We start from the raw sequence: 72,089 nt of genomic DNA, 5'->3' as shown, positions 1-72,089 counted from the left end.
AAACCAAAAGGGGCAGTTCACAGAGTCTTTAACACTTCTGGTGACCGGCGGCATCACAAGAAGAGTAACAGTTCATTTTACAACCGGCAGGATGATGGAAGAGCTAAACAGCGCTTCTCTACAGAGAAAAAGCTGAAGTGCTATCGATGTGGCAAGGACAATCATAAATCAACTGAATGCTACTATAGCACCGAAACCTGCCATGGCTGTGGAAAAGTCGGACATCTAAAAAGAGTCTGCAAGAAAATAAAGCATAGGGACAAAGCTAAAATGGTGAACGCAACTGGTGTAACTGATGACTCTGATGATTGTAAAGATGATGTACTGGACTTGTTTACGGTGTACACCGCTCAAGGAACAAAAGATGGAATTTTTGTTAAAGTTGAAGTAGCTGGGAACCCAGTGAAAATGCAAGTTGATACAGGCGCATCTGTGTCCTTGATTCCAGAGTCTCTCTATCATGACCAACTGAAGGACTGTTCTCTGCAGCCAGTAGCCATTCATCTGTCTTCATACACAGGAGAAACCATTCCTGTGCTTGGGAAAATTCTAGTGCCAGTGAAGTATGAGGGATATGAGTGGAAGCTGCCACTTGTGGTGGTGAAAGGCAGTAAGCCACCACTACTGGGAAGAAATTGGATGGAGAAGATAAAGCTGAACTGGGGTAAGATTTTCAGTCTTCAAGGCGGCGAGAAAAATGAACAGCTCACCCTGCAAACAATGCTTGAAAAGCACAAAGATCTCTTCAAAGATGGATATGGGAAGATTAAAGATTTCAGAGCGAAGATTAGAGTGCAAAGTGAGGCCAAGCCCATCTTCCACAAACCACGACCAGTACCTTATGCGTTGAGGGAATCAGTGGAAAAAGAGCTGGAACGCTTACAGAAGAATGGCATCATAACTCAAGTGGAAAGGAGTGAATGGGCGGCACCTGTGGTCGTGGTGCCAAAGAAAGACAAGGCAGTGCGATTGTGCGGTGATTACAAAGTGACCGTGAATCGATGCATACTCCCGGATGAATATCCACTTCCAAATGCTGAGGATTTGTTTGCTACTTTGGCAGGTGGGAGAGTTTTCAGTAAGCTAGACCTGTCTTTCGCTTATCAGCAACTGCAATTAGATCCAGAGTCAGAGCAGTATCTTACAGTGAACACTCACAAAGGCCTCTTCAGATTCCATCGCCTTGCCTATGGAGTTTCCACAGCTCCAGCAGTGTTTCAACACACAATGGATCAAATACTGAATGGAATGGAGAAGGTTGTGTGCTTTATGGATGACATTCTTGTGTCAGCACCTACAAAGGAAGAACACCTGAAAATTTTGGATCAAGTGATGGCAAGACTGGAAAAGTATGGTGTGAGAATCAAGCTTTCCAAATGTGCATTCCTGCAAGATTCAGTGGAGTACCTAGGGTACAGAATAGATGCACAGGGACTGCACCCAACCACAAGCAAGGTCGAGGCCATAGTAAACGCACCAGCTCCGCAAAATGTTACAGAGTTAAGATCATTTTTGGGGTTGCAGATTTATTTTTGGCAAATCTGTCCACATTGCTGCATCCACTTCACCAGCTGCTACAAGCTGAAGCACCATGGAAGTGGTCTCCACAATGTGAAGATGCATTTCAGGGCTGTAAACAACGTCTCTTAAATAGCAAATGTCTTGCACACTATGATCCAGAGAAGCCTCTCAGGCTTGCTTGTGACGCCAGTCCATATGGTGTCGGAGCAGTAATTTCTCATGTGTTTCCATCCGGTGAAGAGCAACCAATTGCTTTTGCATCAAGAACTCTCTCATCTAGTGAGAAGAATTATGCTCAAATTGAGAAGGAAGCATTGAGCATAATTTTTGGCGTCAAGAAGTTCCATAAGTACTTATACGGTAGAAAGTTTGAGTTGTTGACGGACCACAAACCACTTCTGACAATTCTAGGCCCCAAATGTGCAGTTCCAACTCTCGCTGCACTTCGCATGCAACGCTGGGCTTTAAAGGTCCCGTTCTACGTGATCCCATGTTTCAAACTTTAGTAAGTGTGTAATGTTGTTGTTAGAGTATAAATAATATCTGTAAAATTATAAAGCTCAAAGTTCAATGCCAAGCGAGATATTTTATTTAACAGAAGTTGACTACATAAAACGGCTCGATTGGACTACACCCCTCTACTTCCTTCATTAGTGACATCACCAGAACCGTGTTTAGACTAACCTCCGCCCACAGGAATGCTCCCTCAACTCTACTGGCTACTTGCGCACTTCTTATAACTTAGGCTACTGTGTTTACTCAGCTCTTACCGTGATTTTCTGAAGTAAAACTGACGCTTCATCTTTTGTGTGATGTACAATAAACTTTATTAAACTCATCAGTACATGTTTGATCATCATTCGGACCTGGTCCGAAACAGCAGACTTGTAGGCTGTTAATAAATAATGGATACATTCAAGCAGATGACAATACGTTATAATTACCGTAATTAAACTACTAAACCATACCTGTTTCATCTCTATACAGCACTCTGACTCTGTAGGCATTATTGTCCGACTCGAAATGAACGCCGTTACTGAGAGTTTCTGATATTATCATCATTCCATGAGATGAATTTGTCCTGACAGACTGAGCGCGAGCTCATGAAGCTCCGCCCCCTGGGTCGTCCAGCAGCAGCTCATTTGCATTTAAAGGGCACACACTGAAACAGCTCGGTTTTCTGAGCCCCAAAAAATGTCAATTTAAACATGCTGTAAAAAATGATCTGTTGGGTATTTTGAGCTCAAACTTCACATACACACTCTGGGGACATCAGAGACTTATTTTACATCTTGTGAAAAGGGGCATACAACGGGACCTTTAATATTGTTGGCGTACGATTATGACATTCAGTACAGACGATCCAGTGACCACGCCAATGCGGATGCATTGACACGCCTTCCTTGTGATCATGGCACGGATGACGCTACAGATGAAGGCGGAGTACTCTGTGTCTCACACATTGATGAGCTGCCTGTGTCAGCAAAAGACATTGCAGAAGAGACAAGACATGACCCGGTCCTTTCCAAAGTTCTTGATCTGACATTGTCAGGTTGGCCGAAGTTTGTGCCAAATCCAGATCTTAAACCATTCTATCTGAGAAAGGATCAGTTGTCTACAGAGCAGGGATGTATTCTCTGGGGGTCAAGGGTGGTTATACCACCAAAGTTCAGACGGAGACTATTGTCTGATGTACATGATGGACATCCTGGAATAACACGAATGAAGGCATTAGCCCGAAGTTTCCTGTGGTGGCCAGGACTAGATCAGGAAGTAGAGAACTTTGTAGGTCAGTGTGCTGCATGTGAGATGACACTGAACAGGCCAGCAGTAGCACCCCTCCATCCTTGGTCATGGGCTACATCACCGTGGGAAAGAATACATGTTGATTTCGCTGAGATCAATAAGCAGCACTACTTGCTGGTAGTGGATGTCTATTCAAAGTGGCTAGAAGTTCTGCCTACACAGCAGACAACAGCTGAGAAGACTGCACATCTTCTCAGAAACCTATTTTCATCCTATGGCCTGCCAAAGGTGTTGGTGTCAGATAATGGCCCTCCATTTACATCAGTAGAGTTTGAGCAGTTCCTCAAGAATAATGGAGTCCGCCATGTTCTATCACCACCCTACCATCCTGCATCCAATGGAGCAGTGGAACGAGCTGTGCAGACATTCAAGAAAGCCTGGACTCGACTGGAATCTCAGTCGGTGTCACCCCAGCAACGGCTTGCTCGGTTCCTGTTCACATACAGAAACACTCCTCACACAGTCACTGAGCGCACCCCGGCTGAAATGTTTCTAAATAGACTACCTCGCACTCGCCTGTCATTATTGAAGCCGGACATATCGGAAGTAGTGCTCAAGCATCAGCTACAGCAGAAAAAGGCTCATGACAAGCGAGCAAAGCCACTCCGGACGTTTAAACGGGGAGAGAGGGTGTTAGTTCGGGATTTCAGACATCCAAAGAAGCTGTGGGTTTCAGGAACGATTCTGCAACGAAGAGGATCTCTGACCTATGAGGTACAAGTTGAACATCGTCAAGTCAAGGTGCATGTGGATCACCTGCGTGCATCTAAAGCTTCATATTCACCAAGCAGAAGGGATGACGATGATTTCTTGGAGTACTCAGCAGGCTGTGGGGATCCAGTTGAAAGCACAGAGCCAGAAAATGTTGCTGCTGGTCCATCTTCGGAAGTGCAACAAGAGCGGCGCTATCCAGAAAGGCAGCGGACAGCACCAAATAGATTGAATCTCTAAGTGTTCATTTGAGAGGAGTTATTAATACAGTATTCATGTTCTGAGTACTTACTGTTAGGTTAATGAGGTTTGTATATGTGGTTTAATTTAAGCACTGCATATCATGTTACAAAATAGTGATAACAGTACAGTTATTTCTTGTTATGAGTTCAAATCTAGGGGGAAGGAGTGTAGTAGTTTATACTGTACGGTAATGATAGTATCAGTACTAGAGTAAATACGGTAAAGGGGATGGGGAGGCTCGCCGGAACTTGTTTGGATCAGTGAAAAGACTACGAAGTAAACAGCACTCACCTTGGCTCCGTCTCTGCGTGTGTTATTGTTCCTTCACAAATATTACAAAGTTTTTAATTCAAATTCTCAGGAGGTGCTGGATAAGGCTGAGCGCTCCATTACTATGAGAGAAGCTGTCCAGCGGGCTTGTCATAAACCAGCTCCAGTCTTCAGACCAAGGTTTCGAGAGGTCACAGCAACCTGCTTGGTCTAGACAAATGAGTGGCAATCCTGTTAGTGTTCAAGGGCAGAGCTTTCGTGCCCAAAGTAGGGCTGGTCCGAATACCATTTTTTGAGCTTCGAAGCTTCGACAGGAATTAACATCGAATATTCGAAGCTTCGGAGGGAGGGGGCTGAACATATTCTTCTCTCTAATAAAGGCAGGAATCTCTATGCGTCTGTCTGTTTGCATTTAGATTATTTATCTTGCATTTAGAACCGTTCATCCAATCGACTTCACGAGTGCAGTGTCACATTTGGTGCAATATAGACACGCGAGACGTGACACGTTCAGAATTAATAAACTTTTAAAACAGAACAGCGCGAGCGGGAAGCGCGCGCGCGCCTCACGCGCAACACTGCACTTGATACAAAACACAGCCTAATATTTTTCTGAGTAACAAATAACTCTCAAATCAGAAATCAGCAGCACAGTAATTACTGACACAGTAAAGGGTAGGCTAATATATTGTTTCTATTCTATTTCCACAATGTCAAAGCAACGCAGCTTATAGACTAACGTTACAAGCTCAGGCATGCACTTTTGCCCATACAAACTCCGCTGTTCTGCGCTCTAAAATAAGAGTATTGTATTTCGCCCAAAAATACTAAAACAATAACCGTGTGAGAGGGTGTTTTAGGCTATATCATGTTATAGCCAGATATGACGATGCTTACTTAGCCTACAGTACGCGTCACCGCAGATCAGCATCTATTCATAAAGCCAACGTGCAAACTATCGCAAATCAAAGTGAAAGTGGGTCGCAGATGCTTTAACACACAATCAACTTCATTAAAAGTAAAGAATCGAAATGATCTTACCAGGGCTGTTGCCGCTCTCATATTGCGGTCTTTGATTTAGAAATTTTAGCTGACGATCAGTAAAATGCAGCTTATCTGTTGCTAGTGACGTGCACTCCATCACATCTGCCTATAGCGCGGGATTTGAAGTTCGGATTCATATCCGTTTTGCAAAAACACATTTATGTGTTCATTGTTCATATTGATAAATCAGAGAGAACTATCCGATCTGAGAAAATGCATGACAGCCCCATTCAAGCGCGAATGGGAACAGTTTCTAGGGGGATGCCAGGTGTGAAAAAAAAAATAAAAATTTAAAACGAATATTCGAATGTCAAATTTGAAAATCGAATACCAACCCACCGAACGAATATTCGAATACTCGAATATTCTGGTACAGCCCTAGCCCAAAGACAAAATTCTGCCACTTATCCCCAGAGGAGATTTCAGTCCCGTGGGGGAGCCCAACAGAGAGGTTCACGAAGGGGTGCAGGACGTGATGGCGGCCCTGCATAGGGGTCAGGGGCTGATCGTCGACTGTTCCTCTCAACTTTCACGGGCCAGTTGGGAGAGTGGTCTCAGACCAGTGGGTTTTATCTACAATAACTCACGGGTATCGGCTACAGTTTCGACATCTACATATTATGAAGTGTATTACTGAATATAAAATAACAAACATTATGATATATTAGTAAATATATTGTCACATATTTTTCAATAAATGAAAAGCAGCAATTCCTTATGTATTATTCAACATATTGTAATTTATTAACACAATGTATTATTCTGTATATTTTCAAATATACTGTTAAATCATTTAATATATTGATCATTCATATAGGCTATGGGAAATATATTTTCGGTAAAGGATAAGCTAGTTGTTTTGGTTCAGGAGGAACTGTAAAAGAAGACTGCTGTTTGCGGCACTCTGTGACTGTCTGATGACGTGTGAGCAGGGTGCGCGGAGGTATGAAAATACATATGTTGATAAATCAATATATCATATGTATTTTCATACCTCCGCGCACCCAGTTGATACCGAATGCAATGATTGGATGAACATTTTTGGTCCTGACCTGATACATACAATCGGCATCTAACTTAGTCATAGTTGGGGGCCTGGTGAGGGTGGAGTCGGCGTGGGGGAAAACGTACTCCGTACTCGGAGGAAAGTTGTCTTTTCTCGAGATCTGAAGCCAAAAAATTATCCTTAATTTTGTATTTATTGTCAACGCAGTGTGGCAGCCAGCAGACCATAGCAGGCTGTATAAGCGTGCTCAATGGCTGTCCTGCAGCAACTGCAGCAGCCTATCGGTGAGCCCTGCGTGACGTCGCGCCCTCCACGCACCTCAGCCCGCCAGAATGGGTGTGGCTAGCGTGTATAAAAGAAGGGCTCACAGGCTGAAACTCTGGTTTTCACAGACTGAAGCGAATAAGCTTGCGGCGCGACACGGGAGGTTACGCAATACTCGTTCCCTCTTCTAGAGAGAACCGAGGTTACGTTAGGTAACCGAGTACGTTCTCTTACGAGAGGTTCTCTCGTATTGCGTGAGTTGCTTACGCTACGGGAACCCCTTGTCAACGCCATGCGCACCAAGCATCCACTGCATGAGTCCCAGGGGAGCCCGGGGAACACAACATGCGGCAACAGGCGGCCAGCAACGCGGGCCAGCACATGTCATAAGCACTTCTTAGGAATAGGCCTGTCACGATAACAAATTTTGCTGGACGATAAATTGTCCAAGAAATTATCGCGATAAACGATAATATTGTCATTCTGAGACCATTTTCATTTAATATAATTATAATGGCATAATAATGCAGGTACACCTTTTCAACGATCTATAAACTTTTATTTCTAAAGAATATTAAACATTGAAAACGGAAAACATTTTAAATATCCCCAAAAATTAACAAAACAACCAAAAACAATAAAAGCAATGGACTCTTAGTGTCTGTTAACAAAATAAATGTCTGTTAATAAATAAAATGGATGTAAACAAAATTGCACTTCAAAAAAATATTAAACATAGGCTTTAGACATTAGGCATAAATAGTGATACATTCCATAACAGGCAAAACTGACAGTTAGGACCTTTGTAAACAAATTAAAAAAAGCCTCAACAAGCCATATCGCGCAATTTTGCACTGTTACTCCTGTTACTTTGTCCTCCTGTTACTTTGTCAAGTGATTGTGTACTGTCGGGAAGACGGAGACGCGCTTTATTGCGTGTATATGCTACGCACTGAAAATACTTGGTTAGGATTAGGGGTAGTGGATTAGTGGAAAAATAATCGAGCTCATTTTTTTTTATCGTGCGATTAATTGACTTATCGACTATCGCGACAGGCCTACTTAGGAATACAGAGCGGCTCTGCCGGTCTATGTATAAACGTGGAGAATGCGGCCAGCAGCGCGGGCCAGCACAGTACATAAGCACATCATAGGGAGAAAATAGAGCGGCTCCGCCGGTCTATGTGTATAGAGTATAAACCCCTAGCGCAGCTGAGTGGAGAATAGGCGGCCAGCAACGCGGGCCAGCACCAGTGCACAAGCATATGACTGGGAAATACAGAGTGGCTCCGCCGGTCTATGTATAGAGAGTCTCATCCCTAGTGTAGCTCAACCGGAGCTAGTAGTACATGAAGTAGTCTGCGCATGAAAACTGGGCAGAACATACACATCACTTAGACTGATAAAAGTTTAGCCTGCAAGGCGGGAACTTCCAGGTTATAAAACCTCACGAATGTAGAGGGGGAGGCCCAGCCTGCCGCCATTCAAACATCGTGGATAGAAATCCCGCTGGACCAAGCCCACGATGAAGCCATGCCTCTCGTGGAATGGGCTCTGATTCCCATAGGGCACTGCAGGTGTTTTGACGCATAAGCTGCTGCGATAGCATCCACTATCCATCTGGATAGGCTATGTTTCGAGGCGGCGAGACCCTAGGCGCGCCCGCCAAAGAAACAAAGAGCTGCTCAGAACGCCTGAAGGCGGCGGAGTGCGTGATGTAAACTCTCCAACAGCTCTTGAAGGAATGAAAGCACCCACGAAACCCCACACGTGCGTGGATCCAGGCTCTTTGTAGCGCACCATTTGGAGAACACTGACCATTTAGACGCGTAGAGTCTTCTCGTAAAAGGAGCTCTAGACTGCGTGATCGTGTTCATGACCCCTTCTGGCAAAGCAACGGGTATCCGTTGATTATCCACGCATGCAGAGACCAGCGCTCTGGATGGGGATGCCAAATTGATCCACCGGCTTGGGAGAGAAGGTCTTTCCACACCGGGATCGGCCATGGGGCTACGTGCGACAGCCTCACCAGCTCTGGGAACCAGGTTTGGTTCTCCCATCGCGGGGCTACAAGGAGCACTGAGTGGCGCGTTTCCCTGATCTTCTTGATTACCTGTGGTAACAGTGAGATCGGAGGGAAAGCGTACAGCGGGCAGCTGGGCCAGGTTTGGGCCAGCGCGTCCTCGCTCTTCGAGAGGAATCTCGGGCAATGAGCGTTGTCTTTTGACGCAAAAAGGTCGACTTCCGCTTTGCCGAAAAGGCGCCACAGTGACTGGACTGTCTGAGGGGTGCAGAGACCATTCTCCCGGGGGAATGTTGTCTCTGGACAGTCTGTCTGGGCCGACATTCATGTGGCCCGATACGTGCGCGGCTCTCAGCGAGCGCAACGAGTGATGAGCCCACACGAGAAGGCGTTCTGTCAGTTTGCAGAGATTCCTGGATCTGACACCGCCCTGGTGGTTCACGTAGGACACCACGGACATGTTGTCCAAACGGACTAGAACATGGTGGCCCTGTATGTGTGGGAGGAAACGTTTGAGCGCGTTCTCGACCGCTATCATCTCCAAACAGTTTATATGGAAGCATTTCTCCTGGTCTGACCACAGGCCAAAGACCGGTCTGCCCTCGAAAAGAGTGCCCCAACCTAAGTTGGAGGCATCTGTCGAGATAACTTTTCGGTGCGAGATGGCTCCCATTGTCACTCCCCGCTGGTACCAGTCGGCCGCTAACCAGGGTCTCAGTGCTGAAACGCAGCTCTGAGTCACTCTGATCCGTATGCCGCCGGACGCCCAGGCTCGGTGAGGCACTCGAGCGTTCAACCAGCGTTGCAGCGGGCGCATACACAGTAGACCCAGCTGAAGCACTGCTGCAGCTGATGCCATACAACCCAGCATCCTCTGAAATGTTTTTAGAGGTGCGGCGATGCCCATCTGGAAAGACACGGCCAGGCGTTGAACATGGCGCACGCGCTGTGTCGACAGCCGGGCTGTCATTGCCACAGAGTCCAGTTCTAAACCCATAAAAGAGGCTGACTGACTGGGCAGTAATGAGCTCTTGGTCCAGTTGACCGTGAGACCCAGGCTTTCCAGGTGGCTGAGAAGCACTGTTCTGTGAGAAATAAGTTCTTCATCTGACTGCGCTGGAATCAGCCAATCGTCCAGATAGTTCAAAAACCGCATGCCCTGACATCTCAGGGGAGCGAGAGCCGTGTCCATGCACTTCGTGAATGTACGGGGTGCTAAAGACAGGCCGAACGGCAGGACGGTGTATTGATATACCTGACCGAAGGCGAATCTCAAGAATGGCCTGTGACGGGGTATTATCTGAATCTGAAAATAAGCGTCTTTCAGATCGAGGGTAATAAACCAGCGAATCTGCGCGAGGATCTGTCTGGTTGTGAGCATTATGAACGGTCTTTTCATAAGAGCTTTGTTCAAATATCTCAGACCTCCGTCCTTCTTGGGCACGAGGAAGTAACGGCTGTAAAAGCCTGACTCGCTCAGAGAAGGAGGTACCGGTTCTATGGCCCCTTTGCACAGAAGCTTCACTATTTCTGCCCGAAGTAGGTGTGCTACTTCCCCATTCACTCTCGTCTCGGTTCGTGCTTGAAAGCGCGGGGGAACGGCGAGCGAACTGCAACGAATAGCCCTGCTATACTGTGCTCAGCACCCATACTGACACACCTGGAATAGCTTCCCATGCTTCTGCATGTACAGTTAAGGGCAGAATGGCCTCCGGGTTTCGATCGCCACACTTCGTGGGGTCGAGAACCTGAATCAGAGGCATGGGCGCGGAGCGCGCGCTCTCTGTGCTTGAAAACAGCGGCTCACTGACAGCGATGGCTGGTCGTTTTACACACGATGTCCCGGTTGCTTTGGACGGGGAGCGTTTTGTGGGAAAAACCGGGACGCACGAGCAGCGCAGGGGGTAAAGTGTTTGTCAGTAAATGTGAGCGCTCGTGAGCGGGCACAGGACTTACATTCATAACGTGACCGGTAAGAGGTAACTTTGGCCGTGTACCAGAGCGGGCAGTGAATAGGTGTGGGCACAGGTTCGTGGGCACATTTCCTACATTTAACATTCGAGCGGCATTTGCCAGCTTTATGAGAGTGGGCTCTGTGAGAGACACGGGGGTTATCGTGCTTGTGTGTAGGGGTGAACACTGAGACGTGGGCACATTTTCTACACTTAAAACACCAACGGCGTGAGCCGGATACCCAGGCATTACACTCCTTTTGAGATTTCTCTGGGTCGTCGTGAAAACGGCGGTTGCGTGCAGGCGAGCGGGTAGTATTTCCGGCTCGTTGGCTGCCAAATACACTGACAAAGCGGATGTGTTGTGTTTATCAGTAAGCGTGGGAGCTCACGGGCGGACACAAGACTTACACATAGCCGAGTGTGTCGGCTTTATAGGTTTTGTCCCCTGGGATAAAAGTGTAGCAGAGCGGGCAGTGTGTAGGTGTGGGCACTGTTTTATGAGCACATTTCCGACATTCAACACTCGAGCGGCATATGCCAGCTCTAGAGTGGGCTCTGCATGAGTGAATGACATAGGGGGAATCGTGCTTGTGTGTAGGGGTGAACACAGGGAAGCGGGCACATTTTCTACACTCAAGACACCATCGGCGTGGGCCGGATAACCAGAATTGTACTCTAATGAGATTTCTCTGGGTTGCCGTAGAAACGGTGTTTGGGTGCAGGCGAGCGGGTTGTACAACGCGCTCGTAGGCTGCAAAATACACATCTGCAGTCGCCTTCTTAAGGGGACTGACAGAGCGAAATGCTTTGAAGGCTCATATGTTTAGATGCTCATAAATACTCGAGCACCATCCTTAGAGCGGGAGGGTGCGAGAGGCGGGTTCGCTTTCTGTATGTAAGAAGCTGGCCGCGAGCTCGGAGAAGCAAACAGCATAATTTTTATCTGCCGTCAGAGCCAGGATTCGAACACGGGTCTCTGGCGCGAAAGCCTATGATTTTGCCACTGAGCCACAGGGGGAAAACACATAAGCTTCCAGTTAGCGCGAGCATAAGAGAGCGTCATGTTCTGTGTCGGCGTTTGTTTGCAGGCATGCATGTATTATAACAGGCTCGTTTACTGCAATATTGATATTTCCAGTCGCCTGAACTTGAGAGGGGACTGAGAAATGTGTGAGAAATGGAGGTTGGTCTGGCCTCGGCGGGACTAACACTCTCTTTCCTCCTTCGCCGGTGAGTGACGCACGCGAACGGGGTCACCATGTTTGCGTCGGCGTTTGTATGCAGGCGTGCGTGTAATATAACAGGCTCGTTTACTGCAATATTGATATTTCCAGCAACGCGCGTGAACAGGGCGCGAGGGGGGGGGGGGGGGGGATATAGCTTTCTTGTAACGTAAAGAGAGCTAGCCCCGTGATCGTCCGCTTCTAACATCCCTTGCGAACGGCGCAGTTTGCGCGGCTCGAGCAGAGGTAGAGAGAGCGTCATCAAGTTTTGCGTCGGCGTTTGTTTGCAGCCGTGCATGTATTAAAACAGGCTTGTTTACTGCAATATTGATATTTCCAGTTGCCTGAACTTAAGAGGGGACTGAGAAATGTGTGAGAAATGGAGGTTGGTCCGGCCTCGGCGGGACTAAAACACTCTTTTCTCCTTTCGCCGGTGAGTGACGCGCGTGTCCTAAGCTTGCTGGTCGCTTGTTTCAACGGCAGAGGCTTCTCTCACCAGCGATGCGTAGAGCTTCGCTGAAGACATGAAAATCAGAGTTTCAGCCTGTGAGCCCTTCTTTTATACACGCTAGCCACACCCATTCTGGCGGGCTGAGGTGCGTGGAGGGCGCGACGTCACGCAGGGCTCACCGATAGGCTGCTGCAGTTGCCGCAGGACAGCCATTGAGCACGCTTATACAGCCTGCTATGGTCTGCTAGCTGCCGCACTGCGTTGACCATAAATAGAAAATTAAGGATAATTTTTTGGCTTCAGATCTCGAGAAAAGACAACTTTCCCGAAGCGTAAGCAACTTACGCAATACGAGAGAACCTCTCGTAAGAGAACACTGCGAACATCGTGTGTATTTGAATGACAAAAATGTCATATTGCGAGTCATTGACGTCTGCCGACCAGCAACGGTACATTGCAAAATTAACTGCAATAGGTTATGATTGCCCTTATTTAATTAAAAACTGGGTCAATGACCCAACCAAATGGCCGGAGGTGTCGTTTCCAGACATATTTTGTTATCTGGTTGAATCTCCAGGTAAGACATTGCGGTACCTGTAGCTGTAGCGGTAACATTAGCCTATAACTCAATCAACTTTCGTATATGTTGCATATTATAACTCCATAAAACCTTGTCACTTAACAATTGACCTATGGCTAAGCCACGCCCCCTCCACTCACTCGGACAAACAGTCAACATTCGGTAACAGGCGCTATCCCAGATAGCAATATAGTGTCGGCCCAGATCCGGCCCACATCTGGTACGTGTGGAATTCATGTGTACCAGATGTGGGCCGGATCTGGGCCGACATTATGTTCCTGTCTGGGATGGCAGCTGTCACAGTAGGAGACATTTCACAGGAGGCAATTGATGATTTTTGGAGACAGAAAGATTATATATCATCTCGAAGTTACCAAAAGGGCCTTAACTATGCATTGGAGGGTTATATTAATAATTTTATTGTTGAGAAGGTCGATGAAAAGCTTCAGCTCCAGACAAAGATTTACAGGTCACAGTGTAAACCTTATAGTTTGGTGCTATTTTGCTTTAAACGCTCGCTTTATACGCGCGTCCTATTCGCTTTGGACGCGCTAATGGATTCAAAATGTTCAAGCGTCGAACTAGACGCGATACGCGCGAATTTGACGCTCTATTCGCGTTTGGTGTGAACGCAGCATAATGAACAAGGCTGCATTCAGCCCCGACAAAACGTTGCACAACGTTTTTTAAACAGAAACGGTGATGCGTTGAACACACTGTTCTGATGACGCAAGAGTTGCAACTATGGAAGCTGAGAAGGCCATTCTTTGTGTTCTTTGTGAAGAATTTTCGGAGCCTGATGAAGTCGGTATAAATATGTGTTTTAATAGCCTACTACAAAATATGCCCGATGTTACAGTTACTGCACTTGCCGCCCAGAACAAAAGAGAACATCCCAATCAGTGAAGGGATTGCTGAAACTGAAATGGAAGCACACATCTTACCTAATTCAGACTAAAACACATCTATTTAGCCTCGCATACTGACTTTATTTGTAGTTCATACTGTTTTAATACCCTGTATTTTCTTTCTCATTTTTAGGAAAAGCACTTATAATTACCATTGTTTATTTCTATACCAAATGTCACACTTGCAATGAAGCTAAAAATATAAACAACTACATCATTATGTTGATATCCTATTTTTACAATAAAACTTACGACAAACATGTCTTCTAATATCCTTAGTTGTTGCGTATACCGAGCTGCATCGAACACATTTGTAAATTACTTTCCTTGAACCCATTGTGCGAGTTCACTTTAATACCGCCAGAGCCCGTCTATGGAGAGCCTTGGCACTTCCTATTAGCCCCATTGTATCGATCTTGGTTGCAGTTCCATTAGAATTCCACTGGAGGTGATCGTGGGCGAGTGCAGACTGAATGGGAGTCTATGGGGCTAGACGGCTAAATGTGTCTCTTTCACCCGATTGCCGTTGAGAAATCTCAGATTTTATTGTAGGTTTTGCAAGTTCAACATGGGTTATAGGTCGAAAGTTGAACGAATGTACTTATTTCTTTTCGATTTCTTACAGGTTGAGTTGTTGTTGCCCATAACACGCTAGCATTCTGCTAATGACATCAGCATTCTGACGTCATTGACATTTTAAAAGACTTTTTAAACCAAATAAGTGGCTCTAAAAAATCTAACACCCAGCAATGTGTAATTTCTTTGCATCTCCTTTCGAATACAACATTCAAATTACTAGACAAAAAATTATATCCTGAGAAAAGTGGATTTTGAGGGTTTTTCGCCATAGACCTCCATTCATTCTGCACTCGCCTGCGAGTGCCCCCGCATGGACAGAGACGTGTTACTGCAGCCAGTCCACAAACCGGAAGTAAGCAGAGAGTGCCAATTCTCTTCCTATTAGACTATAGCTGTGTCCCAAAGTGAAGGCTGCGTCCTTCGAAGGCCGGATTTGAAGGCCGGATGGCCGCATTTGAAGGCCGATTGCGTCACCGCGGCGCAACGAAGGACGTCCCAATTCAAAGGCTGCATCCTTGGAAGGTCGCATTTGAAGGCCGATTGCGTCACCGCGGCTCGATGAAGGCTGTCCCAATTCAATTCTCCATCCTTCGAAGGCCGTATTCGAAGGCCGGTTGCGTCATCGCGCCGCGACGAAGGCTTCCCTGATTCAAAAGCGACGCCAAATGCACCCTTCGTTTCCCCGTGAAAAGAAGGATACATAAATGGACACTTAGCGGCCTATTCTACCCCATAAGTCATTGCGCGCCGTTGAAGACAGCATTTATTTATTTATTTTTAAAGGCGGCCGAGACTAGAGATCGGTGGTGGACAGCAAATTCACATTTAAATGTAAGTATTATGTTTTCATTTACTCAAATAGCTAGCGAAACCAGAGTTAAATTTTCTTATAAACTTGTTCTTAACTCCTTCGTCACCATTGCGTGGCTTCATTTATCAGGTAGTTTTAGGCAAAACTTGTGGTAATAACGTTATTAGTTTAACGACCTATTTGTAATATTTGCACTTGTGTATTATAAGAAATATCACTCACCCAATAAAGCCCAAAACAATAAGAAAAGCAGTAGATAAGGCAATGGGGTTTCACTTTTATGTGTTTTTGTATTGCTGTCATGCAAGGTAGCCTATGTGGTTTTAACCAAATTTTAGTATACAGAAATATGATTTCTTAAGTATTTTGTATGCATGTCTTGATGTGTCATATTTTGCAGTGTTAACAATGCACTTAAGATTGCCCCTCTGTGTTAAGTACCCTTTTCTGCTTTTTTAGAACAATTCAGGAAAAAATGGGTCTATATATATATATATATATATATATATATATAAAGAACAGTAATACACACATCTTTGCTGAAATGTATTGTCCTGTTGTTGTTAACAAGCCATGGTTCATTTGCTCTGCCTTTAGGATTGCAAGTGTCCTGGGACAGGTGAGGGTGTGAGTGGGAAACCCACTGCTGAAGCTTGGCCCTGGTTTGTCCTCATGGATGAGGTGTTGGGACAGATGCATTGCACCAACCCCCCTGTCCTCATCGCCTCAATCCCTGAGGACACACCAGGGCCGAGTTCAGTAGTGGGTGCCCACGGTGAGGAGGAGCCAGGGGCAGCAGCACCAGCACAAAGGCGGCGAGACAGGACGAGTTTTTGGACTTGATCAGAGAAGAAATGCAACTACAGGCAGAGGCGAGGAGTGCACAGGAAAGAAGGAAGAGGATGGACAGGCTGTTTTCTCTTCTTGAGAGAATGATTGAAAAATATATATATTTTCTACATATTCTTGTTTAACTTTTTTCACTTTTATTTTTTAAAAGAAAAATTATGTACATTTATTTTTATGCAACTTTAATTGTGTAAATAAAAGAGAATGAATTGTTCTGGACATTGTTTATTTTTGTAATGACAGTAATACTTTCTGCATGAAACAAATTCTATACCTTTTTATTTTTTCAAATAAAATTGGTAAATGAAAATCATTTGTTCTTTAGGCTACATTAAAGTACTTTTTCCAACTATTTACAAAAACCGTTAAACATATCAAAATCAACATAAACATTTAATTTTACAATACATAAAATAAGAAAAAATTGATGTAGACTCTGTTGAGCTGAGCTGCTGGACCGGGATGGGCTGCCCCTGGTAAGGCCTCCTGCTGGTGGGACATCATCTGGGATGGTCTCCAGAGTGTTAAAGTGCATATTTCCACTATCCACTAAGTTGTCTACCAACAGGTTTGCAGGGCTGATTCAATCGACTGCTTTCTGAAAAAAGTACTTTTAATAACTACTGCATTTATATTAGGCTACTACTGCATTACTGCGTAGGCTATGTTGCATTTTACTTCTGTATATTTTCAATGTACAGTAATATCTGGTTGTTACATGATTATATACTTTTGTGTAGTGTAATGTAATCACATTGTGATGTGAGGGAAAAAAGTACTTCAGGTTACTTCACAGATTTGTAAGTGAATACTTAACGAAATATGCAGTTCCGAAAATTAAAGTAACAAAATGTAGGCTTATTGTCACAATATTAACAAATTAATTGTTGCTAACTACAGCAGCGTCCCATATCAAAGGGCGCATCTGAAGCGTTCGGACCGGTCTAGCCTACGAAGGATTGTTCTTGTCGCCTGGCAACCGTGACAGCTGCAGATGACGAGCGCGAGAAATACTGGACTTTTTATATTAAATTGGGTTTTGTATTCAAACAGGGCTAAACCGAAAATACATGATCTGGCAGCGCCGGGGCACACCATGACCTCCAGTAAAATATAAAACATAAAAATGACAATAGCCAATTCTGGCTCCATAGCTGTTTACTCAGTTATCAAAATGAATGATCAGGATAGCAGCTGTCCTCTCGCACCGTTGCTTGGCGCCAGGAGCGGTGATCGGGAACACCTGGTTGCACAATTAGGAAATCCTAGGAAGGCTACATGGTGCGTCCTTCAGAGGACGCATAGGCTGCATCCTTGAAGTCTGCGTCCTTCGAAGGATGCAGCCTTCAACATTGGGACACAGCTAAAGAATGGCCTTCTCAGCTGCCATAGTTGCAACTCTTACGTCATCAGAACAGTGTGTTCAACGCATCACCGTTTCTGTTTAAAAAACGTTGTGCAACGTTTTGTCGGGGCTGAACGCAGCCCTGATAACGCTAATGTGAATGACATCCCTTATGAAAAACAACTATAGGAATACTATAGTATTTTGGGACATATAGAAGTACTAGAGGTATTACAGAACATCACAGAAGTATTATACACTACTATAGAAATCTTATAGGATTACTATAGTTCTTTTTCGTAAGAGAAGTAGACAAATCTGGCCCACTGCCAGATACGAGTTTAACACCCACTACTATATCACACAGTGATCTACTCACACAGTAATCTCAAAAAAGTTCTGTGTGTTTATTAGGAAGGATGTAGACCTTCAATTCATAATTTGTTTGTTTATTGGCGGTACAGAAAACGACACAGCAACTCTTCGGCATGATTGTCCCGTGTATTTCAATGAGCGTCAAGGCAATGTTTTCCCCCACGGGCTAAATTCACATCACGTGACGGGGCGTTCCCGGGGGCGTTCCCAGACCAACCAGTACCAGTATGTGTACTTCCACATTTTTTATATTTAGACCATATTATTGATTGCTATCAGGGTATGAGAGTTTCAAACAGTATAACAAAAAGTGTTTATGAAAAACATTGCATAACCTACATTTTAATACAACACATATATAGCCTACCCTACGTGATAAAGATAATTTCCCTCTCGTTTCGACGCCTCACACTCCTGTCCAGTTGGAGGCGGTAATGCACGAATATCTGGTTTGCCCACCGTCAAACCAGAAGCGCCATACGAAGAAACAGAAGAAGATTTACAGCGAGCTGTTCGGGTTGAAGTTATCAGATTCACTGCGAATTCTTCATTTTATAAGCAGCAATAATGGCTGAGGACAGAGTTGAACGATCAGATGGACGGATAGTAAAGATGGAGGTTGACTACAGTGTCACTGTAGATCAGCGTCTGCCTGAGTGTGAGAAAATGGCCAGAGTAAGTGTGAATGAGCGGCTGAGTCATGCTGCTTGCTAAAGCTAACGTTCATCAAATAATTTCAGCGTTAAACTATATGATTGGTTTATTTAATATAAACCACTGTATCGCGTTTAATTAAAAACGAATGTTTTCATATGCAGACATAGACCTTCCAGGAAATTGCTGTCAAAATAGGCATCTGATTAGGTTTTTAGCCATAGATACTTGATCACTGATCATGCCTCATATTTCACCTTTCATAAACAATTACTGCTGGATGCACAATGATATGAGCTTTAGCAAAACAACATGCCATAAAGAAACCCTAACATAATCTGTTTTTGTTATTAAGGATGGCAGACTACAAGAGGCCGTCGAGAGTCTGCTGTCACTAGAGAAGCAAACAAGAACTGTAAGTGTTTTACTGTGCTCTGTTTAATTGTAGCTTCAATATTCTTAACTCAAAAATGCCCTGCTTTTTGTTTGCATTTGTGCCACTTCTGTCCAGGCTTCAGATATGGTGTCCACCTCCAGGATCTTGGTGGCTATAGTTCAGATATGCTATGAAGCCAAAGACTGGGATGCCTTGAATGAAAACATCATGCTACTGTCTAAGAGAAGAAGCCAGTTGAAGCAGGTAGGAACACTTCTATAAACATCATGGAGCCAGTGATTGAGGTCAAGATGCCAAATAAAAATGTTTTTTCAACAACCTGTACCATAAATAAATAAATAAACAAATATATATATATATATATATATATATATATATATATATGAGTAATTTCACTTAAATGCCAATGCAAATTACCTATTGTCATTTAAGTGAAATTACTCAACTTATATAGGCTATATATATATATATATAATTTAACTTAAATATATACGAGCTTGATAAAAATGATCATTCTAGAAGAAAATTTCAGATGGCACTATATAAATATCTTCATATATATTATTTTTATTGTATTATTGATTATTATTATATTATTGATTTAAATAACTTGTTAGAAGATGTTTTACCATTGATTTCCCAGAATTAAATATATAGTTAACATTCTCATAATTTTCCTTTACAGGCTGTTGCAAAGATGGTACAGGAATGTTATACATATGTCGATGCTGAGAGTGACCTGTCAATCAAACTCCGACTCATCGACACGCTACGCACGGTCACTGCTGGAAAGGTCTCGGTTCCTTCTGTTTTTAGATTATTGTACCAGATCTATTTCTTATAAGCTGGATCACTCTACTCCATTGTAATGCCCAGCTTTAGTGAATATTAATGTTTTTGCAGATATATGTGGAGATTGAGCGTGCCAGGCTGACTAAAACATTGGCCTGTATCAAAGAAAAAAATGGAGAGGTGAAAGAGGCTGCATCCATTCTCCAGGAACTGCAGGTGAGTCATCATCATACTCGTAAGGCCTCAAACTAACTGGAATATTCAGTGTTAGGATGTATACCTGCTGCTGTACAATTCAGCACATAGCAAAGAAGGGGTCTTACTGACACCAGAAACAGTACTAGAGAATAGTGCCATTGGACCTGCTTGTATTTGCCCCCCAAACCCAGGCAAAATAAACATTCTCTTCTGCTAATAATGTGTGCATATATTGTGCGCGTATGTGCGTAACGGAGGCCTGCTAGTGAAAGTGGTGTGAGTAAACCTCACTCGAGAGGTGCAAGTGTCGCCCGCCTCCCATGCTGGACACACCGGTTCGAGTCCCACTTGGAGCGGGGCGAGTAAGAGCCAGAGGGGTTACATGTGCATATAGATAGCCACTCTGGACAGAAGTGTATTTCTGTAAGCGTGATCTTTTGTTTTGTTTTTTGTATTTAATAATATTTTGAATTGGCTATTTTATTGGATTGAATTGGCTCATAACAATATGTTTATATATATATATATATATATATATATATTTTTTTTTTTTAGATTGTTTATCTTTATATTTATTTCTGTTTTAGTTTCAGTCATTTTAGTACATCAATTTATTAAAGTTATCATTTCTATATATTTTCTTTATTTCAGCTTTACCTCAAACATGTAATAATTTTAGTTTTAGCTAACAATAACAACTCTCACAGATCACCCCCCGCCCCCCCCCCCCCCAAAAGCCGATAATATATAAATATAACAATTTTCCCTAATAATTGATGAACTTATCTTTAATTCCAAAGTGTTTAAATGTGAGTTTATGTGAGTTAAATGTGAGGTAATATATTAATTTAAGCCAACATTGGTAAAAAAAAAAAATATATATATATATATATACTGTTATAATCTTGGCGTTACAAACTAGAAAGAGCAGTTACTTTAATTTGTTGTTTAAGGCGAGACACTACAGGTGAATAGGTTAATTTTTTTTAACTAGCAGATATCACCATGAAACTTTCCCAGTTGATTACCTACATTAAGATGAGAAAAAAATGTATTACAAGTTGTCTGTAATTTAATGTTTAAATATGCAAATTAGGCAATATCTAATTAAATATGTGCTCATTTGCATATATTTTTATTTTAAAAAAAATTACAGAGGGATTTATGGATATCTACTTTTGTTATCCTGAAAATCAGAATATACTGTCAATAGCCGTAAAAAAAAATATTTTCACCATGTTTTTTGGAATAAAATTTTATATAAATCAAGCTAGGAATAATATATTTACAATCCCCTCTGTAAATGTCTTCATAATATAACTAGGTACAAGACTGGAAAGTTTGGTGTATATAGGTGCTACTGAAGTGGAGATTTCGGGCTTGGAATATGAGAGAAAAGTCATTTTGAGAAAACAGGCTTTAAAGATTTTTCATCAGCCAATGAGATTGCGCATTCAGCCCTTTTACTTTCACGATTGGTTGCTGATAAAAAGGAAATGACCATATTTGGATCCGACAGCATTGTATAGGAGAGAGAGAGCTTTCCAGCGGTGCATGTGATGACAGGCTGACGGCAGAGATCGCGGAGCAGCATGTTGATTAAGAACGGCAACTTTTGTTGAATTTATGAGAAATCTACAGACACAAACAGACAAAGTGTAGTAAAATAAAGACCTAAATGTGTATTTCAGACTTTTTTTCACCACAAGTCTGAAAGAAGACATGTTATTGAAGACAAATATCCAAAAATCTCAAAATTGACCAGTAAAAAACCCCCCGACGTTTTTGCCTGCCGTGTCTCGCCTTAACCTGAAGCATTCACACTTCGCACTCGATTTGAACAGAAATTTCTCATGCTCTTACTCTCTGCAGGTGGAGACATATGGCTCAATGGAGAAGAAGGAGAAGGCGGAGTTCATTCTGGAGCAGATGAGGCTGTGCATTGCTGTGAAGGACTACATTCGCACACAGATCATTAGCAAAAAGATCAACACTAAGTTCTTCCAGGATGAGGGCACTGAGGTTTTCATCCTCTTTTTGAGGAAACTTTGATTCTGCTCTTGTATTTCTCTGATTCATTTTCAGTTTATAATATTGCTGGGAGGTCCGTTCAGTTTTACCATTTACATAAACGCCTGCTTTTCTTGCTTGTCTAGGATTTGAAACTGAAATATTATAATCTGATGATTCAAGTTGATCTGCACGAGGGCTCCTACCTGTCCATATGCAAACATTACCGAGCCATATATGACACTCCTTGTATACTAGAAGACACATCCAAATGGCAGCAGGTACCTTGCCTTTTCTTTTTAACTTTGCTGTTCAGCTTAGTAATGCAAAGAAACGCTAGCTATGTTTCATTCCACATATTTTTATCTGCATTTTGGGAAATTCTCTCACACGATTGCATTCCTAAACACCAGGCATCCGAATGCAAGATAGCATGACACCTTTTTTTATTGCGTTTCATCTGCACTCTCTGAGACGCAAGTATGATGTAGGAAAAAGGAGCCACAGTGGCTTCCCCGATTGCAGCAACTTCCATTTTGCACCAATTTACCAGGAAGGGACGATTTTGTTCACTTGAATACATACAATACGCTGCTTTATTCGCAAAAGTTTTATGCGATATTCAATTTTCCCACAAGATAAATTCACAACTTGGATGAAAACATAGCTACAGTCTTTTCTTTTGCAATCTAGTGGTTTTTGAAAACTGAAAAGGTCTTTGTATCTTTTAGGCTCTCAAGAGTGTGGTGCTCTACGTGATTTTGGCTCCTTATGACAACGAACAGTCTGATTTAGTTCATAGAATCAGCCTTGACAAGAAACTGGAGGAAATACCCAAATACAGGTAAATGAGCCAAAATAAACTGAGTTTTCTGCAAGAGTTCAGAGATATGTTTCAGCAGTCAGCCAGCCACAAGCATAATAGTAAATTCAGGTGGAGATGTTTATCTTTTTTCATTCTTCCCTGGCAGGGATCTCCTGAAACAATTCACCACCATGGAGCTGATGCGCTGGTCATCTGTAGTGGAGGATTATGGGAAGGAACTGAGGGAGGGTTCCATGGAAACTCCTGACACTGATGTCTTCACCTACTCGGAAGAGGGAGAAAAGAGATGGAAGGACCTGAAAAATAGAGTGGTAGAACATGTGAGTAAGGCTTATTTTTGCTGATATGTGAAGCCAAGCTTTCCTTTATTAAAAACTGTTTACATCTGTTCATGTGACTCTCTTAAAAGAAGAATTCACTCCAAAGGAAATTTTTCATTAGTTGTTGTTGGTCAAAACCCATGACTTTCTTTCACAAAAGGAGGGTTATAATGTGTTGTACTGGTTGCTCTCTTCCATGCCATTACAAAGAAATGTCACTGAGGTTTATAAAGGGTTAGTTCACCCAAAAATTAATTCTGTCATTAATTACTTATCCTCATGTCATTCCACACCCGCAAGACATTTATTCATCTTCAGAACACAAATTAGCATTCTGTCCCTCCATTGGGAGCTACGCAACTACTACATTCAAGGTCCAGAACTGTAGTAGGAAAGACATAAAGTAATCCATGTGACTGCAGTGGTTTAACTTAAATTTTATGAAGCGACACAAGCGTTTGTTTGCAAAAAAAAAAGAAAAGAAAAAAGTACCGCTTTATTACAACTTTTTACCCGTGCACACGCAACACACAAAAGACTGAATGTGATTCAATGTACTCACGGTGAAGTAATTTTTTTTCACACACACGCATCCCCTCGCTCACTCATTTAATTTGCTCCGGATGAATATTGAATTTCGGCGCGTGATTAGGCATATTGTGCAGAATTTTACTCATTCCCGCAGATTTTGTGCTCACACCCAAATTGTGCGCACATAAAGCCGCCTCTCAGTACTAAATTGAGTTCTTTTTCGCTGCTTATTGTGCTTAAACAGTCAAATACACACAAAATAATGTCAAAAGGCCAGTCTTGACGAGTGTTCATGTCAGTTATGTTTCAACGCATGTGAAACAGTATAATGGGCCCATGTGTCAGGTCTTAAAGTGACAGCAGCCTAATATACTGCCAATTTATGAGATAAAACTATATAGGCCCTATGGCAGTTTTTCCCCAAGGTATCGATGGCCACAATTGTTTCCATTAACTTTGGAAAACCACTAGCAACAGTGGCTGGTGAGCAAAAAGTTAATGTCAAAGCCCTGGTTATGAAAGTATATTTGAGACTATAGACTATGTAGATCTGGCTATGTGAAACTATAGTTTGATTTAATCCCTTGGCTTTGCATGACACTTTGACGTTACAGAACAGAATGGATCTGAATATTGTAAAAGCATTTGTTTCATGTGTTATAGAATGGAAGAGAGACTCTCATAAGCACACGTTGTCATATTCTTTTGATTTTTCTGGCAAAAACGTCTGAGTTCTTTATACAAATCAGTATACAGGTTTTCAAAGACTAGGATGTCGGGGAAGATCTTGTTTAAGTTTTGTTACATTATTATATATTTTGACAGTAAACCGCCAGGAGCCTTTAAAGCAGTGTCTAAATTTTGTCTTTATTTTTGTTAAATAAATGAGACAGTGTAATATGTCGTGTTGTTGTTCGTCTTAGGTTGTATTTACCTAATTTTATGACCTGCTAATGACCAGATGATTTTTTTTTTTTTGTATGCGTAAAACCAAAAATTCAAAGAGGTTGTATGTCACAGGTTAACCTGTTCCCTGTAACTTGGACTTACAAACATACAACCATATCACTTGTACTGTGCTGTTGCTGGCAAATTAAAGGCACACTATGCAGTTTCCGTTTTTCTCAAACAGTGACCCCTAGAGTCGCTGTGGAGTACTTGTATTTAACGTTACTGTCGCAAATGCCACTCGCGCAGAGCCGTCTCTGCACTCTTCCGACCGTGCTTTCTTCGTTTTCTTCATCGACTATGCCATGATTCACGTCTGAAATGCATGCTAGTGTCTTCCATAGAGGCTGCTTCATATGTTGATGTATGTGACGTCGTGCCGTAAAGCAAGTCGTAATTCTCGCGAGATTTGGCGGGGCGCCACCTCTCAAACTTGTATTGCCAGCTGCGTCTCCCCCCCCTAAAAAAGAATGTTAGCCTACAGTATGAATTACTGACTGTGAAAACATTAACTATTGTAATTAGTAGTAATGCCTTCTTTACTCGTTATATTTTTTTGAAGTACGTGCATTGTTAGATATCATCATCAGAGCCTTCTCTACTTTACTCAATAGCTGCTATTCATCAAAGAGCCTGTTTAACTTTTAACTATAAATGTTCTACTGTCTATATAATAAAGTACACAACCAAGCAATGAAAAAAAGCTTGTAATTAAGACCGTAACATTGACTTACCTGTCGAGAAGAAAGCAGGCAACTTCAGCGTCTCTTTTGAAAGCTTTCTCCTGCATTAGCTATCCCGACATTAACCCTTGTTTTTGTAATCTCCGGTCACGTTTCCTTTTACGGTCTATTTTGGACTTTTTCGACGTCGAGGACTCATCCTGTGACTCAGCATATGTATGAATGAACGGTGTATAAATAACCGTGCAGTGCATCCTTTTAAACTTGCCGGGGCAGTGACAAGCGCCTCTCACTGCTCTGCTCCTCCACTTCTGCTGGCTTCAGTCACGTGACGCTGGCTCTGAACGAAAACGCGTTGTGGAAACGCGTTGGCCTAGTACTTTTTGTCCGTCTCTGCTATTATAGTTTTTAAGATGGCGGAACTACATGGAAGCCTCCGTGGACCTACCCATCCCATGTATATAAAGATAATAAATTCTTCGTTTACGAGGATTAGTCTGATCATTGGCATAGGTATTTGTACACCATTGAGGGCATATTTATTAATAAAAATATTGATTTTAGATAATAAAATACCTAAAAAGCTACACATAGTCCCTTTAAATGGAGAAATAAAATGTAGCCCTTCAGATACAGAGCGATTTGCGCTACGCTGGCCAGAGCAAAAGTAGGCGGAGTTTTCATTTTGATATCCGCACTTTTTTGGACGGCCAGTTTTTATTGGCCGCACGGGTTATCCTCACAGAGCGCAGCGGCAAAAGTTGAAAGTATTTTAACTTTGACCGTGGCGTGCACGCAAGCTCGCCAATGCTGCGCTCTGCTTTGGTCGATGCAGCAACAAAACGTCTTCGCGAAGTGCGCAAGCCATTGAAATAAATGAGTGTCATAGCACAGTGGTGATAATGTAATGTTAGTATTGCATGTCCGTTATGGCACGTTAATTTGTGGAATATGTGAACATAGCCAAAGTTAGACTACAGCACAGTAACTAACGTTAACTACCCGCAAATTAAAACCTGCAAACGTTAGCCCAGTGCATTACAAAAATCGTTGATTGCTGAACAGAAATCGTGTCAGATGGATTGTCATACAAGTAGCCTACTGTAAGGTTGAGGATGGCCTTATGCAATATTTACACTGCTCTATTCCAATTAGGGATGCACCGATGTGAAAATTGTGGCCGATACCGATAACCGATATTAATATTGCTGTTATGGCCGATACCGATATTTACCGATGTCGATATCTCTGTATAGAAAACAAATTTTAATGATTATCAAATAAAGAGCTATTTTCCAAAACACATTTTTTTTACTTTAGAAATGACTGATATTGGGCACCTTTACCTGTGTGCAAAATATGTCACACATACACACATTGCATTGCATATAATGTGTGCTGGTTAACTTGTATAAAATTAAGAAACCCTTAGAAAACAGTAAAAAAAAAAAAAAAAAAAAAATGTGTACAATTAAGATAGGCTACTTCATTTATTATTCCAATATCCAAATATTATTTTAAAAAATACCACAGGGAAAAGGGCTTCTTGTGACTGTCTTTGCGTTTGAACATTGCACATTTTAAACAGGACACGCAGCTGAATAAATGTTAGCCAATACAAACATATTTATAGAAAACAGTTGACAATGAATAGACAGGAGTCCAATAATAGCATAACGAATCACTTATTCTAAAAATAATAACAAGTAGGCTATAAGACGAATCCGACATATGGGCTGTGTTAACAGTAAAACGTCCGTCATTTAACGAATTTTAAAAACACGGATGGATAATACAAAATGCTTTCTGACATTTTGACAGAAAAAAACAAACAAGCAAGAACAAAATTTAAACTTAACCCGTTTTCATTTTACAATTATCTTCTCTCTCTATGTGCGCGCGTCCGTGTTTGTGAGAGAGAGCTCGCGCAGCACCGGTTGCCTACTTTTTTAATCCATAAGTAACGAACGCGATAGTTTTCATACAAACTAAATATGTAACATAATTAGGTAGGCTACTTTAGTTATTATTAACACAATAACACATGAAGGCTACGTTTCTCAACACTGAGAATGAATAAATAAACGCCTGTTTCTCCACTCGCGCTTATCAGAATCCACAAATCACACGCGCTGTCACTTTTGAGAAAAATCAAATTCGAATGGGTATCATATATCAAGCAATATATTCAAATATCTACGAGTCAAAAAACGATCAGTCAAAAATGTGTCATGAGGAGGAAAAAAACATAAGTCGCACTGGACTGCATTAACAATGTTACGGACGTGAGCGCTCTCGGCACTTAAAAACTGCTTTAAAACTTTCACAGAGACCTCAAGCAGAAAGCACAAAGCCTGTCTTTAAATTTAATTTCGTTTTGTATTAATTGTATCTTAATTTTGATCAATGTTTCATCAACGAATTGCATTGGATTTAATAAATAAAAAGTATATATACTAGAAAATATTTAATCAGGACAGAGGCGACGGCGCGTGAACCTGGAGCGCGTCTCATAAATGAACCGAAACCTAATTGTATCTTAATTTTGATCAATGTTTCATCAACGAATTGAATTGGATTTAATAAATAAAAAGTAAATATACTAGAAAATATTTAATCAGGACAGAGGCGACGGCGCGTGAACCTGGAGCGCGTCTCATAAATGAACCGAAACCTACCTGCCTCACAGACCTGAGACATATATAGAAAGCTTGAAACTTCTATTTTTAAACAGAACAATTCAAAATGAAAGAAAACAGACTGTTCTCTGCTTATGTCATCTGTATGAAATGTGTATTTCTCTCACATCAACCTCTTCAGCTTCACACGTTAAATATCGGCCTGTTCACATCGGCCATATTTTGACATCGGAACGATACCGATGTGTAAAAAAATGACCATATCGGCCGATATTATATCGGCGGCCGATATATCGTGCACCACTAATTCCAATATATAAATGTATATGTCTTGGCAATGAAATACATTTTACATCATTTTACATTTCAATTAATATAGGCTATTTATCAGGCAGGTGCCTGTGCACTGTCAGAGTCTTCTGGGTTAAAATGCAATTACAGGTGGTTGTTGTTGCACTGTCTCAGATTTTGTTCAAACCTTGTCGATATCAAGAATGTGTCCCAAAACCAAGGCCTGTAAAATATTTCTGTTCAAATCCTATGTCTTCATATTTTCAGCCCTTGAAATTACTTCAGTTTTACAGCCTGAAAATCACATTATCTGGGAAGCAATATTTGGACATTAATATAATGAAAAGTATTATTCATAGGCATTATCTACTTAGACAGTGATATATTTTGAAAAATAGAACTTGTGATTTGCTTAAATATCTGATCCTTCTGCTATTACGAAACACAATTTAAAAAATTGCTTTAAAATGGACCTTGAAAGTGCTTGAAAAGTGCTTGAATTTGACCTTGGAAAAGGTGTACGAACCCTGTTGCCGGAATCAGTCCCGGAACGAGCCCTGTGTGAACAAAAGCCAGGACCAATGCCGTAAGGGGAATTTTGTTGCTCTTAGAAGAAAGTTTGTGTTCATCATCAACAAAGAAAGAATGAAAAAATGTCTGCAAACTAGAATGAAGCAGAGACCAGGGAGCTCCTTACTATCCGCGCTGAAGCTGACATCGTTCGCCAGTTTTGTGGAATGGTACGCGATGCGTTAGTGTATGACCGAATCCAGAAAAAAATGCTGGAGCAAAAGCACAGATCATTAGTAAACTTAAGACGCTGTGTAAAAAAATCCACCAAGTGCACGACTACAATGGAAAGAGCGGTAGCGGAAAATTAGACTGGCCTTTCTACAACGTATACTGACGTCACGTGTCTTTACAGGATCTTTACGGAATGTGTGTTAATGCACTCAAAGATTCCGGAAAACCACTGGCAGTATGAATGAACCAAAATCAAACAATCCCGGGACAAATCTGTGTATTTTCCGGAATCTCTGTGTGAAAGGGGCTTTGGTATGCCCTACAGGTGGGGCTTCAGCCTATAAATAGGCTTGCTGGCTGAAAGGATTTCAGTTCTGATTGTGGACTTACATTCTGAGGAGTGTTGCGAACTTGGGCCATTTGGTTTAGCCAAACGTAGCAAATTTTTCCTGTTTTGTTTTTGTACTGTTTTTAAATATTTTTGCACCTTCCAATAAAACAGAATTTTTGGATTATTCATCAACTTTTTGTACAGCACGTCATTTCCTTTTTCCACTGCTACTGATTGGCCTTCCTACAGTGTATTTTATTTTTTGACTATATGTAAATTGGTACACAGTGTTCTCATTCGGCTGAACAACTTGTTCACTGACATTCATTAGTTTCACTCAGGTTGGAAATTTTGGACTTTGTGAATGTGGTGAACTTCTAAATGCTCCTCCTAGGGAATTCATTGTCATCAAATTTGGTTAACCTTATACCAAGACATTGAAGAATGATAGGTTGTGAATGGAGTTTTGATAAGTGGTTTTGTCCTGGCGACTTAATCTATTTATGGTGAAAAAAGGGAAACCGGAATGATCTCGTATCTTCTGCATGCATTGAACTGTATGTTTGTTCGCCCTGTGTAGTCATGTGAGTCAGTTAAATGATATAGTGAATAAATGAGTGAACTTATCTAGTTTTTTTTTTTTTAAGCTATTATTTGCTTTTTTGTCATTAAAATTGCTAATTGATATTGTTTTTCTGTCCATTACCAGAACATCAGAATAATGGCAAAGTATTACACAAGCATCACAATGGGGAGAATGGCAGGACTGCTTGACCTCTCAATTGATGTAAGTTCTGTCATTAAATAAAATATATAAAAAAAAAATGTATGCTGCTTTCTGCTTGGTTTGAGGGATTTTTCAGTCACAGTGATAAGAATTTATTTAATGGTGCATTACATTATTTAATTGAGGCTATCGATTTGTTTTTAATGCTGTAATATCCCTCCCCCACCCCGCTCTTAATAATAACTCATCAGAATTTAAAGCATTTTAACATTTCAATGAATGTTGTAGTATTCATCTTGCATGTTTGTCGTTCTTGTAGGAATCAGAGGAGTTCTTATCAAACCTGGTGGTCAATAAGACCATCTATGCGAAAGTGGACCGCCTCGCTGGTATCATTAATTTCCAAAGACCTAAAGACCCTAACGATCTTCTGAATGACTGGTCTCAAAAACTGAACTCTCTCATGTCTCTGGTCAACAAAACCACTCATCTCATTGCCAAAGAAGAGATGATCCACAACCTCCAGTAGAGGCTGTCAGGGAGACCTTGGTACACATTTTCTTTTTATTTCACCTTGGAACATCTGATTGAACGAATGTTAAATAAACGTTTGCTGTCATTGCTTCTGTTTAAATTGTTATTGACCACGAGGTGACAGAGAACAACGTTAGTTTCAGTCATTCGTTTTACACGGCACTTAATATTATTGTGTTTTGTGTTTAACTCTGACTATAGTTGTAACTCCATGTGAAGCCTCCTAACCGCAGTGACACCCAATTTCCCTTTGTATTAAATAAATGCCTTGTATTCCTTTCAGACATTATAGAAAAAAAATGCATAATAAGATTGGTGTTCATATGTTGCTCCAGCATGCACATTAAACTTTTTTTGAAATAATTCTGTGTTTGTTCATTTACCATTAAGGGGAAATACAGGCAACTTAAGTTATTACTACTATTATTATTAAACTGGCAAATAATACTTACTGATTTACATAACATTCTTACTGAGCATATTTTAGCTTCCACCAGACACTAAAATATTATATATTAAGTTTATTTGGTTTAGCAAATAATCCATTAAAGTCATTACAATAGTTTTTTTTTTTTTTGTTACCTATACTGTTATAACCACTGAATGCATCAAACCCTGTTCAGATGGTTTGTCTGAAACATTGTGGCTTTTCATTTGTTTAAATTCCATTTGTCCTAAACACTAATATTTCATGACTTTTATGTCAAATGGAAATGGAGGCAGGAATAATCACATCTATGAAAAATTAGACTTCTACTCCTTGAAACGGTTTACTTTGAGTCAGCTTGTGTTTGCTATGTAACTAAATGGAAGAGATAGATAAAAAGATTATACAGTACGTTTCACAGACAATATCTAGTTTCATACTTTGTTGACAATGACCCCGCAGTCTTGTATGCCCATACACAGTGTCAGAATAAAGGCCTTAAATAAGGCCTTAATACTTAAAGGATTATGTTAAAGGGTAACTAAACCCTAAAACAACTTTTTTTTTAGTAAATGATCTGTAAGACTGGGTCTTTATTAATGCTGTTCATTGATTCAAGTAATTTTTTTTTGACATTTGGGTATAAAGTGTTTTAATTCTACAATATATGGTGTAAAAACGTCTGAGTGCTGCCCTCTTCAGGTTGAACGGTGGCTACTGCAGTTGAATTTTCCTATTGGAAGTTGTGGTGCCCTGTGACATAAGGGTACCAGCTAACCACGCCCTTGCCTACGGAGAGATGCATCTCAGGTGCACGTGCACCTGCACTCAGGTGCAGATTTTGATGCCATCATAGTAGTGCCCCATGCACTCCCATTCAAAAGGCAATTTGACCGAAAACGAAAATACGGTCAAACTTAAAAGTGGCGTATTCCATTCTAATTATGGTTTTAAACTAAAGTTTGCCTCGGGTAAATTAACAAAAAGACCCTAGGTTGCAATTTGGCGACAGTTATCCTTTAAAGTACTTATTTAAGTCGTTATTTAGTAGGCCAAAAATAGCCAAATAGTGACTAAATATAACGTGCACTTGTTTTATACAGTCTATGGCACAAAATTATTAGGCTACATGAAAATCAGAATGTTATTTACATTTATTATTATTTTAATAAGAAAAATCGTGGTAACACTTTACAATAAGTTTAACATTAGTAAACTGCTTTGGTTAACAGGAACTATGTGAATGAACAATACTTCTACAGCATTTAGTAATGTTAGTTAATATTAATTTCAACATTTCCTAATACATTAGTAAAATCAAAGGTTGTATTTGTTAACATTAGTTAATGCACTGTGAACTAACATGAACAAACAATGAACAGCTGTATTAATAAATACGGTAACAAATGTAGGCCCTACTGCTCGTTTTTAGTTCATGTTAGTTAATAACTAATGTTAATTAATTGAACCTTATTGTAAAGTGTTACCAAAATCGTATAGCCTTTATAACTTGTGGTAAAAAAATAAATAAAATGCTATAGGCTAGGAATGCACAACTGATAAATGATGCTAAAAAAAAGTAATGAAATTGTCTGTGTTCTTAAAGAGTGCGCAGACAGTTGGATCCAAATTCATTCAGGACCTGCAGTCATGTCACCGTCATGTCCTACAGATCTACCTAAATATAGGTCAGGAGCCGCTACTGGATGTTTTTTCTCCCCCCACCTCCCCCCCAAAAATAAAAAATAAAAAAAGTTTTACTAATGTGCTCCCATCATGCGTGGCTGAATTTGACCACGTAACAGAGATATGTGAAATGTACTGTGAAGTTGTCTTGATCCGCTCAGTTCAGTCTAGCCTGCGGTATCATGGCTTGGTGTGATCGTGGAGCTCAGGTTGTTTTGACGAGCCTGGGCGCGTTCGCAGGGATCAGCCTGATGGCTGTCGCTATCGGGACCGACTACTGGCTCTACTCGAGAACACACATCTGTAACACGACCAGCAACGCAACAGAAACCCAAACCTTGCTGCAGCCAAAGAAAACACGAGGAGATCTCACGCATTCTGGACTTTGGAGGATATGCTGTATGGAAGGTAATAAACGGACAGATGTTTTAAATTATAATACTAGATGCAATACTAGATTGTTCAACTTTTTGTCATAAAAAAAAAAAAAAAAAAATCTATAACAAATTGGTCTTATGCTTTCCACCGATTTCTTGTTCAAATAATTTGAGACACTAGTCTACTGTTATGAAGAAAGAATGTAGCCTATTGCAGTAATATTCTGCCAGACATATGACATGATGAATGAACATGAACCTTTACAGAAGGTACAGAAGGTTTTTTTAAAAAAAAACACACTCTCAAAATCTTTTTTTCTCTCTTGTGCATTAAGAGAAACCTTTTTCTCTTGTACCTTCTAGAAGCCAGAAGGTAAGATTGCACCAGAGGCTCTTTCATTTGTCTTTACAATGATCCTTTTCAAAACATATACATTACATTTTGCAGGAACAGTTTGCATTTCACCCCCATAATATTGGTTTATTAGAATTTTTTTATTCTGTAAAGATTGTTAATCTTTGATAGATATGTCTATTCATGCGGCTTTAAAGAAAGTCACTCAGAGCATGATAGAACATGATGATGGTTTAAAGACCTCAACAAGACTGGTACAGATATTTAACAGTTACATGTATATTTGCATACATTAAGGGATATTTTAGAGTAAGGTCACACAAAAGAGATAGCATGTAAATATATTTAATATATTCTTAGTGGTGAAGGAGAAGCTAATTTAAGCTTTTGAAGATTAATTCAAAAAAAAAAAAAAAAACAAGGCAGAAAATTAACTTAAAATTAATCTTATAATCTTTACTTAAAATTCAGCAACACTTATGTTTGGCACAGGGATCAACAATGGGAGCTGCTACTGGATCAATCATTTTTCTGTGGATGACTATGACACCGAAGGTTCCGAGTACATCCTCCGTGAGTTCATTTTCTTTAAAACATTCAAAGAAAGATTTAAAATAGTATTCCACCACTTGATTAAATTTCACCAAAGATTAAATTATTATTATATATGTCATATATATATATTAGGGCTGGGCAATATGGACCAAAAGTCATATCCCGATATATTTAGGCTGGATATCGATATACGATATATATCCCGATATTTTTTCTGCAAATGAGTGCAAATGTTCAGTCAAAGTCAAAGCCAAACATGACGTCACAAGTAGTTTTATTGAAACCAGCTATTTCAGTGAACAGTTGCAAAATCAAATTAATAAATTATAAACAGGTTTCTTTACCTTAGGGCTGCACCGATTATGACAAAAATCATAATTGCCAATTATTCCCTTGGAATTGTAATTGTGATTTATTAATTATGATTATCAAAGTTTACATTGAATATATATAAAAAAAAATTGTGTAAACATGTTATAATTTGCTTATATATAACCTACATATATATAGGCAAATTATAACACGTTTACACAAAATTTGTTAACACACACACACACAAGTACTGTCCCCCTTTACTTAACATAAATTGTAAAAATATGACTAGTAAAGACTAGTAGGCTACTAATAAATAAACAGTAGGCCTATGCTAAAGCTATTAAATAGCAGACCCAAACTAGTTTTTGTTTATACAATGTGGTATGAGCCACTACAGTCATTTAAAAATATAAAAAATAACACAAAGAAAAATAAAGTAAACGACAGTTACCATGGTGAATACACAATATTAACAATAACTGTTAATGAAACATGGAAACTGCTCAGGTGAATAGAATGAAAATCATACCTGCATTACTTTTATTTCGTGTAATTTACAACGTAACGGCGTTGCATGCTCGTATAGTTTCTTTTGCACTTTATATAGCCTACAGTGAAGCGATACACAGCGCGCGCGCCGCCGCATTTGCGCGTGCAATTGAAGAGTGTGCGCTCCGAGCACAGTATAACGGCTGACAGGACAAGAAAGTCCGTGTTTCTGAGGTGAAAAACTTTATTTCAGCGTACACTTATGTCACTGCCTGTTAGTTCCTATTGTGCTGGGGTTTCTGAAGTAGTCATGATTCGCCTCTCATAACATAACATGCTCTAAACACGCGCGCAGAGTGGAAGGAGGGGCGGACTATTTGAAAATTTGAACTATATCGATATATGCGATATGGTCTAATTCCATATCGCATTTCAAAATATATCGATATATTTTTTATATCGATATATCGCCCAGCCCTAATATATATATATATATATATATATATTAGGAAATTTGTTTCAATATGACATTTCTGTAATAATGTTGGCTAGCTGATAATGTGTATGCCATGGAGCTATTTATTTTTGCTTGCATTTTAGGCATATCTACAATGAGAAGCTGGTGACACATTTCATGCTGGTGACACATTTAAAAGTCTGTTTAAACACAGTAAGATGTCTTTGTGTGTTGCAGGATTAGTGCGGGCATCCAGTTTCTTCCCCATCCTGAGTACCATCCTGCTTCTATTGGGTGGACTTTGTGTCGGGGTGGGCCACATTTACAGCAGCAGAAATAACATTATTCTGAGCGCAGGAATCCTATTTGTATCTGCAGGTACAACACATGCCAGTAACCTTAACATTCAGCCAGTTCTAGTGCTTCAGAAGAGAATCCCTGAGGAGTCTCCAAACACAAATCATCATTTTAGTAAACAGTGTATTTTAATTGAAAAAGCATGGTTGCCATAAATGCATGTAAGACATGATATAATGTTGTAATTTATTTATTTTTTTGGCCAATTTTATTTGAATCAATTTGTCCAATTTCATTTTCTGCATATGTTGCGATGAACAAAAATATACATATATGTTCTGTAAAGGAAATAATTGTTTAAGTTGTGGTGTTACCCAGACATAGGGGTGGGCTATAGACCCGATTAACCGGTAGAGATGTTGGACTATCGTCTCTATCGTGGTTACGTTCACTTGACGTTGCTGTGCTATGCAGTCACGAAAGCTTATTGTTTGCATGCGTTTTTAAGCATTGCGGTTTAAAAACAAGTGAATTTCAACCGTTGAAGTGCAGAAAGACAACTCATTTCGCTATATGCGCATGCTGAGAGACTGTTTCTCAGTGCTGTCTGAGAGATGCGCGCATGAAGTCGCTACTCACAGAGCGCATGAAAACTGAACTGAGTGCTTTTTGCCGACTAATTGGGCATGAACAGCTAAATACATATACTCATGTGTCAAACTGACCATGTCAGTTTGCAAGTAAACAACAGTCGTTTCTGTCTTAAGTGACCGTAAGCAGTTGAGAAAGAAAATGCACAAGTATATTGGATCCGTGCAGTCGGTCTTAAAGTGACAGCATCCAAATTTACCTGCTGTCGTTATTAATGTTAATCAAACAACAAAAAAGATAAAATCTCTCACTGCTCTTGACTGAATCACTTTTGTAACTTTAATAAGAATAAATGTATATTTAAACAGTGAAGACTATGCAGTGTTTTTTATACAATGGATCACTTTTACATACAATTTAAAGGGTTAGTTCACCCAAAAATGAAAATTCTGTTAGTAATTACTCACCCTCATGTTGTTCCAACCCCGTAAGACCTTCGTTCATCTTCGGAACACAAATTAAGATATTTTTGATTAAATCTGAGAGCTGAATCACTCCTCCATAGGCTTCTAAGACATTATAACTTGCTGGCCCAGAAAATGTATTAAAGACATCGTTAATATAGTCCAAGTGACTCCAGTGGCTCAATCTTAAGTTTATAAAGCGACGAGAATACTTTTTGTGCGCAAAAAGAAAACAAAAAAACGACTTTATCCCACTTTTCATTTCCTTCTCTCTGGGCCTCGAGTCTTTTCACGTAGTGTTTAAGCATAGTGTTGCACGTCACCACGTAGGCTCACTATTGGCCGACGCTGGTCATGTGTGTCATACGTGGTGATGTGCACAGACACGCTACACTTAAACACTACGTTTAGACAGCACTCAGATTTAATCAAAAATATCTTAATTTGTGTTCCGAAGATGAACGAAGGTCTTACGGGGTTGGAACAACATGAGGGTGAGTAATTACTGACAGAATTTTCATTTTTGGGTGAACTAACCCTTTAAGTAGTATTTTTTCTAGTGCTTGACATTTTTCAGGTAGTTCTATTTAATTTGTCTTAGTTCATTTTTAGTTTGTTTTTCTATATGCTTGTAATTAGTTTCTTTGTTCTTTTTTATCACTGTTTACTTGTAAATAAGCTTGAGAGTTTTTTTATACTTTGGCTAGTATTAGGTTTTTTTTGTGGTATTGAAAATGGTGACAAGAATTATGAAAATTCAATGATATAAAAAATTTTGATATAAAAAAAAACGTATCTAAAGGGAAAATAACTATATTGTAATGTATGTATCGTTATCGTGAAATAAAATTACTCATATCGTGATATAAGATTTTGGTCATATCGCCCACCCCTACCCGGACACATATGTTTGGTGAACAGATGGGAATTAAAGGTTATGCTAGGCTACTCCACATGTTCCGTATCATGTTAGACTACATGTTCTGCCTCGTACTTCCCATTAACATAACATAGTATGAGAAGTTTAAGTAAACCAGTTAGTTGCAATACAATTATATACAATTATAAAACAAAAATAATTATATATGTTGCGGGGAAAGAAACAGAAATTAAAGCAGAATTCGGAGAAGCCACAAGTGAGCCAGACAGAGAAAAAATTACAGATGAGCTGGTGAAAAACAGTGGGAAAAATAAAAGGAGGTGACAATGGATGAAGCAGCTAGTGTGCCACATCTGATGCCATCGCTGAAGCCCCCATGCGATATGAATGAATGGCCCAAATGGATGCAACGCTTTGAGCGTTATATAACTGCGTCAGGCCTGGACAAGCAGTCACAAGAATATCTGGTTAATACATTTATGTTTACCATCGGTGACAAAGCTGAAGATATCCTGAATGTTCTTCCCCTGTCCGAGGAGGAGTTAAAGTCATATAAGACAGTGAAATGGTGTTCCAACAGCATTGTGTAAGCAAATTTAACAGATGTAATCAAGTGGCAGGAGAGAGTATAGAAGCTTTCATTACTGCTGTACATGCACTGGCAGAACATTGTGAGCCTTAGGAGACAAACTGATAAGGGACAAATTAGTAATTGGCATACAGAATGCAAAACGGACACATAAGAGCGTACATTGGCAAAAAAGTCGACCCAGCAATGTCAATAAATACCGTAAAGCAACTGGGTGTTGAAGATGTGGAAATATAAAAAGACATAATTGGAAAAAGTGCCCTGCACGTGAAGCGTAATGCCATAAATGCCACAAAAAGAGACATTACACAAAGCTGTGTTGGTCAGCTGGAAAGGTTAATGACATCAATCAGGGAGCGAGAAAAACAGAGCATGAAAGACTTTGCTTTCCTGGAAGAGGTGAGTTCCTTAGAGACAAGGGGATTGAACTCAGATTGAATGGTCAACATACCAAATTCAAGCGGGATGCTGGCGCAGTGCTTACTGCAATCCCAGAAAGCAGTTTTTCAGCTGCCATTCATAGCAAACTCCAGCCATCCTGCAAGGTCCTGAGTGAGGACATTTTTCCATAGATGGAGACAATGGATTGACATACTCAGTTCCATGTGGCAAGAGATGCTGAAGATTCTACATGAGGACCACCAAGATATTGTAAAATGCAGGGCCAGAGCTCGTCAGTCGGTTTGGTGGCCGGGTATGTCAGTACATATAACCAAATCGTGGAGCTATGTAGTGTCTGTGCTCAACACAGGAATGCATTGATTGAGCCCTTGTTGTCAATGCCCATACCAAGTACTGATCTGCTTGTTGTTGACTATTTATCTTGGTACATTGAGGAAGCAAGACTTAAAGTATCTACCTCAAGAACAGCCATACTCTATCTGCTCTGAATGAGGCTTTCAGTCGACACAGCAGGATTTTGTGGATGAATACCTGGAACTGTGCCGTCAGGTATGTTGGGACGAGTGAACATTAAAAATGCTCTTTTGGAGATGGCTTAACGACGAAGTGCTCCAAATAATGCTTGTAGGGAACAACAACTGTTCATTATTTAAATATATTGAGTACGCCCTGTGTGTGGTTGGTTCTCCACTTATTGTAGAGGAGCCCACTCCGAACCAGCTATACTAATTCCAACCCTGCCTGCCCAAAATCCTCCAGTGGACCTCACAGAGCCGAATCCAGAGCACAGCCAGCCATTAGCCCCTAGCACAGACATTAAGACAGGGCCCACCGCAGGCTGGGAACTCATGCCTGCTGAGATGAACACACCAGAGCCTGAGACATGGACAGAGCCTACCATCACCCCAGAACCTTAGCCCCAATTTACATCTGACCAGGTGTGTTAGCTGGCACCACTGTGTATCGCCGTGGAACTTTTGGTGGAATATGAGGGAATGGAGGAAAACCACGACCACAATCCCTCCACTGAGGGTGATCTAAAACTGTCCTTTGTGGAATATAATTATTATGCGGATTTGGATACAGATGTTCTGCTGAATCTCCTGTCCACAGTCTTCTGTGTTGTCATCAAGGAGCATGGCCACTGGAGGAATTTTTGGATAAATTCCTGGAACTAGTCCACCAGTCTTGCCCAGCACCAAGTTTCCTGTGTTTTCATTGTCGCTGTTGGTCCTGCCCAGCATAAAGTCTGTTTTGTCGCCCTGTATCAAGACTATTTCATCGTCATTGATCCCACCCAGCCTCCCTCTACTGTCTCCACATCCTGATCCAGCCAGTCTGTCAGCCTCACCTCCGCTGGTTCCTTTCAGCCCCTTGACTTCTCTTCTAACACCATTCTGTTCTGTGGATAAGCCACATGTCTTTTGTTCTCCAGCATCGCCCAGGGAAATGGATCTTCCAGCTCCACCTCCAGCCTCTGATCCCATCTCTCCATCTCGGTCCGCCGACCTGTCGACTCCACCTTCGCTCCTCTCTCCCTTGGCTCCACCATATACCATCACCGGGTTCCTTCGTCCCTCTGGGTCTGCCTTGGTCAGACGTGACCCTGCCTGTGCCACGGACTTGCGAGCTTTGCTGCGCCTTCCCGGAGTGGGCGTTCTCTCATTTGTCACCATGGCCTCCTAATAATCCCCATATATACTGATTGGCTTCATCACTCTGTCTCCTCTCCACCAATAAGCTGGGTGTTCTGGCGGAATATGGCTGCTGTCGCATCATTCCAGGTAGATGCTGCACATATTATTGGTGGTTAAGGAGATTCCCCCTTCCATATGTAAAGTGCTTTGGGTACCCAGAAAAGCGCTATATAAATGTAAAGAATTATTATTATTATGGTTACTCATTAATTAGATCACCTGTTAGTCTTTGAGTTCCCATTCATTGTCCGGTATTGTTGTGTTGTTTTGTTTTACACTCTCTGTCGTTTGAGTTTCTTCACTATTGATTACCTGTGTCTCTTGGATTAATAAGCATAATTTCTATTTGAATTACTTTGTCTATCTTCATCATGGGCACAAACTTGCTTGACTGTGCTCCATCAATTTGTCATATTTTTGTATGACATTAGTCCTCTAAAATTTTACAATGATGGGTTTTCAAAACTGAACTTTTGTATGATTGTAGGAGTCATTATCAGAACTTGGAATTAAGAAAACATTTAGTTATGACTTGACAAGTTTATGACAAAGGGGATTATCTAATTAGAAGCTTCTTCCTATTCCTATTCTTCTTCTTCTTATTATTATAATTTTACCTTTCATCAGGTCTCAGCAATATCATCGGCATCATCGTTTACATCTCCAGTAATGCCGGAGACCCTGGTGACAAGAAAGGAGAAGATAAAAAAAATATATACAGCTACGGATGGTCTTTCTACTCAGGTGTACTCTCCTTCATAGTGGCTGAGGCCATCGGTGTGTTGGCAGTTAACATCTACAGTGAAAAGAACAAAGAGGTTAATTTCAAGCACTTTGAGTTTACTTCCCCTCCCCCCTCGCCCTCCCTCCACACTGGCATTCCAAGTTACCATTACAGACAACAACGGCCCCAGTCCTGCTCTCAATCCAAAGATCCATCTAAAAGCACTTCCCCTGCCATACTTAGCATCACCAGCTCCTCGATACCTTTGGGGGACATTTCAATGTATACGCTGGTGAGAGAACATCCACTCAAGGCAGGTGCTCTGGCCTCCTTTTACACTGGTCTTGCACATCCTAATCTCTTGCAAGCCCACAACTGCATCCCGAAAGATGTTAAGGACAGTTTGAATCACAAGATCACTCCTGTGTAAAAATGCAGTCATGTCATGCATTTAGGATTATTAAAACGGTAGGTTTTCTAAATCGCTTTTGGCTCATTTTTCAATTTTCAATTTTTTTTCAAAACAATATTCAGATCTCTGAACAATTAGTTCATTGGTCACACCAGTTGTGAATTTCTAATTAATTTAACCAAATTCCACGCATTTTGGCACATACAAAAAAGTATGTGCAATTGTCTTCAATTTGCACAATAACTAAATACACATGGCTTGCTGAGTTGTTGCTCTTCACAACGTTTTTCATCGTCTTAGCCAGCACATGCAAAATTATGCATTCAGTTATCAAAAATGATCAAACATACATGTATTTTTCATAAATATATATGACATGGAATGTTTTTGGTTTACATGTTACAGATTGCTACAAAAATAAATGTGCAATATTCTTTTTTTTTTGTGTACTACAGTATTGACTTTTCCCACTAAATGTTTGCCTATACTGTTGAAAGCTATATCTAAAAAGCAATACAAATCGGACAGTCAGTGTCAAAAAGTTGATTTGTATATAACAAACATTCCCAATGTTATCTACTGTCTTAACATTCTGACCAGTAAGGCTCACGTGATAATAATATATATATATTTTTTTTTGAAAACGTTCAACTTATGAAAAGTTGTGATATTCAATAAAACCGTTGTGACAATTACACAACAGTTTAGAGAATGTTAAGATGAATGTTAAGACTTAAAATGAAGTGTAACCAAGACTGTTTAAGAAAATTTGCCAAAGCAATTAAGATAAAATTTGATATAAAATGTATTACATGACAGACTTTTTTTGAGGCAATTTTTGGTTTAGCATTTTGAATGAGTCATTTGCTTTAAAAAAAAAAAAATCTATGCTAACATGCGAAAAAGCGCAACAAAAACAGTTACAATACTGCTATAATGGATTGAAATTTTGCTTTGGATTTTTGTAAGTGGTGTATGGTTTATGCTCCTGGAGACCTACCTTCCTGCAAAGTTCAGTTCCAATCCTGTTGATTAAAAGGTGCCAATGAATGTCATTGCTATAGTCAGTTGATGACAGTAGATGACAACTGGAACCCCACCCCCTTTGACTTAAAACTTAATCACAATTGTCAGATGCCATATGCTAGAATATACTGCCCATGTTTAAAATATGGATGCTTTTATAAGTAGAAACTATTGTTTATCACTTGTCCATCACTCCCAATGCCTAATTTAAACTTCTGTCATAATGAAAAAATAAATCCTTAGGGAAATAATCTTTGTCACATATGGTTAACTTGTTCATTTGGTTCCTAAAGTGTCATGGATGACTAGCACAATGTCCCTAGTTGCTGAAAAGTTCACTGTTGTATAAGCATTTATCTAATGAAGCAAAACTTTACTGCCTTACACACTCTGTCCTCACATTACATCATCCACAGGATATGCAGCCAGTCAGCTGCATGCATTCCTAAAGCCAAGGACAGAATCCACTCAATGTTTAATTTTTGTTGTAATTTTTGATTAAGTTTATTGTTTATGTTTATATTTTTGCATAATCACCACTGAAAATAAAACTGCAGTTGAGTTCTCTATTCCCTGATCTTCATTTACTTCATGCCATCAGCATAACAGAAAACACAACCAACCCACCATGAACCCAGCAGTTGCTTTACTACATCTACATAAGGAAATACTCCCATTGAGGATTACGTAGAGGAGTGTTTTGGACTGCTCTACCAGGTGGGATTTAATGATGTGGATTTAAAAGACAGTGACCAGAATGGCTTAAACAACTTATCGAACTACCTGATGCCTGAGAGCGATGTTCCAGCTCTAGCCGAGTATTGACTATGCCCCGTTGCGTGGTTCATCATTTACTGTGGGAATTGTGGATGAGGGACTTTGCAATTCCACAGTACCCATCACACCAGAATCTTCTTAAGTCAAGGCATGCCACGCCAGAGTCTTCTCACGTCAAGGACGCCACGCCAGATTACCAAGCCTGGTGGTCCCAGAGGTCCTTCCCCTGACTTTGGTTCTTCTGGTGATAGCCACTGCCATCTTAAGTCCAAGGAGGCCGTCCATGCCTCTTCTATTACGGCCATGGAAGCCACCTGACCCTACAACGTCTCGTCCTCTGCTCCACAGTCCAGGCCTGGCTCTGCTTCACGGTCCAGGTCCGCCACATTATGCCACTTCATTGTTTGTTTAGTCAAGCTCATAGTTCAAGTTTGTTTTGATTCATGGTTTGTATTAAGTTGTTTGTTTTTGGATCATCACCATTGAAAATAAAGCTGCGCTTGGGTTATCTACACCCTCATCTTCGTCTACATAATGCCAGCGGTGTTAAGTTTTCTTAAGAACGTTTTCTTAAGAACATCTTTTTAAGAATAAAATGACAGGCTGTGTTTTTTCACTGTATGCTACTCATGAGGTTCCTTTGCCTTTTACAGCAATTTTACAATTTATGTTATTTGTTGTAATACCAACAAATTGGTATTACATTGGTAAATCTTACCATCTATTAACCCTTTAAGTAGCAAGCAGCAACTCACAATAATTTTTTATCATGTATAATCATTTTGTGGTAACTGAATACATAAAGTGTGTGATGTATGTTAGTTTAATGACATTAACTGTTATAGGAGGATTTGTTTGCTGGACAGTAAAGCAGAAATAGTAATATTCTGCAGATTGTTTTATGTTGTTGCTATGTTTTAAGTGTTATCGCAATGTATATACATTCAGAAAAGAGACTGCAACATAGAAGTTGTTATTTGTTATTTAAAATGTTATTTTTCAGCACACAATGTCCACTAATTTGAATAAAATTTGGTTTTATATCCGTATATGGTACTAAATGGCACTACATGGTACTACTATCTGATACCAAAGGTACTACAACAGTACCCTCACTAATCCCAGAAATATCTCAAAACAGAAACAAAAAAGCTTCTTCTATTCTCAACAGTTTTTCTGTTATTTTATATAATAAAGGCCTAAACATATAGGCTAATACCTGCAAATGCAGAATGTTCCCCAAATGCTGTTGTATTGTTTTAATGTGGTTTAGTTTTTTGTGAATCAATTTTTAAGGTCCCAAGAACATTCTTTTTAAGTTTTGTTTTAAAAAAGCACACTTCCAGCAAGCTCTCCCTCTCCATCTCCACTCTTTCCCTGCATCCAAATATGCCTACTCCATAAAAAAATAAACAAAATAACAGAATGTGAGCTGAGTAGCATGTCTGAATTCATAGTATTCAGTAGATGAAAAGTACCCTGGTTCAAACTGCCTTGAGATTGCATCTGGCCATTTTAATGGCTATTTATCAGAGTTTTTCTGTTTGGAACAAAGGACAGAATCAATTCATCAGTTGTCCTACATTTAAAAGATACTTCAGTGAGCACTTTAATAAAATTTGTTAACAGTTTATAACAACTAACAATATAACTCACGTTATATTCAATCCCACTTACACCTATGTTTAATTCTGCTTGTCATGATATAGACACGCCCTAGTTATCACAGATGGTTATCTGATATGTCAACAGCCAGACATTAGACTCACAGCACACATTTATAGAAGCCCAACGTATCCCCCACATACCTCTTGTGAGACAAGCCAGTTTGGTCATCAACTTTCCTGATGAGCCTCAACAGCTGCGACTTGAGTCTGTCCTCAGCATAAATACTAGGGCACTGCCATTTAGCCTCTTTTATCCATGCACAAGCACAGTTCTGCACTGAGCCTTTAAGAATCAAGTCTCTGTTATACACTGTCCAGATATTCAGTGATTACTTCACTGAAATAATTCTTCTCGTGTCATTTTTCATTTTATTTGTCTATTAGCGTTGGATACCGGACAAAATGAAGAAGGAAACCAAGACAAAAATCTTGTTTTTTGTAATATTGGTGGGCTCAGTGTCCATGTTTACAGCGGTGGTGACAGACCACTGGGCTGTGTTGAGTCCTCGAGTGGAGAACGTAAACACAACATGTGAGGCAGCCCACTTCGGCCTTTGGAGACTCTGTAAGAAATACATCTATATTGAGGATGAAGAATTTGTTGGTAAAAGCTGTGGACCTATCAGCTTACCGGGGGGTAAGTGACAAAGTGAGAAATGTTGATCAGATAAACAGGCCTTTCTGAATCTCTGGCTCAATATCCTATAAAGTCTCTGCATAATGATCGTTTAATAGTTTTATTTCATTTTTCTTTGTATTCACTAAATGATGTGAAAATTGATAAATATTTATTTTTAAAGTATGGAAGCTAGTGAAAGTAAATATCGATGGTTTAAAATCAACACGTCTTCGGAGGTTAAATGTTGGAGAGCATGTCTTAACATAGACTCAAAATGTGTTTTACTCCTGAACATAGTATATGTGCAGGATTTAAGGTGAATTGCTTCAAGCTGAATTTTCCATCATCAAAACTCAGTCACAGTTAAGTACTGAAATCTGTCTCTAATTAGATCAGGCAATTAGTTATTTTTTAAACTATCTGGTTATTTTATTTGCTACATATAGTCCCTACCCCCAGATCTGTAAAGTATTAAATAGATTTTTTTTTATTTTACAACTTTTATTTTAGTTTTGTAACCAAAGCAGTATATAAATATGAATATAAAATAATGTACGATTATTTATTTATGTGTTTATTTATTTTATAAAATGAATGTAATGTTTTTTTTTTTATTATAAAATAATGTATGAAAAGGCACAGATATCCATTTCCCTAGCATATGGAAAGTCCTTTACACATTAGACATGGACAGTTGGGTACAATGGGGCTAAAGGCACACCTTAAGAACATTGTGCTTTTCACTACTCCCATAGTGTATGATTGCAAAAAAAAATATGTATGTTTTTATTGACAATTTATGGAGCAACTGATTTTGCAAAATAAATCATAAAAGTGGTTTGGCCTTTTACCCCACACACGTGGTTCAAAACAGTCACTTTATCAAAGTTTGTACTATTTTCTGTTTATTTTGATAGATAAAATAATTCCTTTTTGTTCATTAAATATACTATCATTAAATTATGTTCATTTTAAAAATACAGAAACAATTTTATTATTATTTTTTAAGTAAAGATTCTGCAAGTATTGAATGAGATCCCATAACAAAATAATATAGCTTTACAGTCGTAATAAATAAATAAATAGGATATTTTATTATATGATATGATTAATATCATATTTTTAAATATGATTGTAACGAGGTTAAATGGTGTGGGAAGAAGGAGGCGGTAACCGGCGAACATTCAAACACAATTTAATGATACAAATACAAAGCGAAAGTAAAAGACAGCAGCCCCACACGGATGACTGCTGTCACAATAAAACAAAACAAAACACAACACAAGTTCAGGCCTGTCCTCTCTCGATCGTAAGTTATGACTATAACTATGGATCTATGAGACCGAACGATGACCGTCACCACGGTCTTACCTTGAATGACGCCATTCCTCCGCCTATCCTCGAGACCTAATATCAACAATGTCAGGTGACTGACCTTAGGGGTTGGCTATATAACATCCAGGTGAACCAACCACTTCCTCTTGCCTGGAACGCCCAGCTCGTCCCGAGTGACAAGGGATGGTGACGGTCATCGTTCGGTCTCATAGATCCATAGTTATAGTCATAACTTACGATCTATTTCGACCTCACTCAGACCGTCACCACGGTCTTACCTTGGATGACTTATACCACCAGGGTCACGAGGGACTAGTATATTTTCCCTCCCCTGTTTACTTAGCGACAGATAAAACAGCAGACCCCAAAGAATTTGGATTTGCAACATTAATTCTATAAAATCTCGTAAACGTGCATGGGCTGCTCCAAGAGGCTGCAGCACAGATGTCTGAGAGCGCTACCCCCTTCAGTGCTGCCCAGGAAGTTGCCATGCTCCTGGTAGAGTGAGCAACCAGATCACCAGGGATAGGTAGATTTTGGTTGACATAAGCTTGTGAAATTGTATCCACTATCCAATGAGATAATCGTTGCTTAGACACAGGTTTGCCTGCACACTTCTTGTCAAAACATACAAATAGTTGTGTGTGTGACTGTCGTAATTGATGAGTACGCTCAATATATGTGTGCAATGCTCTAATAGGGCATAGAGAAAAATGATCCAGCTCTTCACCTGAACAAAGGGGATCTGGATGGAAAGCATCAAGCTCAATTACCTGATTTATTGTGCTAGGTTTAAGGACCTTGGGTAGGAATGATGGGTTTGGCCAGAGAAAAACCCCTGTTTTTTCTGCCTTCCATCTCAAGCAGTCTTCACTGACTGATAAAGAGTGCAATTCACCAACTCTCTTAGCTGAACATATCGCCAGTAGGAATACTGTTTTCCATGTCAAGAACTTGAGATCTGCTTGCTCCAAAGGTTCAAAAGGTGCTTTGGCTAGTGAGTGTAAGACAATAGAAAGGTCCCAAGCAGGTGATCTCATAATTTTCCCTGGTCGCAAACGTTTTGCACCTTTGAGAAATTGAGACACCAAAGGGTGTTTGCCAATATTTGCACCATCCACTAACACATGGAAGTGTGAGATGGCTGCAATGTAGACTTTTATGGTATTAACTGATTTCTCAGAATCCATCAATGTTTGAAGAAAACGAAGAACCAAACTGGTGTCACACTTGGCCGGATCTAGTTGTTGGTCTTGACACCATGCTGAGAATATTCGCCACTTGCTAGAGTAGTTACTCCACGTAGATGGTGCCTTAGAACTATTTATTGTCCTTAATACAGCTTCATCCAAATCTTCAGAGAGGGACTGAGCAAGGGCCATACCCATAGTTGAAGGGTCTCTGGACTTGGGTGCCAGATTTGTCCCTCCGCTTGAGAGAGGAGATCTGCTCTCCTCGGTAACTGCCAAGGGTAACCTTGGACCAAACGTACAAGGGTTGGAAACCAATGCTTCTTTGGCCATCTCGGGGTCACAAGTAAAACCTTGTGACGGCCCAAAGCTACCCTGTTGAGCACAAGGTGGATCAAAGGTAGAGGAGGAAAAGCGTACAACAATTCTTCCGGCCATTCTTGAGATAGTGCATCGATCCCCAAGGGGCCTCCCTGGCTGTTCAGAGAATACCATAGATCGCAATGAGTTGTCTCTGTGGTCGCAAACAAATCGACCTTTGCCATACCGAAATGCCTCCATATTAATTTCACCACGTCGGGATGGAGACGCCACTCTCCCGGGAGAGGCCCAGTTCGAGACAGTAGGTCTGCTGCTCTGTTTGCTACTCCCGGTATGTATACTGCTCTGAGTGATGAGAGCTTCGGAAATGCCCAAGAAAGTAGTTCCTTTGTCACCTGGAGACACCGCACTGATCTGGTGCCACCCTGGTGATTGATGTGGTACACTGCAGACATGTTGTCCGTTCTCACCAAAACATGTTTGTTCTGCAACAACGGGAGAAAAGCCCTCAGGGAGAGATGGACTGCCCTGAGTTCCAGCACGTTGATGTGCTCTGTGGTCCAGGGGAATTTCCAGTGTCCCCTGATGGACCTGCCTTCCCAAACTGCTCCCCACCCTGTTAGAGAGGCATCTGTCGTTATCACAGACCGCCTCGCTGGGATGTTGCCTAGAGGAACCCCTTGTGATGGTAATGTCTTCCAAGGGTGTAACATTTGGATACACCTTCGTGTAACCTTTATCTTTACATGTCTGTGAAATTTGGGATGTAAGTGAAAGTTGTTCAACCAACGCTGTAGTGGACGGGCTCTGAGAAGGCCGAGTGGGACCACAGTTGCTGCTGCTGCAATCATGCCCAACAATCGCTGAAATTGAATTAATTTCATTCTCTTGTTCAGACGGAATGACTGAGTAAGATTGACCAACTGTACCACTCTCTGGGGTGATAGAGTTGCAGTCATCAGTTGGGAATCTAGCGAAATTCCCACAAACACTGTCTGCTGTCTGGGACTTAGATTGCTCTTTTCCCAGTTCACTTTGAACCCGAGAGACTGTACATGTTGAAGCACCATTTCTGTGTCCTTCGTGACTTGACTGCGAGAAGGAGCACAAATTAGCCAGTCGTCCAGGTATGATAGAATCTTCAGACCTGCACACTGAAGAGGACGAAGGGCTGCTGAAACCACCCTGGTGAAGACCCTTGGAGACAGAGACAGGCCAAATGGAAGGACCCTGAACTGATAAACCCGATCTTGGAAGGCAAAGCGAAGAAACGGGCAGTGATCCTGACAGATGGGTATGTGGAAATAGGCATCCTTTAAATCTATGGAAGTGAACCATTCTCCCAGTTCTATGGATTCCAGAATTTGTGTTGTAGTCAGCATTTTGAAGGGCAACACTTTTATGAATTTGTTCAGCTTTCGTAAGTCCAGAATGGGTCGAAGTCCCCCGTCCTTCTTTGGCACTAGGAAATACTTCGAATAGAACCCAGTGAGCTGTTTGCTGGTGCTTATCTGTACAATCGCTTTTTTTTGAAGTAAAACTGTGATCTCGTTGGCCAAAATTTGTGCCTGGACTGGGTCTCTGACTATGGTCATATGAACCCCTGAAAAAGTAGGAGGGCGCCGCCGGAACTGTATCCTGTATCCTGTTTTGATGGTGTCTAGAACCCAAGGATCTGATGTTACCTTCTCCCAACTGTCCAGGCACAGTTGGGAGCATTCTCCGACGACTCCGAGACTGCTATGCCTGGCCTCCCCGGGGTTTGAAACCCCTGGAAGTACGCCTCTTAAGTGGTCCTCCCCTGACTGGATTATGAGCCTGGTCGGTTTGGGGAGCCTGGTAAAAAGGTCTGGTTCCTCGATCATGGAACTGGTAACCCCTAGATCGTCCTCTGCCATACCCCCAAGTTTCTGAACGAGGAAAGTGTGGGGGCTGAAAAGAATGAGTAGCCCTATGGCCATATTTGGTAGGGCCACCAAATGTTTGCTGAACTGACTCCCTTCTGCGTCTTGCCTGATCAGCAGTATCCAGTAAAGCCTGTGAATCAGTATGAAATATCCGACCTGGAACCACTGGCATATTAGTCAGATCCTTCCTAATAGCGTCAGGTAAAGATGTCTGAGCCAACCAGATTTGTCTTCTAGCTAAAATTGCCGAAGACATAGATGCCCCTATGTCCCTGGTAAGCTGTGAGTGTGTGATGAGTGCTGTGTCGATCAAATTCATCACATCACGATCTTCTTTATTAACGACTTTTCTTAAAGCAGCCAAAACTATTGCTAAAGCATTTCCTGAACGGGCTGCCCGAGTAGCTGCGTTATATGCTTGGCTCATTATCCGGTCTGTCTTTTGGCACTCCTTACCGGGACAGCGAGGATTGTCAGTAACCTTATCAGGTCCCAAAGCGGTTAAAGCTGCGATTTCTCGCTCCACTGATGGCATGTTCCCCATACCACTCTCAGGAGGGTAATCCAACTTAACAAACCGTCTACAACCTGCATTAAACTGGGGTGCAGCTTTTGGATTATTCCAGGCTTTCCTCAGCATCTGGGAATAATCCTCAGCTACAGGAATTGACACAGTAGGCTGTGCAGGGGAAATACTTGCCCATACACCTTGTGTGGGGGCTGGAGCTGTAGCTTCTCCCTGAGCATCAAGACCCAGGATCCTTGCTGCACTTAAAATGCGTGAAAGAACGTCAGAATGCAGGCTTCCTTCTGAAACCTCAGACCTGGATTCATCTTCCTCGTTTTCATCTGCATTCTCCTCACTACCATAAAGGGAGTTATTTGCATGCAGTGACACGGCATCCGTATAATCATCCCTCTTTTCCTGACGTGATGTCAACTCATCTCCAGGAGAGGGCGCAGCCCGGAGTGCAGATGGCTGTGTGCTTACTGAAGAATTACGTGTTTCAAGCTTACCAGCTAAGTCACGTAATGCTGCCAAGATTTGCAACTGAGTGTCATCCTTGGGCTCTTGAACTACCGTGACCCTCTCCCGTTTATCCGGAGGCATGTCAGAACCTGAAGACCTGATGGAATCATCAGGCTTCTTGCGTTTATGAGAGGAACTACTGGGAATAATTTCTTTATTACCACCAGTTAGAAGTTTTGCTCTTTGCACTCTTTCCTGCAAAGATAGCTCTATTGCAGCTGCACAGGGATTTTCGATATCGTCTAATACATGTTGCATACCCAAACAAGAGGGGCATTCGCGATGCCCATCTCTTGGGTGTATGCTAGTTTGGCAAAAACGACATTTTGAGTGACTCATGACAACAAGCCAGAGGTCAAATCACTCATATAATAATGGTCTATAAAAAAGGAAAATTAACAAAAGATTAACTGTAATGAATCACAGTATTTAACTAATTCTTTGAAGTTGAACTGCAAGATTCCCAAACAACTCAGCATTTAGTTAAAAAAAAAAAAAAAAAAAAAACAATAATGCCATAAACAAATAGATTGTGACGAATCACAGACCATTAATCAAATCAAACACTTCCTTAATCTGTAATTCTGAAGAAATATCTGCCTGGTATTAGTTAAATACAATTAACCAGGTACAATTAATATAAAGATTGTGACGAATCACTCTTCATATTCATCTTTCAAAATAAGTCTGCGAACAGAACCACTTGAAAATCATATTAGAAAATTATCCATCATTCTACGTGCGCACACGCAGTAAATGGAAAAAACTCTCGTCTGCTGCGAACAGCTGACCTGAGAACAATCAATAAATACCTGTAAACAAACAGAAAAAAATTAAGAAATACTCACCGACGTGCGTTCCAACGACGCGTCGAGATATGTAAATGAGGAGAAAAAAAGACTGCAATCCTGCAGGGACGTGAAGCACCTGCACGAAAACGGATTGAAACAAATCTCTCCTGTAATCAAAACAATGCGCTCTACCGCGTCGGTCTCAGATGAGGCGAGAAAGGCAAGAGGAAGTGGTTGGTTCACCTGGATGTTATATAGCCAACCCCTAAGGTCAGTCACCTGACATTGTTGATATTAGGTCTCGAGGATAGGCGGAGGAATGGCGTCATTCAAGGTAAGACCGTGGTGACGGTCTGAGTGAGGTCGAAATAGATCTCCACTGTCGTCGCTCCCCCTTTATGCTTCCGCTCCTCCGTGAGAGATACCAGACCGGTGCGTCGCCAGGTGTCGCTCATCAATCACGCCACCGGCCTCGTGCCGCTCTCTCACGGCCCTCGGCCTCGTCCTGCTCGCCACAATGATGGTTTCATTATAACTTTGATATTTGATATTTACCATTTGATTCTAACCATGTCATGTCAACAAATGGAAAAGTCAGCCAGCTATTTTGTTATCATGTTAATTATTGTGCCTTTCGCCCCAACAGCAGGGGCGCCTTTTTGCGAATTTTTAGCGATTCACATTTGCTACTTAAATCTACAAAAATTTAAAGAATGTTAAATATTATATCAATTTAGCACAGAATCAACTTTGCCCTGCTGCCCACAATCGCATCAAGGGTTTTCACAGGCATCTTGAAAAGCGGATGTTTAGGAAAGTCCTGCGGCATGTTTTTGTGCCATCTAGTGGTTTAGAGGAGAATAAAATCAAATGCGCCTTTTACCCCCGGTGCGCCTTTAACCCTGTTGTACTGTTTAAAAAACACCTTAAATAATTCGATAATTGAGTTTGTTAAAAAAAAAAGTCTTCCTAGAGAGTTCCTAGCTGTAATCTAGGCAAAGGGTGACTACTTTGAAGATGCCAAAATATAGATTATAGCAATTTAGATATAGAAATATAGAGGATACAATTTCTTTATTTAACAATTGTCATTTCAATCCCATAACTCCATGTGTTATATTAATTTTATTTTATTTTAATGACTTTACTATTCTGTAGAAAATAGTATATAATAGTAGAAACTAGCAATAATAAATAATGATTAGGCATATCCAAACCTTTGACTGAGTGTATATTGTTCACAAAAATTGGTGTAGTACAAATAGAAGGGAAAAAGAGACATGCCATCCTCCAGTCACACATTTCACTTGACACACTTGACACCAGCCTAAATTTCAAGCAATATTTGGCGACTAATCATTTTAATCGAAAGGTATGAATAATTGTGTCTAAACTCCCTTCCTCCTTCCAAATGCGTATCCACTGTAATAATAAAACCAAGAGATAATCAGAGGTTTTCAGAATGTCTTTGAAGAGAGAGTCCTATATCCATCTATCCCTTAGTCAGGCCCATTGCTTGTCTGCAAATCTACTGGGAATTCCCTGTCTGTGGAACTTGTTTTAGGTGCTATGACAGCTCTTGCATGGAGATCACTGCTAAGCACAATGACAGGATGTACCTAACAGGTGTGGACTATTTGTGTCTTTGAACATGAAAGACAAGGAGTGACAATGCCATGCCCTATAGCTATAATACCATAACATATTTTAACAAAATAAAAATAACGCTGCCTTTTTTTGGGACCCTATCCCTAAAGCCCACCTCTACACCTACTCCTAACTCTAACCCTAATCATATTCACCTGCTGATTTGTAAAAGTGTCCTCAAAGGTCCATGTTCACAATATGAGCTGCATGCAGTCGATATGTCAGCTTGTTCAATCAACATGAGGACACCACATCCAATTTCAATTAGGCCCAATTAAGCCTATTACCAGTTAGGCACTTTATTTGAACTTTTCTTAAATTTGACTTAATATAAATGCTTCTCCGAGCTGAGATGTGATGGGAAAAGGAAGAAAGTATGAGAAAGGTCGATTCGAACTTGCGTCGGTCATGTAAAAAGCTTTGTCCACTATCTTTACTCTTTCACCGTTACAAGACAGGTTTGTTTTGCGATTTAATGTAATTTAATTTATTTTATTCAGCCTCTCTGAGCTGATATGCAACGGGGAAAGGGAGAAACAAAGAGATTGGACTAAGGTGGATCTGAACATGTTTCAGTCTTGTCAAAATCTATATTCACTATCCTTACTGTTCACTGCTTCAGTTTCTTTTTCAATTTTGTTGTCTCAACCAGAAAATGGTGGGTGGATGTAGTGCAAATATCTTTTGCCAACAAGGCTAATTTGTGTAAATAGACATTCTGAAAAATAATTTTGACCCCAAACTCTGCTTGATTTCAAATCCGTTTAAGACATGTTTCCAAATGATAAAAAATTGGTCAAACAGAAAGTCTATAAAATGAGGTTGAATTTAACCAATTGATTGTTTTTAACACATGACAAAACATACCCAGCTGTGTGAGTACGTGTGTGACTGGTAAAATCTATAATTAGGTTGTGTAAATAGTCAGCTGTCCCAAGATGGGAGACACTCTTAATTTAAGAGTGGTACAATTCCATTTCTGTGACTGACGGTCACATCTGAGAGAACGGTATACCTATTGAACCTCAAATAATACCCCTCAAAATAATATCATTAAAATTATTAAAACTTCTGGTAACAGTCACATGTTTTTGAGAACATATCAATATTTGGTGTCACTAACAACAGACAGGTGGATTTGACTTAAAATTACAGAATTACTTTGGAAACATACAATCACATCTGCTGTATGACATGGCATTATACAGTCCATTACTTTTAACATAGATCCATGACAGTTTCAGGGAGCATGTAATGAATATTAGGAATGAGACTGCAACATTGTAGTATCACATTTGTTCTGTCATATTAAAAAACTATAGACATAAATTATCTTGGACATTTATGCTTCTGAGAGGCAGTTTTTAGCCTCTCAACTTCATTGCCAGAGATTGCATGAATACAAGTTACATGATTCATTTAATACTGCTTGTATATTTGGCACTCAATGAAAGGGTAGCTCTACATGCAACTCAGACCCATAGCAATATAGTTGTGAAACCAGACCTCATCAGTCATTTCTGTAAATTAAACAATGCAATTCCAGGTAAACAACACCAGGTTGCAATATTTCCCCCCTTTTTCAAATAGTGATTGAATACATTAGGCAGAAGCTAATATTGCTATATGCTTTGATTCGACAGTCTTTGTCATTCTAGCAGCCTCATGAAGCCAACTCTGAGTCGTTTACAGTTGTCAAAATAACTCAACATATATTTAGCTGCTCGTGAAAAAAAAAAAAAAAAACCTTTGCAGTTGACACTTAAGGCAACAGGCAACTCACAAGAATTATTGTGAGGGTATGAATAAACTCAGTCTTAGCCTATAATACACATATGTGACCCTGGATCACAAAACCAGTCACAAGTCGCACAGGTATATTTGTGGCAATAGCCAACAATACATTGTATGGGTCAAAGTTATCACTTTTACTTTTATGCCAAAAATCATTAGGATATTAAGTAAAGATCATGTTCCATGAAGATATTTTAGATAACTTATCTTTTAGATAAGATAGATAACTTTTAAAAGCGATTTTCTCAATGTTTCGATTTTTTTGCACCCTCAGATTCCAGATTTTCAATAGTTGTATCTCGGCCAAATATTGTCCTATCCTAACAAACCATACATCAATGGAAAGCTTATTTATTCAGCTTTAGAGTGATGTATACATCTCAATTTCAAAAAATGGATCCATGTGACTGGTTTTGTGGTCCAAGGTCACATATCATCAATAGCCAGCGAAAGGAAAATACATTTCCCCTTGAACATTCTTACATTCAAATGTATAATTTAAATAAATAAAAATTTTTTTTTTTTTTTTCTCAGAAATCAACTGTTCTTACTTCAGACACTTCACACCAGGGGAAGATTCTGAAATCTTTGAAGTTAAAACTCAGAGAGGTAAGTTCATAGTCAAATCAATCACTGTAAAAAAAAAAAATACATCCCCAAGTCAAAGTTTTCTAGTGACTGGTCACATCTAAATTTTTCAATTAGTCTGACGTATTATTTCTCATTGAGCCAGTGTTAACAGACTATTGCAACAAGAATTGCACTTGGGCCAATTAAAAAATTTAGATGTGACCAGTCACTAGAAAATTTTGACTTGGAGAGGTTAGAATTTTTTACAGTGATTCAAGCCTGGACTGACTTTACACTGTATTGGTTGGAGAATGCTTTTGTGCACCATTATTTTCTTCTGCGGCATGTACTGGAAGGGTGAAGCAGTGGAAGGAACATATAATGAAGGATGAAATAAGAAAGAATCACAGTGGAAGAATCATAGTGGACAGTTACCCTGTTTTTGGAGGAAATACAAGAGTGTGCAGAGTATAGAAACTTTTTATAGAGGCATCTAGGGAAATAGTTCTGAAGCATGAGTCATATATTTGAAAGTCATTGTCATTGACATTTGATTCACTGTCATACTTTAAAATAGACATGGTGCTCTTTCTGATTTCTCTACTCAGAATACAACATCTCAGCAGCAGCCATAGCCCTCTTCAGTCTGCTCTTCATGATTCTGGGCACATTGTGTGTGTTGGGTTCCCTCAGAAAGGGAAAGGACTATCTGTACAAGCCTGCTGGCATGTTCTTTGCTTTTGCTGGTAAGATGGAACATCTAATCACAGCTTCATTTGCCTTACCTGAAACAAAACTATAGACAGACAGCCAGATAGATAAACATTCATTTTCTAGATTCCACAACTTTTTTACATTCGTGGAAAAGCTATAGAGAAATCTTTAATAATATGTTTTCATATTTTTGTACTCAGGTCTGTGTGCCATCATCTCAGTAGAGGTAATGCGGCAGTCAGTCAAAAGGATGATAGAAAGCGAGGAAACTATCTGGATCGAGTATTACTATTCTTGGTCTTTTGCTTGTGCGTGCACGGGTTTTGTCCTGCTTCTCCTCAGTGGAATTGGTCTACTGCTCGTCTCCATGCCACAGATACCAAGAAATCCATGGGAAACCTGCACGGACGCTGAGCCTGATATAGAGCAATAACGCAGAAGGTAACCCCCCCCCCCCCCCCCCCCCCCGCAAACTGGCACTGAACAATATAGGTGTGTAAGACCAAAATCATGCCAGCAAGTAGCTTAGCTTTTCAATCTTTATAGTATTCATTTCTATATACGTAACATTTCAACACCATAATGTGTAAAATCTTTAAATGTAATATGAAGAGTGCAGCTGTCTTTATGAAACTGGAATTTTTGTGTAACAATTCTGTACATAAACTTTCCCTGTATGTCTGTTTAGGACACTGGAATGGTTTAAATGGAGAAGGGTTGGAGAACAATTGTGATTGCAAGGGCTGAAGTGTTTATTAACACCTGGCTAACATATTCGAAAGATGATGTATTTGGAAAGCTCATCTGCACTAATTTGCAGATGGGGAGTATTAAGAAAATAATAAATCTCAATATTCAGTGGTGTGTAATGCCACAAAATTTTGCTCCAGCATTATTCACATCCTGTAAATGGGTTTAGTATGTTTTTTTTTCCTTTGTTTTTTTTTCAGATGTGTGAATGCTGCTTTAGTTCCCTTTCGAAAGGGAACTCTACACTACGTCAGAATGACGCTATGGGGAACGCCTCAGGCGTGACAGGTGTCTGAAATCAAATATCAACTCACAGCAATCATGCTGACCGGCGACAGCCCGTGAATCATTTGCGTGAATGATTAACGTGCAACCTGCAAGTATAAAAGGGCGCTTTACAAACATGACAACATCCTTTTCGTCTTCAGGGACTGTTTTTGTCTGTAATTAAACGTCTGCTTACTGCAAAGATGAAACGCACATCTAAGGCAAGTCCTGAGAAGACTTATGTGAAATGTGTTGACCCGTGCCCAAGATATTTGTCGCCGGGTGACACTCACGAGATGTGTGTGTACTGTCTGGGTGAAGAGCACGCACGGGATGTTCTCGAGGGAGCATCCTGTGCAAACTGTGAGTGTTTTCCTATGAGAACGCTCCGCTCTCGTCTGGCTCTCTTCTCAAGGGGAGAGAGTTCAGCATCTGGTCCTCGCGGATCGGGTCCCGCTCTTGCCGAGGCAGAGCGGCGACGCGCTTCATGGGGCTCCCAGATGGAGCTCGCTGACAGTCTCGAGAGGGTTGTTCACCTCTCGGACGAGTCATCGGCTGACGAGAGTGAGCTGCAGGTGGATGACGGAGAAGATTCTCCTACTGATACTGCAGCGAGTGCTCTTCAGGCTGGGCAAGAGATGGCTGAGGAGGATGAATCAGATCCTCAACCTCGTCAGCCATCCTGCCCCATGTACGCTGAGTTGGTGGAAGTTATGTCGCTCGCGGCCGGTTAGACGATCGATTTCTCCCTGAACATAGACCACCAGCTCAACGGAGCCTCCCATTCCTTCCGGATCTTCATTCTGAGATCGAGAGGGCATGGGAGAAACCATACTCGGCCCGTATTCATCGACATCAGCGGGGTAATTTCGCTGATGTTGAGGGGATCGGGGAGTATGGTTATGTGTCGATGCCGCCCATTGACGAGACGAGACGTTTGCGAACTATCTCGTATCTGGGCGGGCGTCGACACTAAAAGCTCCGACTCTGCCATCCAAGCCTCTTAAAGTCACGGCTCGCTTGAATGGCAGAGCGTACATGGCAGCAGGTCAGGCTGGTGCTGCCCTTCACACCATGGCAGTGCTCCAAGCCTACCAAGCTGATCTGCTGCGGGATCTCGACCAGGGGACGGGGCTGTCCCCTGAGGCGGTCGCTGAGTTGCGCCGGACCACAGATTTGTCTCTCCGGGCCACTAAACAGACTGCTGCCGCGATCGGCCGGTCGATGGCGGCGATGGTGGCCACGGAGAGGCATCTGTGGCTCAACTTGGCTGATATCGGGGAGAAGGAAAAGGCCCTTCTCCTTGATTCACCAGTTTCGCCCACTAAACTTTTCGGCACCTCCGTTGAGGCGGTGGTTGGAAAGTTTAGGGAGGCGAAGGCGCGCTCAGCCGCATTTAAAACTTGTATACCGCTGAGATCCGGGCCCCGGCCCAGGCAGGCGGGAGGACCTGGTCCGTCTTGGTCCGAGGACCATAGACAGGGCCAGAGGTCTAGTGTTGCCTCTCGTGCGCCCCCTCCAGGGAGGAGTAGGACACAGAGAAGGCGAGCCTCCCGCAAGAAGAGGGACTTAAGGGAGGTCATTCAGCGCAAGCGGAGCAGCGCTCAGCGGAAGTAAGGGTATGACCTCCCTGGAGGGCTTTTTCTACCGGCCCTCTCCCTCTTCTTTACTCCCCAGGCGTTTGCGTTACACCAGTCCTGGGGTTGGGCCTATGATGAGAACTATGTTCTGATGGCCCGCCGTAGCAACTGGTTGATGTGAGTGCCTCTTTTAGGCATGTAAAAGTGGTGGACCCCAGGTTCGTTGAGACCTTTCTGGTGAAGTCTTCACTCCGCACGCCGCAGGTGAACTTTTTTGGTTTTTGGAGAATTTGTGTGTATAACTAACACTTATTTGTATCTCTCTACAGAAGCCTTGTTCCCTGTATAGACCTAGGGGTCATTCTTAGAATAAAAAGGTAAAGTATGGAGACTTCAGGGCCCTGAAGCCTCCCCAGTTGGTGGCTGGAACGATCTAACGAGAAGCTCAAGGAAAATTGGCTTCCGTTTTGAGTATGTGATGGCCTTCCTGTCATAACATTTTTTATGCGTGGTGGGCCACCGCTCATTTCTTTTTAGCCGCAGGGCTGATTAGCCACCCTGGGGTAGAGTAGTTGGTCTTCCAAAAAAAAAAAAAAAAAAAAGAACTTTTTTGCTTTAGGTTTAGACTGACGCTGGCGCTTCAGATAGATCTTATGTCTTACCTATTGGTTTGTGACATTGGTATCCTGAGTACTTCGCTCCCCTGAGCTCTGTAAGGTGTCAGTAGGTGAGTGTTTTTCAGCCTCTCAATTAAGTAGGCTGTGGCTCCTCCGAGCTCTCAGGTAGATCTATGCTTGTAGGTCGGCCCTAACCCGGGCCGCCTCTGTAGCTGGCCTAGGCTAGGTTTGGGATGTTGGAGGCGTTCTGCTAAGTATAGCTGCCACATTCATTATGTGTTAGGCTTCCTCCCCTAGATTTCAGCCTCCTCCCTTAAATGGGAGTTGTTGGCCAAGGCCCGCCCCTTTCACTGCATTCAGGGGTGGTAGAGTAATGCAGGGTGGTAGTTGATGTATGATCCTTCAGGCAGGGTTAGGCTGTCTTTCGCTCTGCGATGTGATAGTTTGCCAGACCCTGCCGAACAGAGCTACTTGGATTAGGCCTCTAGAGCTGGCTCCACTCAGCCCGTTGAGCTGAACCACTCGAACGAGGGGTGAAGGTTGGTTGGCTTGCAAGCAAGCCCCGCTTCCCCAGGCTGGGCACAGGACAAATCCCTGTTACCCTTTGGAGCCACTTGCAGGCCCGCTCCCTGTCTAACATTTCAGGGGCATATGGTGTTACTCCCCCACTAAACGCGGGGTAGTTTTGAGTAATCCATTCTCAGCTCTGTGTTATCTACCTCACACCACGATGGCTCCGGTTGAGCAGGGAGTTCTAACTACATTTCATTCCGGTTTTTGAACTCCGCTCCCTTGAAGCCAGAGCATTGCCATGAGCTGACGCCCATGCATTTAGTAGGTAGGCCCTTAAAATGGGGCCTCCACTAGGCAGAGTGGCGTATGTTGTACTCCCCTGCTATGAGGGTTTTTGCTTTGTGCTGAGTACACTGCCTTTGGCGATGTGGTTAGGTACCAGGATGCTGTAAGCGCTGTAGTAACAGTTTTTCTGCCTTGAAGGCTGCACAGTTAGGTAGTAGGCCCCAGCAGGCCTCCTTGACCGGGTAGCCCCTAAGATAGGGCTCCTAGGCCAGCTCACCTTCGTTGGTTGGCCCTGGTAGTTCGGGCAGAAGATTCACTACCGAGTAGTAGGTCTTAACAGGCCTCCTCGGAGGTGGGTCACAACATTGTGGAGCATACACTAGGTCAAAACTTTAGGAAAGTTTTTTATTAGTATGGTTCCAGCAGTGTTCATTAAAGTAGCAGAAAGACTCGCTATCAGCTAGTAGGCTCGACCGGGCCTCCCTGTTAGGCGAGTCCCCAGCAGCAGTACACATCCAGCTGATTAGACCGTTTCAGGAAGTAGGCCTCTTCAGGCCTCCCTGAAGATGGGCTCCCACATTTTTTTGTGGGGATCAGGTAGTAGGCTTTACTAGGCCTCCCTGAGGGCTGAATCCCTCATACTGTGGTACTAAGTGGCCCTGAGGTTGAACTATCAGGTAGTAGGCCTCACAAGGCCTCCCTGAAGGCAAAGCCCCATAGACAGTCACTGGACTGCCAGTCTGGCCCACTGTCAGCTGTGGTCTTCAGGTAGTAGGCCTCTCCAGGCCTCCCTGAAAGTAAGCTCCTTCATGTCATGGTTCTCTGGTAGTAGGCCTCACCAGGCTTCCCTGGAGTTGAGTTCCATCATACTTTGAGTTTCCACTTAATGTGGTTTTTCTTGAGCTCCCACGTTCTGTGGTTATCAGATAGTAGGCTTCACCAGGCCTCTCTGAAGGAGAGCTCCCACATACTGTGGTTGTCAGGTAGTAGGCCTCTCCAGGCCTCTCTGAAAGTGAGCTTCCACGTTCTGTGGTTATCAGATAGTAGGCTTCATCAGGCCTCTCTGAAGGTGAGCTCCCACATACTGTGGTTGTCAGGTAGTAGGCCTCTCCAGGCCTCTCTGAAAGTGAGCTTCCACGTTCTGTGGTTATCAGATAGTAGGCTTCACCAAGCCTCTCTGAAGGTGAGCTCCCACATATTGTGGTTGTCAGGTAGTAGGCCTCTCCAGGCCTCTCTGTAAGTGAACTCCCATGCACTGTGGTTATCAGGTAGTAGGCCTCACTAGGCCTCCCTTAAGTTGAGCTCCCACGTTTTGTGGTTGTCATGTAGCAGGCCTCTCTAGGCCTCTTTGTAAGTGAACTCCCATGCACTGTGGTTATCAGGTAGTAGGCCTCACTAGGCCTCCCTGAAGTCGAGCTCCCACATACTGTGGTTGTCATGTAGTAGGCCCTACCAGGCCTCCCTGGAGGGTTAGCTCCCACTTACTGTGCGTTTCCACTTAGCATGGTCTTTAAGGTAGTAGGCCTCTTCAGGCCTCCCTGAAAGTGAGCTCTCACGTTTTGTGGTTATCAGATAGTAGGCTTCACCAGGCCTCTCTGAAGGTGAGCTCCCACGTACTGTGGTTGTCAGGTAGTAGGCCTCCCCAGGCCTCTCTGAAAGCGAGCTCCCACGTTCTGTGGCTATCAGATAGTAGGCTTCACCAGGCCTCTCTGAAAGTGAGCTCCCACATACTGTGGTTGTCAGGTAGTAGGCCTCTCCAGGTCTCCCTGAGTAGTTTCACAGTGGTGCTGGGTTTTTGTAAGCTAGTGGCCGCTTACTCTCAGTTTAGCAGACCTTATCAGGCAGCTAGCGAAGGTGAGCTTGCGCCCTGGCTCGACTCAAGTTTTTATTCTCTGCTACGGGTTCCCTCCTGGAACCTCTTTTTCCTGCTACAGCCTGGTTGCCTACCAGGTAGATCTAATGCTCCTCCCCTCACTGAGGGTCAGTATGAGTATGTGGTCTCCTGAGTCTGGTCAGTCGGTCGTAGGCCTCTCTTGAGGCCTCCCAGTTAGATCAGCCCTTAGGCCCTCACAGGCCTCCTCAGTGTTTTGAAACACAAACACTGAGTTGATCCGTGGATTGAGTAGAGAAACTCCCCTCGCTGGCAAGGGTTGTAAAGCACTATGCTGAGTCATACTCTCCAGGATATCCCGTCTCTGAGATCCGGTCCGAGTGGTTCACTGCCTGCTTCACAGTCCCTCGGGTTGGATGCCTTCCTAAAGGCAAGTGTCCAGAGGCTCTGTCTTCGGACAGACAGGAAGTGGCCAGACTGTAGTGTCTTATATAGTGACACCAGGTCAGGCCCGCCTGGTGGCGTTTCAGGCGGCACGTTCCCCTGAATAGTGACTGGCTGGGGTTCCTCTGGTTCCCTAGCCACATTCCCTAGAAGGGACCCCTTCTAAGAAGTTGAAGTTGTGGTCCTTGGCCCTTGAGCAGGCCCAGGTAGACCTTTCACTAAACTATGTTTACGGAGGTTTTCTGTGGTGTCATTTAGCTTGGGCTATGACCGTAGGGAGTGCTGTCACTGACAGCTCAGTGTGACCTGGGGGTGAGTGGTACTAGCGTTCATTTGAATTGCCGGTTCTGACAGTTGTCACTGCCTTTTGGCATGCACTCCCCTTAGCATGGTGGCGTTGGTATATCGTTCCCCATAGCGTCATTCTGACGTAGTGTAGAGTTCCCTTTCGAAAGGGAACGTCTCAGGTTACGACTGTAACCTATGTTCCCTGAGAACAGGGAACGAGACACTACGTCTTCCTGCCATGCCTCGGGGCCTGCCTGCAACAGTCCCTTCAGACGATAGGATGTTGTCATGTTTGTAAAGCGCCCTTTTATACTTGCAGGTTGCACGTTAATCATTCACGCAAATGATTCACGGGCTGTCGCCGGTCAGCATGATTGCTGTGAGTTGATATTTGATTTCAGACACCTGTCACGCCTGAGGCGTTCCCCATAGCGTCATTCTGACGTAGTGTCTCGTTCCCTGTTCTCAGGGAACATAGGTTACAGTCGTAACCTGAGACGTTTTGTGTAAATCTAATTTTAATAATAATTTTAACAGTAATTATCTTTTGCCTTGGGTACAGAGTTGCTCTCAACTGCCCTGAGCAGAATGTAAATGTTTGGTCTGCTGTGCTTACTGAATGATTGGCCAGACATTTTGGAATATTGTCAGATCTTGCAGGTGCAAAGAAAAATGGCATCAATTTCACCCTTATGTGAAGGAGTAAAATTACTCTTTTTGAGAGTTTTTGAGAGTCTTTTTGACAGCTTCCTGAAATGCACCCACAAATTGTGTTTACATGCTTGAAATAGATAGGTGTTTGGATAGATTTATGAGATTGTGTAATTTTTTTTTCAAATTTCTAATTTGCTCAGTATTTTTGCTGATTATAATATATATATATATATATATATATATATATATATATATATATAGGGAGAGAGAGAGAGAGAGAGAGAGAGAGAGAGAGAGAGAGAGAAATGCCCAGTATGATTAAAACATATATTAACATTAATTAATATATTAACTACAAATTTTAATTCACAAGGCTTTGTGAAATTAATTTAAATTTTACAGAACATTCTAATTTGCTCAGTGGGCTTAAAAGTCTTATTAGGTCTTATTATAAAGTTGGCTGCTGGATTTTGAATGTGGGGATCACTGTCACTGTCACAGTCACACTGCCTAAACAAACACCGTGGTGTAGGAGCCATTGCCTTGTGGGCAGCGCTCCAACATCTAGTAATACAGTAACCTTTTGGGTAACCCAAGTTCAAGTCACTGATTCCTGATCATGTTCCCCTCTCTCCTCTCCTCTCCACTTGCAAGTACGATGTCAGGCACTGTAATTTGCTCTGGCCCCCTTCCTGTTCGCAGGAGTGATGAGATAGTTAGTAGATTGTGTTCACTGAATCGCTGGCTGTCTGAGTGGTGTCCGTGTAATAATATAGAATTCATAGACAATTGGAAAAGTTTTTGGGGCAAACCTGACCTGTTGAAAAGAGATGGTATTCACCCCTCCTGGGATGGTGCTGCTCTTCTATCTAGTAATATGGCTCATAGTCTTAGAGCTCAAACATGACAAATTGGGCACCAGGTCAGGAAGCAGACAGACTGGCTAAACCAACCGTCTGCTAGCGGCCTCGCGTCACCCAGGTCAGATAAATCCCATCACATAGAGCCTCTTTCACCTAGCTATCATCATATAGAGACTGTGTCTGTTCCCCGATTTTGGAAATCCAAAAAATGTTTAAACCTATCTAAGGTTAAAAATTTAATTGATGTTCAACAAATAAAAAACAGCTATAATACAGATGAGCAAATGATAAAGCTTGGGTTGCTGAATATTCGATCGCTTACTTCAAAAGCACTCATTGTTAATGATATGATTTCAGATAATAACCTAGATGTGCTGTGTTTGACAGAAACCTGGCTAAAACCAAGCGATTACATTACTTTAAATGAGTCCACCCCGCAAGATTACTGTTATAAACATGAACCCCGTCTGAAACGCAAAGGGGGTGGTGTTGCTGTAATTTATAGTAATATTTTCAAAACCACTAAGAAATCAAGTTTCGAATATAATTCTTTTGAAGTGTTAGTGCTTAATGTAAAAATATATAGTAAAAATGATAAATCACGTTTGAGATGTGTGCTGGCTACTGTATACAGGCCACCAGGGCACCATACAGACTTTATCAAAGAATTTGCGGACTTTCTATCAGAGTTAGTATTGGCTGCAGATAAAGTACTAATTGTTGGTGATTTTAATATACACATCGATAATGAAAAAGATGCATTGGGTTTGGCATTTAAAGACATTGTAAACTCAATTGGAGTTAGACAACACGTGTCAGGACCTACTCATCGTCGTAATCATACTCTAGATCTAATATTATCACACGGAATAGATGTTGATGCCGTTGAAATTCTGCAGCAGAGCGATGACATCTCAGATCATTATCTAGTCTCGTGTAAATTACATTTAGCCAAGGCTGCAAAGCCGACTCCGTGTTACAAATATGTTAGACCTATCACTTCTGCTACTAAAGATTGCTTTATTAATAATCTTCCTGACCAGTTTCATCATCTCAGCATCTCAGATAGCTTAGAAAAACTTGATATTGCAACAGAAACTTTTAACTCTCTCTTTTCCAGCACTTTAGACACAGTTGCTCCTTTGCGCTTAAAGAAGATTAAAGAAAATAATCCAACGCTGTGGTACAACGAGCACACTCGGGCCCTTAAGAGAGCAGCCAGAAAAATGGAGCGCAACTGGAAGAAAACAAAATTAGAGGTATTTCGCATTTCATGGAAAGAGAGCTCGATTGCTTACAGAGAGGCTTTAAAAGCTGCTAGATCTGCTTATTTTTCAAACCTATTAGAAGAAAATAAACATAATCCTAGGTATTTATTTGAAACAGTGGCTAAACTAACGAAAAAGAAAGCTTCAAACACAGAAGTTTCCAAGCAGCACAGCAGTAATGACTTTATGAACTTCTTCACTTATAAGATTGATAATATCAGGGACAAAATTATAACTATGCAACCGTCTACTACAGTATCGCATCAGGCAGTGCATTGTAGTCTCCCTGAGGAAAAATTTGATTCATTCATTGCTATAGGAGAGGAAGAATTTACTAAACTCGTTAAATCATCTAAATCTACAACATGTATGTTAGACCCTATACCGACTAAGCTACTGAAAGAGATGCTTCCAGAGGTCATAGATCCTCTTCTTAATATCATTAATTCCTCTTTGTCTCTAGGATACGTACCAAAAAACTTTAAGCTGGCTTTGATTAAACCGCTTGTTAAAAAAATGCAACTTGATCCTTCAGAATTAGTCAATTACAGGCCGATCTCGAATCTACCCTTTCTGTCAAAGATACTAGAAAAGGCAGTATCTTCACAACTATGTTCCTTTCTAGAAAGAAATGATATCTGCGAGGATTTTCAGTCCGGATTTAGACCATACCATAGTACTGAGACTGCTCTCGTTAGACTAACAAATGATTTGCTCTTATCATCCGATCGTGGTTGTGTCTCTCTATTAGTGTTACTCGATCTTAGTGCTGCGTTTGACACCATTGACCACAACATTCTTTTAAATAGACTAGAAAACTATGTTGGCATTAGTGGAATTGCACTAGCATGGTTTAAATCATACTTATCTGACCGTTATCAGTTTGTAGCAGTAAATGAAGAGATGTCTTATCAATCACAAGTTCAGTATGGCGTACCACAGGGCTCAGTACTAGGACCGCTGCTGTTCACTCTGTACATGCTACCCTTAGGAGATATCATTAGGAAACATGGCATTAGCTTTCACTGTTATGCCGACGATACTCAGCTCTATATTTCTTCAAAACCTAACGAAACTTACCAATTCACTAAATTAACAGAATGCATAGCTGATATAAAAAACTGGATGACTCGTAATTTCCTACTTCTAAATTCTGAAAAAACAGAGATTCTAATTATTGGACAAAAAACTTCCTCACGTAATAACCTAGAATACTGTCTAACACTTGATGGCTGCTCTGTTAAGTCTTCGTCGTCGGTTAGGAACCTGGGTGTGCTCTTTGATACCAATCTTTCATTTGAAAGTCACGTGTCTAGTATCTGTAAAACCGCATTTTTCCATCTTAAAAATATATCTAAATTACGCCATATGCTCTCATTGACAAATGCGGAACAATTAGTCCATGCGTTCATGACCTCAAGGCTAGATTATTGTAATGCTCTACTGGGTGGTTGCCCTGCACGCTTAATAAACAAACTACAGCTGGTTCAAAACGCAGCAGCTCGAGTTCTTACCAGAACCAGGAAGTATGACCATATTAGCCCGGTTCTGTCAAAACTGCACTGGCTCCCTATTAAACATCGCATCAATTTTAAAATATTGCTGATTACTTACAAAGCACTAAATGGTTTAGCTCCGCAGTACTTGAGCGAGCTCTTAACGCATTATACTCCTTCACGTCTATTGCGATCTCAAAATTCCGGCCAGTTGATAATACCTAGAATATCTAAATCGACTGCTGGCGGTAGATCCTTTTCCTATTTAGCACCAAAACTCTGGAACAGTCTTCCTACCATTGTCCGGGAAGCAGACACACTCTGTCAGTTCAAATCTAGATTAAAGACACATCTCTTTGACATAGCGTTCACATAATACATTATAGACTTCTATAATTCAATATTAGGCTGCATAGATTAGGTCAGCTGGAACCGGGAACACTTCCCATAAATCCTGATGTACTTGTTACATCATGAGAAGAATGGCATCTACGCTAATTTTAGTGTCTTTGTTTATCCCAAGGTTTTCCCGCAGCCTGCCGGATCCAGGCCGTTTCCAGATCTGATGAAGGACCTTCGCCTGGACCCGATGTCAACGCAGTGCTGAAGGGCCAACTAGTCTCTCCCTATGGAGGATCCCTTTCCCACTCTACAGATAACGCGTCGTCGGGAAAACTCAATTTGCGTATCTACCCCGAATTGATAAAATAAAATAAAATTCTGAATCAAAACTATAAGGAAACACCAGTAATTTGTTTAGGTTTGGTTTGTAGGGAATTCCAAACCTGCACACATATATTCAAACGCACATAACTATAGAACCCGTTCTTAATGCGCATCTGAACGCCATCAGCGTTTCTCACAGGTTCGCTAAAGTCTGTGTAGAGAGAATGGTGTCGTCTTGGCGGCCCTAATTTAAAAACAAATGATTGTTGCGACGGAAGCGAATCAATCAAAACTAACTTTAGCTGGAAAATAACTTTATTAAAGAACCGCTATAAAGCCAAAACAATCTTACGTTATATTATACATTTATCTCTGTGAAGCTGCTTTGAGACAATCTACATTGTTAAAAGCGCTATATAAATGAAAATGACTTGACTTGACTTGACTCTCCTCTCCTCTCCTCTCCTCTCCTCTCCTCTCCTCTCCTCTCCTCTCCTCTCCTCTCCTCTCCCTTCATGTCATTTCTATAATAAAGACCAACAATATAATAATAATAATAATAATAATAATAATAAAAATAAAAATCTTGGTGTTTTTCTGTTGGTGGCAGTTAAAAGTCTTTAAAAGTCATTTACTAGGCAAATACTTAAAAATGCAATGTCACCGTGAATACTTTGTATTTATTCATTTTGATGTTGTTTGCATGCAGAACAAGAGGCCATGGATATTTGGATCGTGTTATGCTACCCAACAGAATTTATGTATTTCTGATATTACACCCATATGCCATGTATTTCTAATAAAAAGAATAGGCTAACTCCTGTGTTCATGCCAACATTTATTTTGCCTCTGTTATTGTGTGATTCATTAAAAAAATGACCTAAATGAGATTTAGAGTCACAACATTGATTTAATTTACACCATGCACCAGAGGTTTTGATATTCAGGTTTTCTAATTATTTTTTATATTTATATACCACTGTATGAATTTGATGTATGGAGGTGGATGGTGGAGGGACCTCCTACTGTTTGTTTGAAATGGGCCTCTGGTTATGAACGCGAGATCATTAATTCTCATGAGAGCTGCACAATGCACCACATCAGTTGTCTCAGCTGCAGATATATCTTTTCAAGGGTACTGCTGTTATATTTTTATGTAACACCTCAGGGAATTCATTGGATAGAGACATCAAGACTCTAGAGAAATAATTTCTGGGTTCCTTTTAAGCTTGCAGGATGCCAGCTGGACAATGCTGAAGTAGGTACAGAAGCAGACTGTACCTTTATCACAGGGGTGTCCAAACTCTGTCCTGGAGGGCCACTGTCATGCAGAGTTGAGCTCCAACTTGCCTCAACACACCTGCCTGGAAGTTTCTAGTATGCCTAGTAAGACCTTGATTAGCTGGTTCATGTGTGTTTAATTGGGGTTGGAGCTAAACATTGCAGGACAATGGCCGTCCAGGAGTAGGTTTCGACACTCCTACTTTAGAGCTTGAAGATTACCTCTATTGACAGAACCTACACACATTATCATTCCATTATAGCCTACAGACACAGCCATCATTTAATTTAAATTAAAATGTAATTATAATTTTAAAGTGGCAATTATCATTGGTTGTTGTTGTTAGGCTACAGTATAAGAACATCTTTAGCCATTTGTATTTCAAATTAGCTGCACAACATCCGGGAGAGATTCCCATGTTTAAACACAGTGCATGGATTATTAATGAGTGATAAGGATGCTAGGGATGTACAATACTGAGTTAGATTCCTTGCATATTTTTAAATAAATAGATTATGATCCACAAATCAATGTAAAGATATTCACAAAAAAATTATTAATAATACAAATTAAATGAAATCTACAACGTTATAAGGAGTCCAATTTATGTGCCTGTCTTGACACTATAAGGCAAGGCAAGGCAAGGCAAGGCAAGGCAAGTTTATTTATATTGCACATTTCATACACTATGGCAACTCAAAAAAGTGCTTTACAGAAAGGAATTAAAATAATCACAAAATGGAAGGAAAATTAAAGCAGTTTTTAGAAATTAAAAGAGATATATGATACAGTTATAAAATGAATTAAAAGTGTAAAAAGATGACACATAGATTCAGTATCATTTCTCATCTGGCTAAACACTGGTTTATCATATTTTTCACAACTCCCAGTTTTACTCTGAGATTTTCCCATGGTGATTAAACTGTGTCTGTGGTGTTATTTCGGCGCCTAAGAAATCTATTGGACGTCTCCGATGGACCCGATTTTCCCCTAAAATCGGACAGGAGGAGCTCTAGGACTCTAATTACACAGACTCACTACTCCACCACAGACCCAGGTCATCAGCATGGTTTCATCTCTCAAGTTCCCCAATTAAGTTATTTATGTTTGTCTCTTACCCAATTCTTTGTGCCGTTTGAGTTCAGTTTAGAATCAAAAGGAGGAATACAGTGCAATCAGTCAGACATAAAGTGGATACAGTTATAAAAAGAATTAAAAGAGTAATAAGATTATACATAAATAAACTTCTCATAAATATACTTCTCATCTGGCAAAAAACTGGTGTATCATATTTTGCACAGCTGCTTACTGTGAGATTTTCCCATGTGGATTGTTCTGTCACTGTGGTGTTCTTTCGCGCCTAAAAAATCTATTGGACGTCTCCAATAGACCCAATTTTTCCCTAAAATCGGACAGGAGGAGCTCTGGGACTGACTCACAGGGTAACCTCAGGTTCATTGCCTCATCAGTCCGCACCCCAAAAACCCATTTGTTCGGAAGCTCTAGGAATGGAATCGATCCAGTCTGCACCCCACAGAACCTCGAGTTTAATCACGTCAAACTCACTACTCCAACACTTTCATCACTCTTACCCAATTCTCAGTGCGATTTGAGTTCAGTTTAGAATAAAAAGGAAGATGCAAAATAAAATACAGTGTATATGTCATGGATGTCCATTCAGACTTATGGTATCCTATACTCACATCATAACCTTTCCCTCCTAAGTATGACCTGAACCATTTTAGGACTATCCCAGAAAGCCCGACCCAAAGGAGGTGGGGAGTGTGTCAAGAGCGCAGTATATACAGTATGTTTTTAAATCCACAAAGGTGATTCACATATGTACAGGAAGGAAGTGATTAACAATTGCACAGAAAGTCACATTTGTAAAACATTTGTAATTTTCATCTTGCAAATTTCATTTTATTTATTATTATTTATTTGTGAATTTCATAATTTTTTGTGAATCTCATATAACAAACTGTAAAATAGTGCATTTGTTTAATTTTTGCAAATCTCTCACTGATTTGTGGAACGGCTACATTTTCACTGAACTTCTGATTTGAAATCCTCATACCAGCTCCCCCAAGGCTTTTGCTAATGAGAAACAATAGTAAAATGGCTGACAGCTTCATAGAAAAGTGCACCAATGTCCACAAGTCCAGACACAGGCATTTTAAGACATGTAAGATTTCACAAGTGAAACTGGAACCTTGGCTTTAGGAATTTAAAGGAATTTTTTTTGTATTCTGTGTGTTTGAATAAAGCTGTACTTCAAGCCTCATGCATTGATGAGTAAGAATGCCTTCTCCTGCATTATAGACACAAAGAAAAAGTATATGCATATTTTTCAATGACTGCATACTTTCTCTCTGCTTCAGAAAGTAAGTGTGATGCAAAAGCAATGGTTTTCTCTGTCTTCTGTCTTTCCATGCAAACTAGTATTGTGCCAATACCATAATCCCAAGCATCTGTAGTGACAATAGGTGGTAAAGCATGATCAGAAATGCATCATCGCTGGGTTGAAGCTTTGATGTGTTTCCCTCTGGTGATAGCTTGCGTAACATTGGACCAGCAAAACTCTTGGACTT

General features: G+C 41.1%; 3 protein-coding genes and 1 long non-coding RNA gene across 6 annotated transcripts; all 4 read left to right on the top strand.

Moving 5' to 3' along the window:
- The first annotated feature begins 14,988 nt into the window (after nucleotides 1-14,988).
- Nucleotides 14,989-16,463, top strand: LOC311301515. Its single transcript, XR_014629470.1, has 2 exons — nucleotides 14,989-15,415; nucleotides 15,993-16,463. It is a non-coding gene; the product is annotated as an uncharacterized lncRNA (long non-coding RNA).
- Nucleotides 16,464-18,423: 1,960 nt separating this feature from the next.
- psmd12 (proteasome 26S subunit, non-ATPase 12) lies at nucleotides 18,424-30,952 on the top strand. The gene is made up of 11 exons (XM_084426878.1): nucleotides 18,424-18,639; nucleotides 18,974-19,033; nucleotides 19,130-19,258; nucleotides 19,701-19,808; nucleotides 19,919-20,023; nucleotides 21,878-22,027; nucleotides 22,162-22,296; nucleotides 22,747-22,859; nucleotides 22,987-23,161; nucleotides 30,038-30,115; nucleotides 30,375-30,952. The coding sequence occupies exons 1-11, from the start codon at nucleotides 18,532-18,534 to the stop codon at nucleotides 30,582-30,584; spliced, it is 1,371 nt and encodes a 456-aa protein (XP_084283004.1). The 5' UTR covers nucleotides 18,424-18,531; the 3' UTR covers nucleotides 30,585-30,952.
- A 1,803-nt stretch (nucleotides 30,953-32,755) lies between these two features.
- cacng4a (calcium channel, voltage-dependent, gamma subunit 4a) lies at nucleotides 32,756-41,324 on the top strand (the record flags this gene model as incomplete). Its single annotated transcript, XM_084426921.1, has 4 exons — nucleotides 32,756-33,110; nucleotides 33,927-34,007; nucleotides 35,488-35,628; nucleotides 40,798-41,324. Exons 1-4 carry the CDS (start codon nucleotides 32,885-32,887, stop codon nucleotides 41,322-41,324), a joined length of 975 nt encoding a protein of 324 aa, XP_084283047.1. The 5' UTR covers nucleotides 32,756-32,884.
- A 3,704-nt stretch (nucleotides 41,325-45,028) lies between these two features.
- cacng1a (calcium channel, voltage-dependent, gamma subunit 1a) lies at nucleotides 45,029-68,998 on the top strand. 3 transcript variants are annotated; one of them, XM_084426265.1, is made up of 5 exons: nucleotides 45,029-45,413; nucleotides 55,945-56,019; nucleotides 56,589-56,726; nucleotides 56,895-57,135; nucleotides 68,926-68,998. In XM_084426265.1, the coding sequence occupies exons 1-4, from the start codon at nucleotides 45,179-45,181 to the stop codon at nucleotides 57,125-57,127; spliced, it is 681 nt and encodes a 226-aa protein (XP_084282391.1). In that variant the 5' UTR covers nucleotides 45,029-45,178; the 3' UTR covers nucleotides 57,128-57,135; nucleotides 68,926-68,998. The 3 variants fall into 3 exon arrangements, with proteins under 3 accessions (XP_084282391.1, XP_084282390.1, XP_084282389.1); XM_084426264.1 differs by having other exon boundaries at nucleotides 68,074-68,997; XM_084426263.1 differs by lacking the exon at nucleotides 68,926-68,998 and adding an exon at nucleotides 57,383-59,333.
- The last annotated feature ends 3,091 nt before the right edge of the window (nucleotides 68,999-72,089 follow it).

Source organism: Rutilus rutilus (assembly GCF_951802725.1).
Source record: "Rutilus rutilus genome assembly, chromosome: 12".
Lineage (NCBI taxonomy): Eukaryota > Metazoa > Chordata > Actinopteri > Cypriniformes > Leuciscidae > Rutilus > Rutilus rutilus.
Note: the sequence above shows the minus strand (reverse complement) of the source record. Positions and strands in the feature narration are given on the sequence as shown.

What these genes read in the sequence shown, in the direction of transcription:
- psmd12 (XM_084426878.1), top strand. Translation starts at nt 18,532, where the DNA reads ATGGCTGAGGACAGAGTTGAACGATCAGATGGACGGATAGTAAAGATG. An exon ending in GCACGGTCACTGCTGGAAAG is followed by an intron (nt 19,809 to 19,918) that starts GTCTCGGTTCCT and finishes ATGTTTTTGCAG; the next exon opens with ATATATGTGGAGATTGAGCG. An exon ending in CCATTCTCCAGGAACTGCAG is followed by an intron (nt 20,024 to 21,877) that starts GTGAGTCATCAT and finishes TACTCTCTGCAG; the next exon opens with GTGGAGACATATGGCTCAAT.
- cacng1a (XM_084426265.1), top strand. Translation starts at nt 45,179, where the DNA reads ATGAAGAAGGAAACCAAGACAAAAATCTTGTTTTTTGTAATATTGGTG. An exon ending in TGAAGTTAAAACTCAGAGAG is followed by an intron (nt 56,020 to 56,588) that starts GTAAGTTCATAG and finishes TTCTCTACTCAG; the next exon opens with AATACAACATCTCAGCAGCA. An exon ending in CATGTTCTTTGCTTTTGCTG is followed by an intron (nt 56,727 to 56,894) that starts GTAAGATGGAAC and finishes TTTTGTACTCAG; the next exon opens with GTCTGTGTGCCATCATCTCA.